A 71,889-nucleotide genomic window follows, 5' to 3' on the forward strand; every position below is an offset into this window, starting at 1 on the left:
AGTCTCTCCCTCTCCCCTTCATCGCTGCCATGCAAAGCCCGCACCACAATCTAATAGTACTCTTGTCAATGCTGAGTCTTCATTTTATTTTATACTTCAACCTTTTGATCTTAAGGTTAATGTGTATGGTGGAGAACAGCTATTCCTGACCAACAGAAAAGAAAACAGATAAAACTTTCTGCATCGTACTGGTTGGTACGTATAATAGGCTTTAATTGCATGCATGTGACAACATTTAAAATTAATGCCAGTTTTCATCTAATGTATAGGTTTTGAATATATATGCAGGGGTGCTTTTATTCTATCAAAATATGTCATGATGATGTAATTAAAAATTGCTATATAAAAAAAGTTTTAATTAGTGTTATAATATTTTAGAATAAAATAAGAGTATCACAGCATTCATATTTTAAATTTTTTTAATAATTAAATCTATTTTTAATATAAGGAAGTATAAATATTTTAACTTTTTTTAAAATACCATTTTAATGAACTTTAGTGTGCGGATACACCAGGCTTACAAGTATCAAAACTCTTTAACAATATACGCTACTCAAAGTGGAAGAATCCTGCGTGTTTGAATTTGGGGGAGCGTACTGAAAAATTACGACGGGAATCGGGACTTCGGAAATCTAGGAGAGGGAAAGAAAGAATCGATGTCCTCTAAGAGGAAGATCCGAGAGCTTAATGCCAAAAGTTACTGATTATAAATATGGTATGTAGTATTTTTTAAAAAGTATTTACATTGACCTAGTTATTGACGTTTATTTTACGTGGAGAGACAGAAATAGATGTGATGTGAAAATTTACTAGATAAACGATAGAGAGAGATGAGAGAGAGAGAGAGAGAGAGAGAGAGGTAGGGAATATCTTGTGGATCGATTGGTAGACACATCAAGCGGTACCAGTCATCTCTTGTCTTTGTATTATCAACTTTCTCCCCTCACTGCTATTGACAGAGTCATGACTGGGTCCCGCCTCCACCCAGTCATATCTCACGGACGGCACCACCCAACTTTATCCCTTTCCTTCTCTCTCTTGTTTCTTTTCAATCCTTCTTTCTTCATGGTCCTAATTCAATTATGGCATAATCATTTTTACCTCATGAATGGCTGTAAAGGCAGGTGACTTTTCTTCTACTCCCTTCCCTTTTCACACTTGATACGATACTTGAACACTTTTTATATATATTTTGCTTTTGTGTTTTTCAAAGTGTCTTTATTTAAATAATACAAGTTGAAGCGGAGAGTATCCTGAATGGAAGCGTACAACAACAGCTTAATCACGCTGAATGTTACATCTTAGATTCCATCAAAATATGTATGTATTAAAGTTGATAAAGAAATATAAGGAGAGAGACAGTGGTCCAGCTGAGTCTATGGCTGACCGACTTTGAGATAAGCCGTGTAAGATAAGGGGAAGAGAGAGAGGAATCGAATTATTCTCTCTAGCTTGCTTTCATTTGCTCATTGGTTTTCTTTTCAAGTTTCAGGTAGATAAGGAAGATGTTGGCAAGAAGAGCATGAGATTAAGCATCTTGGAACAGAGTTATAATCAGGGTCCTTTGCTTTGAATTAAGCGTTTTGTTTTTTTTCTATGTTTTGTAGGGTACTGTCTTCGAGCAACTATTACAGATAGTTTTTTTTTTCCGGTTTAGCTAGTTTAGGACACACCCAGTGTCTTTAGATTCTGTCGCAGACGATGTCTGAAGACGGGCTTTCAGTTCCTTCCACAGTGAGGGGGTTTGTTGAACAACCAAACTCAAACCCTAACCCTAACCCTAACTCGAATCTAGTCAAGAAAAAGAGAAGTTTACCAGGAACACCAGGCAAGCATATTTATCTTCAGCTACTACTTTATATTCTAATTTCGTTTCCTTTATAATTGATAACAGATTTTGTTTCATGGGCCGGGTTTTTTCTGAAGCAGATCCGGATGCGGAAGTTATTGCTTTGTCCCCAAAATCTTTAATGGCCACAAACCGATTTCTATGTGAAATTTGTAATAAGGGTTTCCAGAGGGACCAGAACTTACAACTTCACCGGCGCGGCCACAATCTTCCGTGGAAGCTCCGGCAAAGAACGAACAAAGAAGTTAGAAAAAAGGTGTACGTTTGTCCAGAGAAGACCTGCATGCACCACGATCCGTCGAGGGCGCTTGGAGACCTCACTGGAATAAAGAAGCACTACAGCCGAAAGCACGGAGAGAAGAAGTGGAAGTGTGAGAAATGTTCGAAGAAATATGCGGTGCAGTCAGATTGGAAGGCCCATAGCAAGATTTGTGGGACTCGAGAGTACAAGTGTGATTGTGGAACACTCTTTTCCAGGTATTGTTTTCCAATATCCATATATAGCTCAGTTTTCAGGTTGTTGCTTTCAATTCTGTCGATTTAAATTATTAGTTTACAAGGATTTTAATGCTCTCACGTAGAGGCTTTCATGGGCTTGATATGTGAATTTATTATGGCCTGAATGAAGGCTGGCTGGATATATTTTTAAAGAAGTTGATGAAAAGGGATCGATTTGTGGTTGGTATAATACAGGAAGGACAGCTTCGTAACTCATAGAGCTTTCTGTGATGCTTTGGCTGAGGAAAATGCAAGATTCACTTCAGTTTCAGCTGCCAATCCAAACTTCAAACATGATTTGATCAAGGGGACAATTATCAATCCTCCACTAGCTGGAATACCCCAATTTTCCACAGCCTTTCCACCTGAGTTTGCTGGATCGGAATCTACCGGCAATTTTATTGCAGATCGAGGGCAAAAGCCAAAGCTTCCACCATGGCTAGACCATGCCAATCATCACCTAACTCCATTTGGAATTGCAAATAGTTCTAATGCTTACTTAGCAGCAGGCCTGACTAGCTTGCCCGAAATGGTTTCAACAGCATCTATGAATATGTATGGATCCGCATCTCAGACGCATGAGTGGCTAAGCAAGTACCCAGAAGCATGCTTCCCAAGTGCCAATCTTTCTATATCTCAATTGCCAAGGGTACTAAAGGAGGAAGATGTGAACGAAGGAAATTTGAGAGCAGAAAACATAGCTAGTTTGTTTTCTAATAGCCAGAATCATCAACAACAGGGTCCAACTCACATGTCAGCCACCGCACTTTTGCAGAAAGCAGCCCAAATGGGATCTACAAGGAGCAACCCTGCATTCAATGGCACTGACTTTGGCTTAATGAGCTCATCTCATAATTCAAATGTGCCAAACAGTAGAAATGAAGTTCAGAAATTCTTCAGACAACAAAATCAAGCTGATAACCTGAACGAATTGATGAGTTCCCTCCCTCCTTCAACTCCAATCACCACAACAGTAATCGGGTCACTGTTGGTTAATTCGAACTCAAGCGCAATTTTGGGAAACCAAAAGAGTTTGGAGCATATTCAAATTTCGAAAAAGGGGAAGCAAGACCAACTTCCTTCAGGAAAGCTCCATGCCCGTTCTACGGAAGCTGATCAGCATAATTTAACGAGAGATTTTCTAGGCGTTGGAGGTCATGCAAGTAGACCGTTCTCGCAACAAGAGCTTGCCAAGTTTGCTTCAATGGGTGCCGCCATGGACTTGAGCCAATACAGTGGACATCACCGGGCTCCATAAAAGGTAAGCCCCTTGTTGTACAACATCGATATAATTAATTATACATGAAACTAGTCTTATGATAGGATAAAAAGATCATTAGATTAGTTGATTATGAGTTGCACCCGGCCCGTGGAAGCAAGCGAAAGGGAGAGAGAGAGAGAGAGAGAGAGAGAGAGGTCTTCTGAGTTGATCTGCAGGGAAGAGGGGGGTCACTGCGTGTTGGAGGAGAGGTGGACATGGCCATCGGAGGGCGAGCATCGGGGCCCCTCCATGCAGGTAATAGTAATTTCCTTTTATCTTTTTCGCGAGGTGGACAAAAAAACATTGTGCGATACTGCCACACTCGCTCGTGAACTTTTTTCTGTACGTTACTGCCTCCCATATATATATATTGCCATTTCAACTGTGATGAATGTGAACATTTCCCAGTACTGTGAATTTCAAATATATATAAAATGGTCGCCTATCGATCTCACGTCGAGAACCTTAATTTTACTTATTCGACGCTCCCTCGGGAGTACTCTATGTTTTTACTAAAAAATAATTAACTATTATGAGTACCAATCCAATTTAAGTTTGGATTTTAGCCTTCCAACAGATCATTATAATGTCTCGTACGTTGCCCATATATATACATATCTTGAGCAAAGCAAAGAAATTTGCATGCGTTGGTTTCTTTATTCGTTTGCGACTATCAAATAAAGACCACTTGGTACGTACAGTTATGTGATTTGACTAGCCAGTTCAAGATTTTCATTGGGTGTAAATAATTATGATATATATATCATCTAGAATGATTGCCTTATTATCTCTCTAGTCTCTGTGCTTTTTGTTTTTAGCAAAAATAGGAGTACGTACACAAGATATGCATTTGTGTTTTTACATATATGTTCAACAGCTTGATGAAGCATGTAGCGTATAATCTATATATATTTATATATATATATATATATTAATAAAGATGTAATCGATCTGATTCGATCTGATTTTGAGTATATTTTATAGCCGAATCCATACTTACTGATTTTGATATTTAAATAATCGATATCACACTGGTTATTCTTAAATTAGTACTTCTGATTTTATCAGTTCTGTTCGATTTTTTCAAATTTTTGGTATATTATATAGTATATTATAATATATAATATAATGATAATATATTGTAGTATATTAGAATATATTTTATAATTGTATTATAGATTATAGTGATATATATAATATATAGTGATATAGTATTAGTATAACTATTATTATAATAGACTATAGTAATATATGATTTTAAAATTTAATATTATATTAATTATTAATTTATCATATAATATATAATTATTTTATAAATAATTATATATAATATAAAAATCATATAAAAATTATTTTATATAACATAAAATATTAAAATATATATTTATATATATAAACCGATCTGGTCCAGTTTGGCCATTGTTAGAAAAAATAATAAAATCGAAATCAGATTGATTTTGACCGGTTTTAAAAAAAATAAAACTGGTATCGGACTGAACCAAACCCAGTACTGGTTTAGTCCGATATAGTCCAGTTTACCGATTCAACTTTTTTTTTTTAAATTTTTTTTTTATCCCAATATATATGCATAAAAAAGTAGCCTGGTTTCATTTTAGATTCATGATTTCTATTGGTTAATTAAAGATGATCAGGTGCGCGCATATATGTATATATGTCGTAGTACTATATTAATAATCATTTTAAATGATATTATATCAAATATATTAAATTTTCTTTCCTTATCCTTTTCAAATAATCAGATTTCTAATTGCATTCTGCGCTAATACAACTGAATTGGTTGCATAAGTTTAATTAATAAAAAATATAATATTGCTGCAGCAGGCTCCACGAATATATATATAGACAAAGGGTTTATAAACATATAATATATAAATTAAAAAGAAAACTATTATCTTTGTTGTGATATATATATATATATAACTAGGTCATAGCTTGTGCAAAACACGTTTGCTTAATTGAGTTAAATAGGTTTTTTACAAAAATAATATGTTATTTAAAAAAAAACTTGATTAATGAATAATTTAATGCATAGAGATAAAAAAACAAATTTCAGCAAATATCTTTTGATAATGATAGATCAGTAAACATAATAATTATATCTTTAGATATATTAGAAAAGAAAAATATTAGTTCAAAATTAAAGTCAAGATACATTAGAATAACATAGGCAAATAAAAATAGCATTATTGCCACCACAATAAATACTGCCAATGCACTAAAAAAAGACAAAAAAATTGAATTTTATTTTTTTATAAATTTTGTTCAGATCTGATGTCTTTCTTTGTGTTTTTTTTTTTAATTTTTTTTTATACTTGTTGTTCTTTATTGCTTTTTCTTTTTCTACAAATCTAAACATTTATACTCAGATTTAAATTTGAGTGTTTGGTGAAAATGTATAAGAGGGTAGATATGAGGGAGTAGGTAGAGAGGTAGACATCCTACTTCCTATCTTGAGGGGGGTAGGTAGAGAGGTGTTTTAGGAATACTCCCTATCTTCTTCTTCTTCTTCTCTTCTTTTCCCACGGCCAACTCTATTTTAGACAAAGATGGTTCTTCTCCCATTCCCATTCAGCTTCCAAATAACTTCTCCAACATAGTCTTTGTCAAGCTGACCTCCGACAACCATCTCCTTTGGTAATTCCAAATTGTCTCATGCCTTTACGGTCCAGATCTTTACCATTTCATCGATGGCTCCTTTCCGCCTCCACCCCCTATAATCCCTCCATCTCCATCTTCCACTCTAGGTATTCCCTCTGTCCCCAAACCCAGTCCAGCCTATCTTCAATGGCGCAATACCAATCAACTTTTACTTAGTGCTCTTCTTTCCTCCCTTATCAAACCCATCCTTGCTCAAGCTGTCTCTTCTTGAACATCCTGTGAACTATGACTTTCTTTAGAAACCATGTTCACTTCTCAATCAAAAGCAAAAATATTTCAGATTTGTCACCTGCTCACAAATCTCAAAAAGGGCTCCCTCTCTGTAATAGATTACTATTAGAAGGTTCATCTCCTCTCCAACACCATGACTGCTGCCAATGAACCACTTAGTGACTTTGAGGTGGTCTCGCACCTCCTAAATGGCCTAACCTCTGACTTTGATTCCTTTATTACCTTTGTGTCTACTAGAGTTACACCTATTAGTTCTGCTGAACTATTCAATCTTCTTCTTACCTCTGAGAGCCAGCATCACCTAACATAGCCTAGCAAGGCCTTCCCCCAACCCCCACTATCAAAGTCACCATTCAGTCTTACTCTAAGGGTGGTAAATCAAATTTCGAGGAGGACGTAACCCCTCTACTGGCGGTAGAACTCCTTCTACTTTCTCTTCATCTTCTTCAACCTTCAACTGATCAACTTGTCAAGTCTGTAATAAGACTGGTCACATTATTCTCCATGTTACTATCGCTTCAACCAAGCCTATCAATACAATCCCTCCAAACCTCCCTTAGATAATTTCACCTCTTCTTAGTCTTCTTCTAAGACTCAGTGGTATCCTGATTCTGCTGCTATCAATCACATAACCTCGGAGCTCCAAAATCTTCATCTCTCCTCCGAACCATACCATGGACCCGAGCAAATAACAGTTGGAGATGGTAACACTCTTCTGATAACTCATATTGGTGATTCTCGATTTTTCTTTCTTCCTCTAATTTTCTTCTTCACAATTTGTTGCGTGTTCCTCAGGTAACCAAGAACTTAGTTTCTGCCTATCAATTTTACTATGACAATAGTGTTTATTTTGAATTTCATGATTCCCATTTTTGTGTGAAGGACAAGCAAACAGGGACTCTTCTCATCCAGGGACCAACGCATAATGGCCTTTATCTTTTCCCATCTCCAGACACCATCACTCCATCCCCTGCGGCTCATGATGGTAAAAGAAATTCCCTTGCTCAATGGCATCACGTACTTGGTCATCCATCCCTTCGACTTGTCTCCCAGATTATTCGCACCAAATGTCTACTTTTTGTTCCTACTAAATCCTCTTTTTATTGCTCTATTTTCCCTTGGCAAATGTAGATAGCTTTCTTTTAATATTAATACAACTTGCTCTTCTAGTCCATTGCATTTAATTTTTGTCGATGTTTGGGGCCCCTCTCCCTAGAGTACTTCTCATGATGGCTTTTGCTGTTACATCTCTTTCGTCATTGATTACAGTCGATATACTTGGTTTTACCCGATTGCCTCTAAGAGTGATGCCACATCTACCTTCTTGTTTTTTCAAAAAAATGAACAATTATTTGATACCAAAATTAAAATTGTGCAAAGTGATCAGGGTGGTGAATTTCAGCAACTTACCAATATTCTCAAAAATCAAGGAATAACCCATCGGCTCTCATGTCCACATACACATCAACAAAATGGTGTTGTGGAGAGAAAGTATCGTCATATGGTCAAGACAGGCCTTGCACTTTTAGCAGCGGCCCCCCTTCCTTATCAATTTTGGTCTGATACTTTTCATACAACAACTTATCTCATCAATTTTCTCCCCTCTCCATCTCTTCACAACAAATCACCTCACAGTCTCCTTTTTAAAACTGAACTTGATTATAAAATTCTCAAGGTTTTTGGGTTTGAATGTTGGCTCAATCTTAGGCCATACAACAATTATAAAATCCATCTTAGTTCTCTTTCCTATCTTTTTCTTGGATATAGCCCAATACACAAAGGGTATAATTGTCTACATCTCCTTACCAATCGTTTATACATATCACGCGACATCTTTTTCAACAAACAATCCTTTCCTTACTCATCCTTCATTTTGAGTCTTAAAAAAATAACATCAGTTCTAGGCCTTAATCCTCCTCACCAAACCCACACATATCTCCCTATCTTTGTCCCGCCTATCTCGGGCCCAACATCCCCATCCAGCCCAAATCCATCAAATTCCCCTTTTGACCCACCTTCCCCACACTCAACTCATCTTCTTCCTTTGAATCTAACCCGAACCCTTCCAACCCTAACTCCCCCAATCTGTCGATTCCCCCACCACCACCACCTCCCCCTCCCCCTCCACAATCTCTGATCATCACCCATTCCAGAATGAACAGCTCACGACCTAAACAGCTCACCCATGGTCTCATCCTGTACCCAACCCCACGACATTGCCTTTCTCTATCCATTGATACACCTGAAAAACCATAGTCTTATACCATTGCCCCTCATTTTTTTGAGTGGCATGAGGCCATGAATAGAGAATTTCAAGCTCTTCTTCAAAGAAAAACTTGGTCCCTTGCTTCCCCTTCCTCTAACATTATTGGTTGCAAGTGGATGTTTCGCACCAAGCACAACTCTAACGGCTCCATTGACCGATGCAAGGCAAGACTTATCGCCAAAGGTTTCCACCAGTAAGAAAGAGTTGACTACGTTGAGACTTTTAGCCCGGTTGTTAAACCAACAACCATTTGTCTTGCTCTTTCTCTTGCTGTGTCAAAAGGATAGGCTCTTAGGAAAATCGATATTCAAAATGCTTTCCTCCACGGCAATCTCATCGAGACTATCTACATGACTCAACCCATCAGATTTATCCACCTTGAGCATCCCAAGTATGTGTGTCACTTGCACAAGGCCATCTACGGCCTTAAACAAGCACATCATAATTAGTTTGCCCAGCTTTCCTCCTCTGTTTGTGAGTATGGTTTTGTTCCTTCTCAAGTTGACCCATCTCTTTTTATTTACTCTTTGAATTCCATGCTCATTTATGTCTTAGTTTACGTTGATGATATCATAGTTACCTGTTCTCATCCTTCTCAAACAGACAGTCTTATTTCTTTTCTGAATTCTGTTTTTCCTGTCAAAGATTTAGGCCAATTGTCCTTTTTTCTTGGCATCGAGATTTGTCACCTGAACAATGGTATTTTACTGTCTCAAAGGAAATATATTTGTGATTTACTTTCTTAGGTTAATATGCTTGCTACCAATGGAGTCACCTCTCCAATGGAAGCCACCACTCGTCTTTCACTTTCTAATACACCTACCTTTTCTAATTCCACCATGTATCGAAGAATTTTCAGGAGTTTATAATATTTTTCTCTTACTCGACCCGACATTGCCTTCATTATTAATAAAATATGTCAATTCATCCATCAACCGAAGCTTCCTCACTGGCTTGCTGTTAAAAGGCTACTCAAATACTTAAAGCAAACACTTAATTTTGGCTTATTCATTCATCATTCATCTAGCCTTCAACTCCAAGCATTTTCTAATGCAGGCTGGGCTAGTTGCCTAGATGATCATTGCTCTACGAGTGGCTTCTGTATTTTCTTGGGTAAAAATCTCATTTCATGGTCTTCCTACAAGTAACACACTATTGCTCGCTCAAGTACTGAAGTTGAATACAAAGCCCTTACTAATACCGTGGTTAATTTACTATGGATTTAAAATCTCTTGAAAGAACTTCATATTTTCATCTCTACACCTTCTTTTCTTAGGTGTGATAATTCTGGTGCAACCTATCTCTCCGTTAATCATGTTCTTCACTCTCACACTAAACATATAAAATTTCCATTTTGTTAATGATAGAGTTGCTGCCAAAACACTTCAGATTGCCTTCTTACTATCCAAAGATCAGCTAGCTGATATACTCACAAAGCCCCTAGCAGAATCACGGTTCCAACTTCTTAGAATGAGCCTCACTATTGTGGACACCCCATTAGGCTTGAGGGGGCATATTTAACCTTCCACATTGGCATCCAAATCACAAGTGAAATGTCAAAACCATGACACCTCGTCTGAAGCTTCAGGAATAGGCTAGAAATTGTTGATGTGTGTCCTCTGGACACTCTTGTAATTGTAGTGGCAGAGTCTTTAACATACTTTGCCCTTTGCTCTGTAATTTCTATTATGCACAGCACATATATGTTAAAATGTTCATGAGAAAAATCTCTTTGTAACCTCTATAAAAGGCACACTGTACAAATCATTTTGTCAATCAATAAGAATTAGAATATTTCATCCTTTGCAAATTCCATCAAAAGGTATAGATTAAGCCCACTAATCGGATTTCCTTAAGTACTTTCATGATCGATATATCAGTTATTAGTTTTTCTATAGTGAGTTTGTATATATTTAGATTTATAGAAAATGAGATGGAAAAGAGAGAAGAAGTGAGATCAGATTCTTTGAGGGTTACATTTTATTATTCTCAAGCGTGATTGAATATAAAGCATTACTTTTTATTTATAGCAAAATTACATAAAGATAAGATAAGGTAAATGTACATCTTGATTATTCTAAAAACTCAATCTCTTAATTTGATAATTATGAAAATCATATAAGGTTCCTATAAAAAAAAAAAAATCCAATCAAATTCATGATTTGATATTATCTCTAATAGACCGGTTCATCAAGATCATACTCTTTGTACGTACATTGGGTATTAGCTGATCATCAGCTATTTCCACCTCCTCGTCTTTGTCTATTAAGGAAAAAATGTAATTCAATGGTATTCCTCATAGCTTCCAGTTTCCATGCATAATGTTAATGAAGCCCTAAACAACGTTATTAACCAAATCCAAATACAAGAGAAACTATGCTTAAAAAGTTACAATATCCCTGGTTGTCATGATCTCTTCATCTCTAGCTATAATTTTGAGTTTACTTGTCACGTGATAAGTACTGCCATGCATCAATCCAATTTATAAAGAAATGACCATCATGCACTTGATCTAGATCATTCTTTGTTTTGTTTTTGAAAGGAAGCATAGTAATCTTTATTGATATAATCAACAAAAGAAAGGAAGAATATATGAATGACTTTCCTCCAATCTAACCTCATCTTCCTCACTCTCTAAAGCGTATTTTGCTAACACATGTGCTGCTAAATTGACATTTCTTCTCACATGAACTACATTCCAATAATCAAATTGAGACAAAACATACTTAGCATCTCAAAAGAGAAACATCCGAGATCTAGAACTGTGAAGTGTTAATTTTGACATTGTGAATTACTTGCAATGCATCCCCTTCCAAGATTATCCTTCTTAATCCTATCTCTCGTGCAAAAATATCCGTTTGAAGTGCTCTCTGAGACTTAGCTATGTAAGAATCAGTAAGCATATACCTTTGCATGCTCATGGAAGCCACCACCCTTCCTTCAGAATCCCTTATAACAATACATATGCCAACTCTACCAACCTCATGCCGAACAACAGTATCCCAATTCACCTTGTAAGTACCTAAAGGAGGAGGTTCCCAACTAATACGATTACTTTCTGATGTACCTCTGGAAATTGACTTTGTTAGTAGTTGTTTAGTGTGCTGAATTACCAATTTTGGATGGATAAAGTTGTCTTGGAAAATGAAGGAGTTTCTCCTCTGCTAAATTTTCTTTGTTGTCATGATAAACTCCTCCAAGTATTCTTGCTCTAGCAAGACAATCATATCAGCTAACAAATGCATCAAGCTTGATGTAGACAAACTACTTTTTGAACTTTCTTAGAAGAAGTGCTCCACACATCCTTAGCTACTGGACAATCCCATATTACATGGATGATTGTTTCTGCTTCACTCAAACAAATAGGACAATCTATTGACTCAACAATTATATTCTTAAACAACCTAGCCTTTGTAGCTAAAGACTATAAGCAAGATCACTCTTTGTTTTGATTGCATAACAAACATTATCCAAAAAATAATATTACATCGATCATTTACAACAAAGAATTTTTAGTACATTGTCTAGATATGATTGTCCGAAAAAATTTCAACTATATTACTACATACTCGATCCATCTTTCATGGGCTCAAGGGTACCCTCACATGTTTAATGCCTTGTCTCATCACTTGGTGTCTATGGAATTGGAGATGTAAGGCTAGAATGAAGGGAGAGCTAGTAAATGAAGATCAAGTGTGGATATCAATCCAGATGTGGGTGACATTACTGGCTAGCTAGGTTAAGTGCTGCAAGCTGTTATCGACTCAGAATAGACATATTTTGCAAGCATTTTATGTTGATAAATCCGACCCTGTTACCAAGAATTGTAAGCTTGTGGTGTGGTCAAAGCCGCTGAGTGGATGGGTAAAACTTAAATGTGATGGGAGTTGTCAGAATAATCGAGGCACATCAAGAAGTGGGGGTCTTGTGCATGATGAAAATGGTAAACTTAAAGGGGCGTACTCAACTTATTTCGGTATTGGCACTAAAAATGGTGTCGAGCTTAAAACTATTTTGGAAGGTATACATATTTGTAAAACTTTATCTTGCTATAATGTGATTATTGAAAGTGATTCTAATATTGTAATGGAACGATTTCACAAAAATAAGTGTACTCTTTGGTATTTGTGGGACTATTGGGAGGAACTTCTCTTTGAGCTTCAAGGTATAAATTTTTGGGTAGTGCATCAATATGGAGAACGAAATCATGTAGCTGATTATTTGGCTAAACAGGGCGAGCTTCAATGAAATGTCATCTACAATGATACAAACCAATTACCAAGGTATTAAAGGCATTATTCGTATTGATATTTTGGGATTGTCGTACATTAAAGCTTGAGTTTGTTTTTTGGTTTTTTTGTTTGTTCTGTTCCGTGTCTTTAGGCTTGTTTAGATGTTTTGGTTTTTTTATTTTTATTTTTTATTTTTTATTTTTTTTATTTAGGCCTATTTAACTTTCTATAGGCTTGTTTAGTTTTGTTTATTTTGGTTTTTGGTTTTTATTTGGTTTGGCTTTCGGGAGGTCTTGGAGTTCCTTATTTGTTAATCTCCCAGTTGCTTTACGTGTAACCATGATTTTTCTCTACCATAAGTGGGGGCATATATATAAACTTGAGATGGAGCTACTATGAGGGTGGCTACGGGCTCTTAAAAAAAAAAAACCCTAATCTATATATATCGTAAGTTGATGGTTTATTGCATTTATGAACAATACTTGCTATAACTAGCTACATGTACACACACGTGTATGTGCGCGCACACGTATATGCGCTTGTGAATGAAATTAGAACCAATTGTAATATATATCTCTTTTTTCTTCTTTGCAATAATTTATTTTTTCTTATTTAGCTCCATATATGACATTTTTATGGATTCTATATAGTATTGTTGGAATAAATATTATCCTTACTATCGGCTTGCATGACCTTATAAACTTCCAAAATCCTAATTTATTTGGAATTAGATTTGGTATTATAGCCTAGTTTGTAATGACTAATCGCACTTATTCTTATAGATAAACAAGAATACTTGACAAATCGTTCAAAGTTGGCATGGTTAGTTTTATTCAATTATTCATCCGTGAAAAAGGATGTCATTTCTCAAAATATTTAGATAAAATTATAATAGCTATAATATAAATAATTTATTTTGACAAAATTAAATAGTTAATAAATAATGTTGAACTAATTGTCTGAAAAATGAATGAGTACGAGTAATTAATGCTATATATAGTTGTGGAGTGTGCAAACGACACACAATCGCTTTGAAAAGGAGTGGGGTCTACTATTAAAAAGTCAGTTTTTTTTTTCATGTGGGTCCCGTATTAATTATTTTTTAAAAAAAAAAACTGCACGGTGCTTGCAGTACTTGTTGTGTGCGTGCTAGCTATGGTTGTCCTGTACTGCGAAGGGTTCAAAGCTAGCACTTCAACTAACAAACTTCTGTCACCTAGCTTAGAGATGTCAAAGTTGGTTGATCGATGACTTGAGTGGACAAATGCACCTGACTCTTGAGAAATAAACCTTTGGCACATGATGATCTGCATTATATTTTAAGGATAATTTCAAGAAATTAAAGGTAGCTAGATAAAGCCGGACATAATTAGCATTATATATACTGAAAGCTAGTTAATCAATATAAATTAGGGATCGAGATTAAGAAAAGATAGAAAACAAAGAGAAAACTCGAAAAAAAAAAATACTGATTAAATGTGAGATTCAAAATTATTTTATGAAGTACATAAGTCGGGTTTAAATAGGTTCAAAATTCAAAATTACAAGATTTTTTCCAAAAATAAAAAAATCTAAATTATTGTCTTAAAATTAAATAAGTAATTTGGCTAAAATTGAAATCAGAATCACTTTCAAAACTTGAAATGAAAGATTTTCTTAGAAGGCAAAAATGATCAGTGAGAAGATTAAGCTAATTAATTTTCTTGTCATATTTGCCCAAGTTCACCTTTTTAAGGTTGTTCAGCGCAATCAACTTAAAATTAATCTAGGCCGGAATACCCAACCAATTTGGGTTTGCATATGAAGAGGAGGTCAATTAGATCGATTAAAAACTCAAATCCAAATGGATGAATAAATAAAAGAAAAGGAACCTTGCAAAGGGTTTTATTTTATTAGAAATGTAAATTGTCTTTTAGAGACTTCATCGATCCTTCCCATCATGGTCCTCTCCATTGAAGTTGGCGGTCACGGCCTAGTGGCCGCTAGCTATACCTTTTCTTATGAATAAGATTTAATCAAACTTAAAAATTAGAAGCTACAAAACTAAGAGGAGGAGAGCCGACAAACACTCTTTTACAATCGATATAATATATAAAATTATAAGTAAAAAAAAAAAAAAAAAGTGCAATAGAACCAAAATATTGGTCCTGAGCCATATTCTGGAGTAAATCGGGGAAATGACTGCTAAAAGGTAGTTTTGAACGCCAAATGATCGTGAAGGGTTTGTAACTTTGTAGTACTGAGACGAGAAGTCTCAATGAATAGTGGAGCACTATAGTTGACCGCTCCATCGCATGTGATAGAGCTTCACATCTCTTTGTCCTTCATATCCTTAATTGGAATGAAAGTAAGAGCTGATGTCTAATTTGGTGGCTGAGTATGATAGAGCAACGGATTTTTAGGCTAGAAATGGGGAGCATGTTGACAACAGATACATGGCAGTAGAGCTCAATTATTTTCCACTAGTCAAAAAGGTTTTGGAAAGATAAGAAAGAGATCAAAAAACCATAGTAGGACCAGAAACATTAATGCAGAAACGGCCTCCACAATGGGGCATGTGTGGCCCTCATATACTCCGGTACTGCTAGCTCGTGATGGTCATGCGTCAATGATATGGAGGCTGCTGGGGTCTGCCTTGGTCAAACTTGGGTTGGAGAATTCATTAGTGGGCAGTGTATATAATGAAGATGATGGGTGTAATAGATCTTAATTAAAATGGGGGAAAGAACACAAGCAAAAATGGGAGAGAAAAGAAAGGGAGAAAAAGGGAGTAGAAGATGATGAAGATGAGGGTAACCTACGTACGGAGGTAAAATAAGAAAGAGAAGAGGGAATTAAGGGCTTCCTTTCCTCCCCTTTCAAGCAATGTGTAAGCTAGGGTGCTAAAAAGAAAAAGTGAAGAAGTGGGAACTTTTGTATGCGGGAATGTTAATGTCTATATATGCCTGATCTTCGTTTGTCCATGATGCATGCATGATGCAACACTCCTTTGTAGCTTGCCAAAGGATTAAAATGTGGAACCTGTTGACCTTAGCACCATTACCCTCCCAAGCTCACGTCATGAGAAAGTTTTAAGGGTACCTCACCATTATAATTTAATTGGGGGGATATGCACTTCTTTAAGTACCTCGGAAACAAGGCTTGGAATAGGATAATGACTAATGAGACCCTAGCTGGGAGGCAGACACACCCGGATCAAAACCCAATCATAAGTTGCCATGTAAGATAGGAAATAATATTGTCGGGATATCGTCAAGATAAAGTAGATGGTGTAGGGCACCATAAGAAAGTGACATGTAACCTTCAAAATTATTTTTATGTATTTATTATTCAATCATGTGAGCTGTCTGGAATGATGGGCTACTGTAGTAATTACTGTGGAGGTTTGTTAGGATATAAAAAGAATAATGTTTGCACATATAGCTAATAAATAGGTGTCTTTGTCTTGATCTGTGTACTTTAAAAAAAAAATGTTAGGGATATGGGATTCTTGCACACGACCCATCTTCCCATAAAATACTCTTTAATAAAATACTCTTCGGAGCATACTGATTCAAATCTTTAATAAAATACTCTTCGAAGCATACTGATTCGAATCTATTCCTAAACCTAACATTTTTGTACGAAAACGATGAATTTATGTTCTTTTAATTTCTTAGTTTCATGGAATATTTGGTATGGTATATTGGTAACAGTATATTCTGGATATTTTAGCCAGATGTGTTGATCAGCTGAGCAATACGTACATAACCATTCAAAACATCTACTGATCACTTTCTGATCTTTTGCATGCGCATTGAGTAGTTAAATTGTAATTTTATCTTCTTCTGTTTTTTTTTTTTTTTTTTGAAAAATCATCCTCAAAAAACCAAAGAAACAACAGAGTAGCTATATTTATAAAGAAACTGGAAATGCAAAACATGTACTCTTACACTGGCTAAACAAGGCCTGAAAATACTATCCTTCCCTATTGAGCCCATGCAAACAGTTTAGGCTTACCAAGATAAAGTAATACCACAAATTATTCGGGTCGATTTTGACAGCTGGAACTGAGAAAGGACGGAGAAAAATATTTTCCCTTTATGAGAAAGAAAGAAAAATCATTGAATTTCAGGAGATCAGAAAGATGGCACATTGGCAATACAAAAAGACGCACTCGAGAGTCGATCACGCCCGCTCTATATATGCAAATCAGCCAAAACCATGCACAACAAGAAAATTGGAACCCCATGCATGCACCCAAAGTATCCCAACTCCAACGTACTGCAACATATCTTCAGGATGCTTTTTTGTTCACAAAGCCAACGCTGCGATATTCACTGCAATTCGAAGAAAAGCCAGCATTCCATGCATGGGGAGACTCACCACACCTGCAGATTTGTCTACTTTAGCAGAAACAGGAGGATTACTCTCCGCCACCGTTACCGAATCAGGCTTATAGTCGCTAAAAATTGCCAAAGGAAGAAGCACTTTATCCACTTGATACACAACCAGATTATTATCCGAGTACACTACACTGCCCACTGTGGCATTCACAACGCCGGTGGAGATCTCCACGTCATTGCCGGAGGAGCTGACAATTAGTGGGAACGCTCCTGCGCTGGTGTCTCCGGCCTGGGTTGGCACCGGGTTGCCCAAAGTTTGGAAATTTGGCAGAGTGACGTAAGTGGCTAAGATATGGTACTGTATAAGTCGGACCTTTTGGAGGTCACTTAGAGAGTTAATGCTGCCTGATCTGAGGTCCGAAAATGCTTTGTCCGGTGGAGCAAAAAGGGTAAAACCAGTGTTTGATTTCTGAAGCTCCCCGTTGAGTTGGTTAATTATTCCGGTGCTCTTTAGGAGGCGGAGTAAGATCGAGAACCGGCCAGGCTTCTCAAGGATTTTGGTGATATCGGGAACCTGGGCAGCGGCAGTGGTACAGCAGCACCGGAAGAGAAATATGAGTAGAAGTGAGAAGGAAAAGACAGCATTTTTGGTCATCTTTGCAATTTACAGGCTTTGCTTTGCTTTAGAAATTTGGATATGGAAGAGTGATCGTTGCAGGAGTGTTTGACATTTGTAAGAAGCTGCGGAAGGTGAATTTATTAAGGCTGTTTGGGATTATAGTCGGGGGTCTCGTTTGAACTTACTGGCTTCAAGAAAAAGACGGATAGACACCTAAAATAAATCATATAACAATTTAATTAATACTATTCAAAATATTCATTTAAACACTAAGAAACTAAATATTGTGAGACATTCAATTTAAAACAAGAGTTTGGGAAAATATTAACAACAATTGTAGTTACAAATCCTAAGTTATTTGCAGCTAATGTGTCGTGGAGATGCGGTGGATAAACCATATTGAATGGGACAGAGTGTGAAACTATATTGTTAATTGTTGTAGCAACTGGTTTGCGTGGGAAGGCAGGAAAAAGGAGAGGGGATCTCAATTGGATGAGCGGCCAAATAATGACGAATATGACACTGATTGCTTTGCTTAATTCATAGCGACGGCTATACACAAGGAAACAAGAAGATCTAAAGGCTTGTAGGCCCTCTATAAAGCCCACACATGGATATATACTACTGGGTTTGAAGACACTAACCTAGCATGAATTATTGGGGCTGGAGTTTCCCTCTCTGGGTTGGGTTTTTGCACTAGATAGAACTGGAGATCTCTCTTTAGACTCTTAGCATGCAATTCCAATTAAGCCGATCTAAGTGTAAATGATCTAGCTTGTTACAATTCAGATACTAATTACTAGATCATTTACAGTCCCTTTCAAGGAGGTACTAGCCCAAATTCGTGAAACACAAATGATCGATATATTATAGACATACAAGCTGTATTACACAACTTAGCACGATTATATAATAAAATATTTATTTTTTTCTTTGTTTATTACTTTAATTTGATGGTTTTGAATTTAAAAAATAATATTAAATTTATTGATCAAGAGGTATAATTGTTGTGTTTGTATGAGTAAAAAACTATTTCTACTGTGAGCTTCTCCTTGTTGGGTATGAGCACAAACTTTTTATTTTTTAGGTTGTGGGTTATGGTAATAATACCAAATGATCGAAAGATAAAAAGAATAATAAGAAATATTTTTTCAATTATATATATATATTAAAAGATTTAAAAGAATGATGATTAAAAGAAGAAAGAAAAATAATACTCTGCGCTAGCTGGGCACAAGCTAATTAATACCACTTTTTAATTTTTTTTCCTTGTTTTTACATTTTTTAAACATATTTAAATATTTTTACAAAATAAAAAATATATCAATACACTAACATTCAATTTCTTAATCACTAAATAAAAAATTTATTAAAAAAATTAAAATACATGAGAGGAGGCAAATTCACGAGACACTAGAATTTTCAAAAAAAAAAAAAGAAGAATATAGAATGCCACTTTTCAAAAACAAGACCGCCAAGTGCACAACTTTAGCAAAACTACGGGAAAAAAAGAGAAAGAAATGGAGAAAAATCATAATATGCATGGGACAAGGAAATTAAAGAAGCAAAATTATTTTAAAGCCCACTATGTTGGTCAACCCAACAATGATAAATCAAGAACAAATTGAATCCCGGCAAAGAAAATCAAGCTGATCATACTTTTTCGGCATCATCAAGTTCCTTTCGCCATACAAAAAGCAACCACAACAATTCCAACCGGTAACAACATTCCGTTCCTGCTGAGGCTCACTGCATCAGATGAAAATATTTTGGCGGCGTCAGCAGCAGCAGAAGCGGCGGCACCAGCAGCAGAAGCCGCAGCCGAAGCAGCAGCAGCACCTTCTCCTGACGGACTATCCGCAGTAGTGCTGCTTGTATTTGATTCTGAAGAAAATGCTGGTTTAGGGGCTGCAGCTTTTTTTGGCTTAGGAGAAAAAATGTCCAGCGGAAGAAGCACACTGTCCACTCGATATATGGCAAGCTGGTTATCCAAATATATTGTACCACCCATTGTGGTATTCACAAGGCCAGTCGAGATGTTTACTTGGTTGCCAGCAGTGGTCACAGTTAGTGGGAATTCCCCGGCGCTAGTATCACCGGCCTCTGTTGGCACTGGATTACTTAGTGTTTGGAAGTTGGACAGACCAATCACAGAGTTCAAGATGTGAAATTGTATTAGCTGGGTCTTTTGTAGGTCAGATAGAGAGTTTATAGTGCCCGGTTTGAGGTTTGAAAATGCGGTATCTGTAGGTGCAAAGATGGTAAACCCATTGTTTGAATTGTTGAGTTGTCCGTATAGTTGAGCAGCAAGTCCAGTGCTCTTCAAGAGGCGGATAAAGACTGTGTAACCACGAGCTTTTGCAAGGATTTTTGTAACGTCAATAGAGCCTTTTTGGACAGGTACTTGGACGGACTGGGCTGGCGCCTTGGCGGATTGGGTTGGAGGCTTGGCGGGTGATGAGGCAGGAGGCGTGGCCGACTTGGCTGGAGCATTGGTAGGCGGGACTGGAGCCACGGTTGGCGGGACTGGAGGCGCGGTGGGCTGGGCTAAAGTGTTAATACCATGAAACAGAAAAACAAATAAAATTGGTAGAGAAAAGACGGTGTATTTGGTCATGATCTTTGATCTTTTTAGTGTTTTACAAATACAAGATTGGCGCTAAAGTGGGATATTTGGAAATGCAAGATGGTATTTGCAGGATTGGTTGATATTTTGAGGTTTAGAGGAGGGAGTTTATAAATAAAGGCAGGCCGGGAGAGAGTGAAGTTAGGTGAAAGGGTACAATTATTAGTTACAAATCCAAAGCTGCATGCAGCTTATCTGTCTTGGAGAGGTAGAGGAGATAATTATGGATAGAATGTGAGGTTTGCAAATACTTTTTGCTTGGGAAGGTAGCTTCGAAAAAGAGAGGGGATCTCTCGATCAATTGTATCTGCGGACTCCTTTTCACATACTTCTTAATAGAAAGCAAGAGGTCGGATGGGATAGGATTTATGGTAACAGGTGTACACAAAAGATTAATCTTGGATCTCTTTCTTCATCTTTTTTCTTTTTGAAAAAATTGCTCTATACTCTTCTGAATTATCTACTTCTCTTCAATGTGAATTTCAAACTACATTTTTCGACAATTTACAATGAAAAAGTCGAGACTTTTGTTATAATGTTCATATTTCGAAAGGATTTTCTTAGTGCCTGTGTTTGGATTTGAATTTGGAAACTTAAAAAGTTCTATTAGCTAGCATGCTAAAAGTTCTATATATTAAAGAAAAAAAAATAGTATGTTTGATAAATTTATAAAAAATGCTTTTAGTACATAAAAAAAGGCTTTAAAGGCACCAAATTTTATAAAGCACCAAATTGAAACTTTTACTGAAAAATTCTTGTAGATAACTGTATATTTTTAAAAAACTACCGTAACTGAATTTAAGGCTTAGTTTGTTTTCAGAGATGAGATGAGTTGAGATAAGTTAAATAAAATATTATTAGAATATATTATTTTTGTATTGGAATTTGAAAAAGTTGTATTGGAATTTGAAAAAAGTTGTATTGAAATTTGAAAAAGTTGTATTGAGATTTGAAAAAGTTGTATTGAGATTTTATTTTATATGGGGATTTGAAAAAGTTGTAATGATTAAAATGAGATGAGATGAGATGAGATGAAAGTTTTGTGAAAATAAACTAGGCCTAAAAGTGTTTTAGATGCATATTTACCATAAGTAAACAGATCTTTTTATTAATTTATAGAGTTTTGTAATAAAGCTCTATAATTTAAAGCACTAACATAAAAAGCATTATTTCCTAACACAATCCCAAATAAGCACTTAATATCAAGAGTCTATTAATTTTGACCAATTGATAACTGGGGCATTAACCTTAATCTATGGATAAATTGACGTTGAAACTTGAGCATCATAAGCAGCATATTTTTCTTATTTCCCACTTTCTTTGGTTTCTTCTCTCCCTCCCCATTAATCTTGCAGCCCACCCCATAGATCGATCACTTATGTCTTGAGATCAACAACAGATAAATAGCAGAGCAAGAACGTACTCTGATATTTTAAGGGATCAGTCAGCAACCACCATAGACTTCACCTTAACATGCAATCCAGGATACATAAAATGAAGGTGTTTTACTAAGTAATTTGTGTGACAAAAACCACTTGTTAAGCGACCTATTACATTTATATATAAAAGAAGTCAAAGTATATGTATATATATATGTATATTATTTGTGTTAGTTTATGTGAAAGCCTTCAACATCAATAGTGTTGGGTAAAGTGCATGGGCTTGCAAATAGACTTTTTTTTCAAAATAAAATAATGCTTCTAAGAGTAGGATTGACTTCAACGTGTATGTATTTATGAGCTTGGTTCAAACACTTTAAGATGATGATCAAGGTGCCCGAAAGTCGAGTACCATATCAAGTTTATTGCTTGTAAGCCGTAACAAGTGTTGCCACTTTTTCCAAATCATTGTTGCCTGGCCCCCGTGTTTGCCTTTCTTAATTCGAAGCGTTGAAAAAGGAGTACTTCTTCTAAAATTACATTGTAGATCAAAATATATATGTAAAAATTAAAAAAAAGTCATCATTATGCCCAATAACATTCACACAAATTACATAGAAGGTATGAAGAAAACTGAAAAAAGAAAAAGAAAAGAAAATCTCCTTTAAAGTTTATGACTCTGACGAAAAAGGAGAGAAAAGTAGAATAAACATGAAATAAGGAGATTAAAGAAGCCGATTAATATTGTGAAAGCACACGACCAAGGGAAATCGAGCTGGGAATTATATTTCGCAGTCAAGTTCCTTTCCTCGCAAAGAATGCAACCATAGCAATTCCAATTGGTAACAACATCTTGTTTGTACTGAGGCTCGCTGCACCGGACGCGTTTGCTTTGGCAGCATCGGTGCCTGTAGTAGAAGAATCAGCAGCAGCAGCAGCAGTACCACCACCTGATGGACTCTCTGCTGCAGTCGTTGAAGTATTTGAATCTGACAACGCTGGCTTAGGGGCAGCAGCTTTTTTTGGCGTAGGAGAAAAAATGTCCAGCGGAAGAAGCACACTGTCCACTCGATATATGGCAAGCTTGTTATCCAAATATATTGTACCACCCATTGTGGTATTCACAAGGCCTGTCGAGATGTTCACTTGGTTTCCGGCAGTGGTCACGTTTAGTGGGAATTGCCCGGCGCTAGTATCACCAGCCTCTGTTGGCACTGGATTACTTAGTGTTTGGAAGTTGGATAGACCAATCACGGAGTTCAAGATGTGGTATTGTATTAGCTGGGTCTTTTGTAGGTCAGATAGGGAATTTATAGTGCCCGGTTTGAGGTTTGCAAATGCCGTATCTGTAGGTGCAAAGACGGTAAAGCCATTGTTTGAATTGTTGAGTTGTCCGTATAGTTGAGCAGCAAGTCCAGTGCTCTTTAAGAGGCGGATAAAGACTGTGTAACCACGAGCTTTTGCAAGGATTTTTGTGACGTCAATAGAGCCTTTTTGTACAGGTATTTGGACGGACTGGGCTGGCGCCTTGGCTGATTGGATTGGAGGCTTGGCAAGTGAGGCGGGAGGCTTGGCAGCAGAGGTTGGGGGCTTGGCCGGCTTGGCTGGAGCATTGGCGGGTGGGGTTGGAGGTGCTGTGGATTGGACTGGAGCCGCGGTGGGCTGGGCTAAAGTGTTAATAACACAGAAGAGAAAAACAAGTAGAATTGAGAGGGAAAAGACACCGCGCTTGGTCATGATCTTTGATACTTGCGTTTCAAATGCAGAGTGGTGCTTGCTGGCCGGAGGCTTGATATGTGTGAGAAGTAGAAGAAAGTCTGCTTGGTGAGCTTTGTAATTTACTTTGCAAGCGGGCTTTCTTTTGTTTTGGGATGTTTGGAAATGCAAGATGGTATTTGCAGAAGTTGTTGATGTTTTGAGACGGACTAGAGGAGGGGTTTTATAAAGGCCGGGAGAGAGTGAAGTTAGGCAATTAGGTGAAAGGGTACAATTATTAGTTAGAAATCCTAAGTTGTATACAGCTTATCTGTCCTGGGAAGGTGGCTAGGAAAAAGAGAGGGGATCTCAATCGGATCAGTAGCCAAATAATGAGTACGATTGCCTCATTTTCACATACTTGAGAGAAAGCAAGAGGTCGGCTGGGACGGGACTTATGTTAACTGGTGTCCACAAATTAAGGATCGATTAGCTCTCTCTCTCTCTTACTCTATTTGTTTATTTTTTTGAATTGTTTTCTAATTAATCTACATATTTCGACAATTAAAAGGATGATTCAAGACTTTATTGTATTGTGCACCTTTTGTTATGATCATTTCAAGTTTTCTAGCTTATATATACTTATATTAAGCGTCGTATTGATATTAATCTATTGAATATTGTCGAAATTGGTTGTTCGGTGGTCACATACAGCAAAGTAATATCATGATAAATGGGGCATTAGCCTTAATCTATGGATAAATTAATGTTGAGACTTGGGCAACAGGAGCATGTTTATCTAATCTCCACACCCTTCTTTTGTTTCTTATTTTGCGCTCATGTCGCTGCCTACACTATAAACTTTTTTTTTCTTTTTTTCTTTTTTTCTTTTTTTTAAATAGGATAAAATCTCAATTTTATTTATAGCCCTTACTTGTAGCAGAGCAAAACTGTGGTTACAATCGTACACTTGGGAGTTACAAATTAAACAAAAAAATGCACATTCCAGGCATCACTAACAATCCGACCAAGATAATCATTATTGTTCAAAAATACATAACTGACACAAAACAACATAAAAAACCAGCTCTAGAAAAACAACACCAAAACCTGCAAAAAAGAACACACATGCAAATAACAATGACAAATCAATAACCAAAAGCAAAAACTTACCAAGGACAAACCTATGAGATATGCAAAAAAGGGAGACCAATCATATCCATGCGAAGAAGTCTTCTTACCTGGCTAGGCATAGCATTACCTTGCTTGGCAAGGAAATCAGTCACAGCATTACCTTCTTGAAAAATATGACGAACACAGTACTCTATATAAGTAAAATACTCATATAATTCATCCCAGATATCCTCCAAATACCAAATATTATATTCTCCCTTAGTAATCCAATTAACAAGTAGTTGAGAGTCCGTCTCAATCTCAACCTGACATAAACCAAGATGATAGCACCTCCGAACACCTTCCAACACACTACACATCTTAGCAAAATTGTTCTAACCGTGACCCAAAAACACAGAGTAAGCCATACAAAGCTTACCAAAATTATCATGAATAGCAACCCCTATAACAATCGGCCCATAATTACCCAAACTACTACTATTAGTGTTACGTTTCACCCAACCTTGAGTAGGTCGAGACCACTTCACCACCCACACTTGCTTAGGTTTGGGAACTAAAGTTGGGATATCCAAATGTTTAAAATAGCAACATCCTGGTTAGAAATTTTTGAAACTTTCATAATCAACTACATAATCCTATGAAGCCAAAACTTTAGAACATGCTAAACCGACTCAACTGTATGGACTTTATTATCACACTGAGCTTTGCAACGCCAATCCCAAATATTCTAAGTGACAATAGAAGGTAAAAGACAAAAAAATAATCCTAAATTGAGAAGATTTACCCGTACGATAAAACTACAAATTAATTTGCTCCTTCCAATTTTGAAAAACACCCATGTGCACATCTAACTGAATCATAGCTATACGCCAAATTTGATGAGCAAAATCACCGGTACAAAGCACATGATTCAAATCCTTAATATGACCCTTAGAACAACGATTGCATTTAGAAACCATAGGGATACCAACTCTTTGAATCTGCTCATCAACACTCAAACAATTATGAGAAGCCTTCCACATCATAATCGATATTTTCTTAGGAAGAGTGTTATGCCAAATCCAATGGGCCCAAGGTAAAGGAGATGTCGTAGCCCATATACAATCACATGCATTTTTAGTGGTAAAATTACCATTCTTGTCCACTAATCAGATTAAGAAATCCTGCCCATTCTTCCTCTTGGCCAAAAATTGATAAAAATTAGAGGCTTTTTGATGACCTACAAGCCTCTCCAAAAGTGGAATATCCAACCTATTATCAATACGACACTCTTTAATATTCAGCAGAGGCTGCTCAATAATCCGATAACAAATACTAAGAGGACACTCTCAGCCCAATTATCATACCAAAAGGCAATATTACCTTCTCTAACATTCCACTTAGAGTTATTTAAAACATCAGGATTACTCCTAACAATAGATTTCAAAAAGTGAGTACCCTTATTCGACTCCAAAAGAGAGAGGTGAGTACCCCTAACTTACTTATCCTTAAAAAAATCTGCCCATAAAGATTGATCCTTAAGGAGATGCCAAGCAAGTCTCAAATGTAAAACCCTTTGAATGTCACCAAAATCTTGAATACCTAGGCCACCATCCTCAATAAACCTGCAATTATTATGCCAAGCAATCCATTTCCTCTTACTTTTACCCTTATAGGCACCCCATAAGAAGGAACTCAGGAGCCTATTCAATAGCATTAACATAGTCTTAGGAAGATGTAACCCAACTAAAATATGAGTAGCCATACTCAACAAGACATGATGAAGCAAGATAGCATGACCACTAGCAGAAAGCATTTTCATCTTCCAACCCGCAATCTTCTTTTTAATCTTGCCAAGCAACTCACTAAAATCACCAGCTTTAAGTCTACCAACCACAGTATGAACCCCCAAATATTTAATAGGGAAAGAAACTTCAAAAAAAAAAAAAAACCAGCGATACGAAGAATGAAAGACTTTCTAACTAGAGGATTTCTTTAAGAAAAATAAACAACACTTTTATCTTTAATAAGATCTTGACTCATCCAATTTACGTAAAGATTCAAGACTTGCATCAAACCATGCATGGACCTCTTACCACCATTAGCAAATATAACAATGTCACTTGCATACATAAGATGGGAGATAAGAGGGGTACTCTAGATTGGACAAATTAACCAATTTTACCACTATCAAAGGACTTCCTAAGAAGACGAAAGAGCACCTCTTTCATAATGATAAATAAATAAGGTAAAAGCGAGTCCCCTTGGCTTAGATCACGTTCACCTTTAAAGAAATCTAAAGAAGTTCCATTTATCATAATAGAGTACCACGGCATGGAAATACAGGACTTAATCAAATCACAGACATGAGAAGAGAAACCAAAAGCATCCAAGACAAGTAAAAGAAAACTCCAATCAACTCTGTCATAAGCCTTGGGCATGTCAAGCTTAATCAAAACATTTCCCTCATTAGAATTTTTATGAATAGAATGGACCATCACCTGGGTAAAACTGATATTGTAAAAAATATTACAACAAGGAATAAATGCTCCTAACTCTTGAGAAATCATCTTAGAAAGCAAGTTCATTATACGGCCCACAGTAATCTTAGTACAAATCTTGTAAATCATCGAACAAAGGTTAATAGGCCTGAATTTATCAAAACCAATAGGCTTATCCACCTTGGGAATCAAAACAATAAAAGATGCAATGTAAAATCTATGAAGCACATGAATTTGAAAAAACTCAGATATGGCACCCAATAAATCATCTTTCACTAGGTCCCAACAAACTCTATAGAATCCAAAACCAAAACAAGCCAAACTAGAACTACTATCAATTGGAATACTAAAAAGAGTGTCCTTAATTACCTAAAGAGAATGATCTCTGCAGAGCGCTAGCTCTCATCAGTAGTGATCATAGGAGAAATCAAGTCACTTAAGTTGGGCATCTCACTACCCCCAAAAAATATTGAAACTACTCAACAGTAGTTTGATGAATTTCCAATAGGGAATTTAAAGAGGTCCCGTCAGCCAAGCACATATCAGTAATACTTTTGTGATTCTTGGCATTCAGATAAGTATGGTAAAATTTTGAATTTTGATCCCCATCTTTTAGCCAACTATTTTTAGCCATATGAGGTAGACGAAATTCCTCATTATTCATCTAGTTTAAAAGATCAACCTTAAAAATCAAGACATCATTCTCATCCTCAACCTTGAAATAGACTTGAAGCCGGTTTTCCAAACTATCAATACATTGCTCTAACTCATTGTAATCACAAGATTTTCCAAATATCAGTCCACCAACAATTCACACAACCTTCAAGTTTAGTCATAAGACTATCTAATTTTCTAGCAAACTCAACCATACTTTCCATGAAATAAACAATGCAAAATGTGAGACAAACGCTCAGATTACCATACCTAATTTCACGTAGTTGAATTAAAAAGTGGTGTGGCGCTGTTTAGAGCGTTGGAGATGTCATGTGATACTGAGTAACAATGTCAAAATCCACGAGAGAGAGAGAGAGAGAGAGAGAGAGAGAGAGAGAGAGAGAGAGAGAGAGAGAGAGAGAGAGAGAGAGAGAGAGAGAGAGAGAGAGCAGAACAAGGGAAGGTGGGCAATAGTAAGTAGACCAACACAGTGGTTTGTTCACAGCGACAATGCAATGGGGTTGCTACATCAATTTCGATGGTGGCACTTCGAATGGAGGATATGCAATGCCACGACCTCCACTGTTAATGATGGCAGCACTAACAAAGGGGGCAATTTGGGGTTTAGGGAGAATGAGAACAAATAAGAAACATAAAATGTCAGAAGGACAGAGAAGCCAAAACCAAAATTGGAGATTGAATAGTGTTAGTGGTGCGAAACAAGGATGGAGGCATCAATGTGCTCGTGGTACAGCGGAGTAACGATAGTGTGTGGTGTGGGTGATCGTTGTGACGTGGCTGTGCAACAAAGTGAGAGAGATTTAAGGAAAATTGGACAACGAGATTGAGAGGGAAAGTGAAAGATGTAGATCAACAAAGAACAAAAAGAGAGATTGAAGGACAAATAGAGTTTACCAGTGTGGTGAGGGCAAAACAACAATAGCTCATTGATAGTGATGATGCACGACAGGGAGAAGGGAGGTGAGCATCTAGAGAGGGAGAATATGTGAAGGGGCAACAAGACCCCAGCAGTAGAAATCATGAGATCAATGTCAAAAAAACTTACTAGCCTTGAGCTAAGGTGATGGGACTTGTTAGCTACTAGACTCTAGTAGCAGAGGAGGCGACAAATAGTCAAAAACCTAACCAATGCAAAAACATAAGAGAGAGATGAAGGAAGGAATTGTTTTGAGAGAGAGAGAGAGAGAGAGAGTTGAGTGAAAACTAAAGTGATGAGGGCAAATGGGGAGGCGGGAAGAGGGAATATAAGGAGAACCCTGAGAAGGAATAAACTATCTATGTGAGAGGAGCAGAAGAAGAGGGAGGGGAAGAGAACTACTAACCCCAATGAAACAAATTTGTTTTCCTTCAGGTGGACAAATGTTTCCACTGGGCCTAGCCGTTACAACATTCCTTACCCACAAAATTTCCCCTTTTGGTCAGAACAAGCTTATTTGACTCAAAAACTAATTTAAACCCAAACTTATTTTGAAGACTACTAAATACAAAAGTCTTTCTAAATTTTGGTACATTATACACATCATTGAGACAAAAAATTGTTCTAGAGTTAAAATCCATATTTATAGTCCCTTTTCCTCTAACTAAGACAATGGATGGGTTCCCCATGTAAAGAATGTGTCCATCGTCCATTGGCTTGTACCTCTAACTAGGAAAAAAATCCACAACAAACTCTTTCAAACTATTAGCCATTAGAAATCAAATATTTTCTTAAGATTGTTGGTACAAAGGGTGTTGAAAAACAATAAAATAGTGAGGGGAAAGACCTTTCTCCAGGGTGCGTTACAATATCACTTTTCTTAAAATAATATTCACCCCTACCAATAATGGTATGCACAAAAGTTAGCAGTGAATTTGCCTCCACAATACAATGAAGCCCAGAATAACTCTGTCTGTTTAACTGTGTTATGCACAAATGAAATTAGACTCTCTGATTTTACTAGCTATTCAACCAAAAGATTAGAAATCTATTTTTTGTAGAATGAACATATCCTAATAACAAGTTTGAAAGAAATGAAAAACTTTTAGGAGAAGAGAATTTTGAAATTTGCTTTTGAGAGATATATATATATATTACATTTATAGGCCAATGGGTCTATTTATAAATAGTCAAATGATGCCAACGAAAACTTACAAATTTTTATTTATTGAAATCGGTTATAAATAGGTATTTATACCGCATATGTTACCAAGTGACACAAAGGTTGGACTTGGTCCAAAGGTTATGTGTGCCTATCCCAAAGGGTTGGCACTGGTTCGAGCCCCACCAGGGCTATTGGACTGCAAGCCCAAGCCTGTGTGGGCATCCTCTCAATAAGCATTAAACCCCCTTCTTGACAAAAGGGGTGGTTCTAACCCCTACCATCATTTCAAAAATATTTCCCACAATAGGAGATTGTATCATCCATGAGGATGTTAAGGATGTGGCCGTCACATAATTCACTACTGAATTTGTTGTGGTCCTCATTATAGATATAAAAGAAATCAAAATACTAATACTTTTTGAAAGTAGTTTATGTGAAAGCCTTTCACATTAATATAAAAATCATTAGAAATGAGAGTCTTGAACAATAATATTGTATGCGTGATGCCTTTTCCCCATTTACTTCAATTTCTTTCATGGTATCTAAGCATAAGCATTGTAGGATGTCCTACAATAGCTTTCTCTTGCAACTAATATCACTCCGCTCATTGCAATGAAACTTTTTTGCCTCACTTAGTGGCAATGGAATGTTAAAATTTTTTATCGATGGATGTTTAATCAATCACATCTTCTCTGATAATTTGTTCCAGACCAAACGTCAAATAACCGTTTAAAATTAACCCATGATTTTCTTCTTGAACACAATATGACCAATTCTTGTGAAATTCGATTGATGATGATGTTTTAGGAAGGCTTATACTTTGTTAATAGACTCAATACATCTTGGTAGGGTTTGGAGTTATCTTGTGTCTCGTTTTGCTTCTCAATCAAGATCAAGGATAGCACACTAAGCAACAATTACCTCTTTTCATTAGGTTAAGTTAAGTTTGGGTGTGATCAGTTGGTTGCCATTTGCAAGCTAGTTGATGATAATTCTTGTTGATAGGCATCTTTTTAGATTGTTTGCTCAAGTGGTGGTCCTGTTGCTCTAGCAAAACTTTAAACAAATTGGTTGATCAATAGTTAGCCCAAGTTGGATCCTTACAGATTGTTCGCTCGATACTCGCTCAACACTTAGTTCTAACGAGTGCCAGACCTAATGTTTGCTCGTGGTGGGGCTCGTGGTGTTCACTGGGCTCAGATTGGCATTTCTTCATGCTTTGGACAGAAAACAAAAAATAAGAGACTGAAAAATAAACGACTACACAGGTTTTGGTCTAGCTAGATGGGAGGAGGGAGGGAGGAAGCTTCACGCCCACTCTGGGTAGAGAAGATGGGATTTTGTTGGGTAGGTTTTCTTTGGGAGCGAGACGCTGAAGAGAAAAGGTGCATAGGATCACCAAAGGTAACTTGAATGGCTTTATATCTCGTTTATAAATGATAACATTGATTAAAATGAACCAAAAAATACATTTTTATAATTAATATATATATTTAAAGACATTAAATATATTTATAGTTATATATATTTCAATTAGTTTGGAATATAATTTTTCTATAAAGAATCTTGCTTTGCCCTATATTTTGCCCCTTCATTTTTACCGCTCATGTATTTAATTTTTTTTACTTACTAATTAAATAAGTGACTATTAGTGTATTGATATTTTTTTTATATATTTTTTAAAATATTTAAAAATATTAAAAAATATGAAAATAAAAAAATGATAAAAATTAAAGAAAGGAATTTGGCATAGGGGACACACCCAGCCGTCACTACTGGGTGGCTCCCTAGCTGCACTCTTTATATATATATATATATATTTACGTATATATGATTGCTTTTATATGTATAAGAAATTTATTTATATAAAAGTTATCTGTATCGAAATATTTTATTCCATATTTCAACCGAAAATATCTTTGAAATAGAATTCAAAACTTTGGAGATGACAATCTTGTCCTACTATAATATAGAGTACTTGTATTTTCATTTATTTTCTCTTCAATTTTCCTTCCAGGTCGAGAAATGTCAGACTTACCGCATGTCCGACCTCCCAATTAGTGATTCACACACCTCACTAGAGAATTAAGAAGTTGATACACAATCTGCTCGATCAGTGATCCAAACGGCCAAACTAGCGCATGTGCCTCACGCGCCGTACTATTGGACTCCCAGACCTCATGTTTTGGAGAAACGTTCAGCCATCGTTATCTTTCCACTGTCCATGCATGTGCTTCTCGTGACGGTACATTATTGTGCGCCACCACTAAGCCGCCAGCGATTGCATGTATGATTCCTACTCTATATATGCTTATAAATTCATTTTTTTTTTCCTTAATGAAGATATGGAGATAGTGAAAGTGAGAATCTCTAATACAAGTGTCAAAATGCTGGCATCCACTAGTTAGAAAATAGCAAATCACTTAACGCATTGATACCTCTTTGGTTTTGCCAAGGAATAGTCCATTGCCCTTTCTATCTTTTTTTGTTTTTAATTTTATTTTTACAATGTAAGCATGGTAATAGTGTTTGTTTAGGACGCCCCACTCCTAATTCCTGTATCTTTGTTTTCAGTTTAAGTTTAATACAATTTTGTTATAAAACAATTACATTCGAGTTGAAAAGTGAAAAGCAAACGACCAAGGCGCTCTGAAAATTTTAAACAAAATTCATATAAATTACGAAGAAAATGGAAAAGGGGAATCAGCAGAAAACTAACGAGAAAAGCCATCCTTTAACATGTACGATTTTAACAAAAAAGAAGAAAAAAAGAAAAAGGAAAACAATAGATATCGAGTACGGGGATTAAAGAAGGTGATTATTTTGAAAGCACACAATGTGATGAACCCAGCTTAGAGAAGCAATACATTAAAAAAAAAAAGACCCCACCAAGGGAAAAACAATGCATTAAAGACAATGCATTCCGGAATTTAAGCTGGCAATATTACGCCGTCAGGTTCCTTTCGCCATAAAGAATGCAACCAAAGCAATTCCGATCGGGAACAAAATTTTGTTTGTACTGAGGCTCACTGCACCAGACGCGTTTACTTTGGCAGCATCGGTGTCCGTTGTAGAAGAAGAATCAGTAGCAGCAGCAGCAGCACCAGATGGACTGTCTGCAGCAGTCGTAGTATTTGAGTCTGCCAATGATGGTTTAGGGGCAGCAGCCTTTTTAGGCTGAGGAGAAAAAATGTCCAGTGGAAGAAGCACACTGTCCACTCGATATATCGCTAGATGGTTATCCAAATATATTGTACCACCCATTGTGGTATTCACAAGGCCAGTCGAGATGTTCACTTGGTTGCCGGCAGTGGTCACATTTAGGGGGAATTGTCCGGCGCTAGTATCACCTGCCTCTGTTGGCACTGGATTGCTTAGAGTTTGGAAATTGGACAAACCAATCACAGAGTTCAAGATGTGAAATTGTATTAGCTGGGTCTTTTGTAGGTCAGATAGAGAGTTTATAGTGCCGGGTTTGAGGTTTGAAAATGCAGTATCCGTAGGTGCAAAGATGGTAAACCCATTGTTTGAACTGTTGAGTTGTCCGTATAGTTGCGCGGCAAGTCCGGTACTCTTTAAGAGGCGGATAAAGACTGCGTAACCACGGGCCTTTGCAAGAATTTTTGTGACGTCAATGGAACCTTTTTGTACAGGTACTTGGACGGATTGGGCAGGCGCCTTGGCGGATTGGATTGGAGGCTTGGCAGGTGAAGCGGGAGGCGTGGCGGCCGAGGTTGGGGGTTTTGCCGGCTTGGCTGGAGCATTGGCGGGTGGGGTTGGAGCTGCGGTGGATTGGACTGGAGCCGCAGTGGGCTGGGCTAAAGTGTTAATAACATGGAAGAGAAAAACAAGTAGAATTGAGAGTGAAAAGACACCGCTCTTGGTCATGATCTTCGATACTTTTAGTGCGTTTCAAATTCAGGGTGGTAATTGCTAGAGGCTTGGTACGTGTGAGAAGGAGAAGAAAGCCTGTTTGTAATTTAGTTTGCAAGGTGGGCTTTCTTTTGCTTGGGATATTTGGAAATGCAAGTGCAGGAGCTGTTGATGTTTTGAGATGGAGAGGAGGGATTTTATAAAAGCCCGGAGAGAGTGAAGTTAGGGAGGTGTAGGTGAAAGGGAGCAATTATTAGTGAGAAATACTAAAGTTGTATGCAGCTTATCTGTTTTGATCAAGAGTTAGAGGAGATAAAGTAGATACATAGAATGTGAGGTTTTGCAAATGGTTTGCTATTTGGGAAGGTAGCCAGGAAAAAGAGTGGGGATCTCAAATATTGGATCTGCATGCGGTCATGTTACTCACGTACACAATGGAACTATCAGACAGATAGACAGAGAGAGAGAGAGAGGGAGGGAGGGAACTTTCAGACGGACAGAGAGAGAGAGAGAGAGAGAGAGAGAGAGAGAGAGGGAGTTGGCAATTGGCCCATGCCGTACTCGGATAGCGCTCTCATAATAGTCACGCATGAAGATTGGCTAGCTCTCTCTATCTTTCTCTGTCCTTTTTTAGAAAAGATAAAAATAAATTATTATTATCATTTTAAAAGTTGCACTGAACAATTCGGAATTATCAACATTCTGCAACGGGAAACCATCTTTAAAAAATTGCACTAAAAATTATTATCTTCCAAACTATCTATTCTCATAGTTAGGTGTATCTTGCAAATTTGAAACCCATCTAATGTGGCCGTTGGATTTTAATGAAACTAGTCCCACATCCAATGCACGTGAAAATTATTAGTTTTAATTCTATTGATTTATAATCTGTTAGGAAGTGTTTTAAATGCTATTAATTGTAAGAAAAAAATATGAAGAAAAATGACAACATTATAGAGGAAACAATACAAAGTGTCATGAACTTCTATGATTTGAGACTCAAGGCTTAAGAAAATGAAATTGGGTTCGGAATAGGTGAAAGACCGATTCAATGATTCAATAAATTGATTCGAACAATTCATGACCATTTTAAATCGATTGTTTCCATATTAATAAAAATATAAAGAACCATATATAATGCAATTCCAGCATTTAACATCATGTATAAAAGGGTTTAGAATATCATGAACTCATTAGCTAGTTTCAATAAAAATGCGATATGAATTTTAAAAGTTTAAATTAGAGCTTGATGCCTAGCCCTCGGTTCGGCACCAGTCTAGGGCGAGGGTGAGTACAGGGTCTAGGCTAGGCCTATGACTGCCCGAGTTTTCACCATCCACCTGGCCCACCATATATTATTAAAAAAATTAGAATTGTAATAGAAAAGACGTCATTCTATATTAGATTTTGTTTTGTTGACGATCTCTCACCATTGCCGCTCGATCTCTCGGACTCTCTCCGTCTCACTGTCATCTCCAGCCCTCTCTCTCTCTCTCTCTCTCTTTCTCTCTCTCTCTCTCTCTCCATGTTATGCCACACTCCTCATAGGAGGGAGAGAAGGGGGGCAATCCTCCCCCAGCATCGAGCAGGGGCACTTGCCTACAAGAGGTGGGCTGGGACACGGGGGGCCAAACTCACCCCATGCCCAAGTTTAATTCTATGCAACTGCTGGTGAATCTATAGCTTCTATAATCGAGTGACCAAGTCACATTTGTAGTAGCTCCCTTAGATTATATACATATATATATATATGCATATAATTTGTGCACTTCCGTCAAAGGTGAGCCCACCATTAAATAGTGAGTTTTTTCATGAGTCTTCAAATTAAAACTTAAAAACAAAATAACCGTAGCTGATGGGCGGGAGCTACTTCTAGTGCTAGATATGCCGGATGTCAATTTTGACACCAAGGAGGGTTGGATATGCTAAAGTTGGTCCTGGTGAGGCACTGATGCTAGCGTGGTGTCAGATGTGCTCCATTTGGCAGATTCTATGCCTTTCAGCATTGGATGGTAGATCCAGCATCTCCCTAAATCGAAACTGTTGAGATCCAACAACCAAATGTTGGACCCACCCTTTTTTGGAGTGGTCGACACCAATATATATGAAAATGTGAGGGTGGTACTCCAAGTTCTTCATGGCTAGAGATGACATGTGCAACCACCTTTAAGAATAGGAGCCATCGAGACCAGAAAAATATTTAATTGGAGGACGATTAATAAGATTAGAACTACATAAAGAGTGACAAACACACATTCATTGCGATGTCATTGTTGACAACACGATACCAAACCCATTTACCATGTGAGGGCATGTATAACATTAAATTTGGAGATACGGATATAGCAAGTGCATAGTTCTCCAATAAACATGTCAAAATGATTGCATCCACCAGTTGGAAAATAGCGAATCTGTAACGCCTTGTACCTGAAGAGTCAGGGAGTTCATTCTTGCCACTTAAAAATACTGTTCCCAACAATACAAGAATAAACTCCAAACGATAAAAGGGAAAACCTCTATAACATGTAAACTTCATTTATTTAAAATATACTTTCCCCTATAGGGACATTAATGAACTCCTTCAACATATAAAATAAAAAAAACTCCACAAGCTCTCAAATAATGCATCATTGTCTGAAAATACTACTCAAAGGTATATTAACTAATATCCTGAATAACAATCCTCCAAATATATTGTACCCATTGAGTCTTATTTCAATATTTTAGCCTACGTATGCATCTTAGGCACTTATTCCTCTAAACTCAACTAATCATGCATGTGCTCCATAGTCCTGGCCCTCAGCAGGAATCTCAACTTAATCTAAAAGATAATAGAGATAATTGGGTGAGTCATCAACAACATAGTAAGGATGAAACCTATACGTGTTGTAAACCTGAGCCAATTACATAATGCAGAAATACATAGTTCTTAAAAACAACAATCATATTCTCAAAAACATTTCTTTGTAATAATAGTATATGCAAATGACTTTAGCCACAAGCATAATTGAAACATGATCGGAAACATAAATAGAATAGAGACCATGTTTACTCTATGGTAGGGCTATGCATATATGCAGTTAGCCAAGCAGAACGTAAATCACTATCTTGTCATCAAAGTTATGCACTCAAAACAGAGGCCATGTTTACCTCTGTGGTAAGATTGTTTATTTTTGGGACCAGAAATCAAATACCACTATTATATCCCATTGTGAGTCATAAATTAGAGGCTACTAGTGTTGACTTTTATGTTCCTTTGTTTAGTCCCACACCGGTGGGTAATAAGGAAGGAGCAAATCCTTAAGTCTACAAATAAGAGGCTAAGCCTCTTAGTTTAAGTACACCAGTTGAAACCTTATCTAGTAACTTTTGACTTTAGTTAAATTCTTTTGTTGACCTCTTTGTGTAAAAATGAAATAGGTGTAAAGTTAAAATTTTGCTAGTGTGGAAGCTTTGTGGATGTGTTTGGGGTGAGGAGAAAAATTAAGTGATTACAACAATTTTTTGCATAGTGAATTTTCTTCTTTGGGTCTGGTGGTTTTTCTCCTGTTTTAGAGTTTCCACGTAAATTTCTTGTGTTGTTATTATTTCTCTATTTTTCTTGTTATTCCTGCAAATGGTAGATCCTAGGGAGGTAAATTTGGGAGGTCCAAATTTTCAACAATTGGTATCAGAGCCATTAGGTTCTTTTTGTGGGGTAGAGTTTTGGTGTGGTAGTATGGATACGTACAGTCTATGAAGGTTACTTCTAGGAGATTGAAAATTTTAAGTATGTCTATTGTGACTCTCTAATCTTTCCTGGAAACTGACTTAATGAGGTACTATTCATTTCTACAGTAAAATTCATCAACGCAATGTCAAGAAGTAAGCCTTCAATCTTGTCAAATTTGAGGTGGAGAAATTTGATGGGAGAAATTTAATGGGAGAATCAATTTTAACTTGTGGAAAGTACAAATCAATGATGTCTTGATTCAATCAGAATTATACAAGGCATTGAAGGGCAGACTAATACTTGAAGTCAACACTGGTACTAGTGTGACTGGTGAAAGGAGCAGATATAAAATGAGCGATGAAGATTGGGAGGATCTGAATTTGAGAACAGTAAGTGCGATATGTCTATCCCTGGCAAAAAATATTCTTGCAAATGTGCATGGAATATCTATGGCAAATGAACTCTAGGAAAAATTTGAAGAGTTGTATCAGATGAATGGCGTCTCAAATCATATGTACCTGAAGGAGCAATTTCATACACTGAGGATGAGTGAAGGTACAACTATTTTAGATCATTTAAACATTTTCAATGGCTTTGTCGCTGAGCTAGAAGCTATTGGAGTTAAAATTGATAATGAGGATCAAGTCTTGAGACTCATCTGGTCTCTTCCACCTTCCTATGAGCATATGAAGCCTATTTTGATACATGAGAATGAGAAAATAATTTTTTCAAAAGTTACTAATAAAATCTTTTCTGAAGATAGAAGACGAAGTAGTTGAAGTAATATTCCACTTGAGAACTTTGTAATGGTAGCAATTGAAAATGGGAAGATGAAGAATTCAATGAAGAAGAAAGTAGTCTATTGGGAGTGTAGACAATCTGGGCTCGTCAAGAAAAATTGTCCAATAGCTGGAGCAAGTTCGGCAAGTAACTCAAAGTCAGTAAATGGAAATACTGGAAATGATGTTAATATTATGTCTCTCTCCATGGCAAACTTTGATCTTTAAAAGAGACATGTACATCCTCATGGCATGCTGCTAATTCTCAAAGTTGCCATGATAGATGATGTATTAATTGTAGTGGGTCCATAAGTTTGCATACAAGCATTGGGTTGACATTAATGCAGAGTGTGTGGTAGAAATTCATGTCAATAGCTGATGAACTTCCAAGAAAGCCAAACATGGAAGTTCCACCATAATTTTCACTAAGGTTGTTTTTCGACATGGGCCGAAGTGAAATACTTGGAATTGATTTATTCTGAGTAGGCATGCTTTTAAGGTGAAGCATGATTGCGGAAGCTATAAAGATCTTCATTGAGGTGGAGCTTGGCTGTGGGACCAGTAAAAGTTACAAGGTGGAGATTGTTGACTTTTGTACTCCTTTGTTTAGTCCCACACCGGTGGGAGAAGTTGCAAATCCTTAAGTTTATAAGTAAGAGGTTTAGTCTCTTAGTTTAAGTACACTAGTTGAAAGTTTATCTAATAACTTTTGACTTTAGTTAAATTTATTGTTGACCTTTTTGTGTAAAAGGGAAAGATGTGTAAAGTTAACGTTTTCCTAATGGGGAAGCTTCCTGGTGTGTTTGAGGTGAGGAGAAAAATTGTGTGATTGTAACAATTTTTCACATGGTGAATTTTCTTCTCTGGGTCCGGTGGTTTTTCTCCTGTTTTGGAGTTTTCACATAAATTTATTGTGTTGTTATTATTTTTCTATTTTTCTTGTTATTCCTGCAAATGATAAATCCTACGAGGGTGAATTTGGTAAATTTGGGAGGTCCAAATTCCAAACAATTATTATATCTCAAGGTGGGGCTAGAAATCAAGGCAGGATAGAATCTTATGCCTCAGGGTTTTAGTATGCTCTAACATTTTATAATAGAGTATTGATCACATAGAAGAGAGGGAAACATGTAGAGAGAGATAAGTGTGGTGGTATCTGTGCAGTATGAGAGAAGACAGGGTAAGACGTTGGGACTAGGGAAGAGAAATAGGGTTTTAAGGGGTAAGCCTAAAACGACATCATCATGGGTCTTCTTCTTTTTTTCCCCCTTAGGTGGGTTAGCTTAAACCTTTGGGCTTTGGTTAGGGCTATGCAGAAAAGCTAGTGACCCGGCCCGACCCGACCCGACCAAGAAAGACGGTTTGAATCAGCTTGCGGGTCAAACCTGCTATATGTCAAAACGATCCGACTGTCACCATTTATGTTCTTTCACACTGTAATTCTTCCTTATTTTATTTGCAACAAAAACCAACCTCCACAAATCAAGAGCAAAGTAATATTTATCATGGAGTGGAGGGAAAAATTGATGGCACCTATGGGTTTTATCCAACCAATTGAAGACAACATTTACAGAGTATAATGTTCTTCAAACCTTTGACAGAAGCTTGTATTGGAGCATCTCCTTTATATTTAACCGAATAGAAGGCCCCATTGATGAGCAAATATGTGCACTTTTCCAGTACACACCTTTCGCACCTGGTGGCTTGTTAGCTTCTACCGATCTCTGTTGGATAAAGGCAGCAATCCTACAAATGGAGGATCAGATCTCTGTTGGCTTCTACAAATTTCAGATCTCGGTAAGCTTCCACAAGATCTATAGGATTAACCAAAAATCCTACAAATAAGCAAGATTCAAAATGTCGAAATGGTGGATCAGATCGAAGAAGACACACAACGAATCATACAAACTCAAACCCAACTTCACAACCCAATTTTAAACTCAAAAAGGTCTGCTATTCACAGCAATTTTTCCCTAACCTTTATCTTCCCCTTATCTCAACTGGCCCACCTCGATGATAAACCAAAAACTTTTACTCTGATTGCTCCTAATTCACCTTTCCATCCCATCGTCTCCAAATATTCCCAAAAAATCTTTAACATGCGATCCTGTTTACAATCTCAATGGGTTTTCCATTTTTGGGTTCTATGCTTGTGATTTCTACCAAGAAAATGACTAGAATAATTGGAATGGGTTTTGGTGTATTCTAATCTTGATTTACGGGTTGATCCGACTTTGGGTCGGGTCGAACCACATTTGTTTCATACTATAGCGGGTTGTGTCGGGTCAGATCAAAAACCAAATGGTTTGACCGGGTTGCAGGCCTAGCTTTGGTCATATACAAAATCACCTAACACGGTTCTTCTATTTGGTTTTGTTAAGGAATAAGTGTCTGAACCACTAGTCCATTGCCTTTTTTTGTCGTTTTAGTTTTATTTTTCTTTTAACACCTGCAAGCACAATAATAATGTTTGTTTGGGGCAGCCCACACCTTGTATATATCTCTGTTTTTAGCTCAACTTTAATACAATTTGTTTCTAAAACAATCACGGAGTTCAAGATGTGAAATTGTATTAGCTGGGTCTTTTGTAGGTCAGATAGAGAGTTTATCGTGCCGGGTTTGAGATTCGAAAATGCTATATCCGTAGGTGCAGAGACGGTTTGAGATTAAAAAATGTTGTATTCGTAAGCCATAATAAGCCTTAAGTGAGTCAAATTGAGTTTAATCGAGTTTGTATTATTTACAAATCAAGCAAATATCTGCTTTCTTAATTGGGCTCTTTCTTCACGAATCGAGCTCGGTTTGAGTTTAGTTTAGTGAGTATCGGCTGAGCAATCATATGAACGATTTGAGCACAATTTAGTGAGTATCGGCTAGCAATCATATGGACGACTTTATTTACAGCCCTAAGTCCTCCTTCGTCTTGTACCACGGTTTTTAGTTTAACTTTAACACAATTTTGTTCTAAAACAAATGCATTCGAGTTGAAAAGTGAAAACTAAACGATCAAGACCACTAAATGCTCTGAAATATTTAAACAAAATTCATATAAATTATAAAGTAGATAGAAATAGTAGATTCAACAGAAAACTAACAAGAAAACCGATCTTTTAATAGGTACGACTATACCAAAAAAAAGTGAAAAACATCAGAGATCGAGTAAGGAGATTAAAGAAGGCGATTATGTTGAAAGAACACAATGTAATCAACACAACTTAGCCAAACGATGAATTGAAAAATAAAATGATTCCACCATCGGAATTCCAGATGGTAATATTACGCCGTCAAGTTCGTTTTGCCACAAAGAATGCAACCAAAGCAATTCCGATGGGTAACAAGATTTTGTTCGTACTCAGGCTTACTGCACCCGACACATTTACTTTGGCAGCATCGGTGTCCGTTGTAGAAGCGGAATCAGTAGCACCAGCAGCAGCAGCAGCAGATGGACCATCTGCAGCAGTCGTAGTATTTGATTCTGTCAATGCTGGTTTCGGGGCAGCTGCCTTTTTAGGCTTCGGAGAAAAAATATCAAGTGGAAGAAGAACACTATCCACTCGATATATCGCTAGGTGGTTATCCAAATATATTGTACCACCCATTGTGGTATTCACAAGGCCGGTCGAAATGTTCACTTGGTTGCCGGCAGTGGTCACATTTAGGGGAAATTCTCCGGCGCTAGTATCACCGGCCTCTGTTGGCACTGGATTGCTTAGAGTTTGAAAGTTGGACAGACCAATCACGGAGTTCAAGATGTGAAATTGTATTAGCTGGGTCTTTTGTAGGTCAGATAGAGAGTTTATAGTGCCTGGTTTGAGATTCGAAAATGCTGAATCTGTAGGTGCAAAGATGGTAAAGCCATTGTTCGAATTGTTGAGTTGCCCGTAAAGTTGCGCTGCCAATCCGGTGCTTTTTAATAGGCGAATAAAGACTGTATAACCGTGTGCCTTTGCAAGGATTTTTGTGACGTCCATCGAGCCTTTTTGTACAGGTACTTGGACAGACTGGGCAGGCGCCTTAGCAGATTGGATTGGAGGCTTAGCAAGTGAGGCAGGAGGCGTGGCAGGTGAGCTTGGGGCCGTGGCGGGCTTGGCTGGAGCATTGGCAGGTGGAGTTGGAGCCGCAGTGGATTGGACTGGAGCCGCGGTGGGCTGAGCTAAAGTGTTAATAACATGGAAGAGAAAAAGAAGTAGAATTTGGAGGGAAAAGACACCGGGTTTGGTCATCATGATCTACGTTACTTTTGGTGCGAATCAAATGCAAGAGTGGTGCTTGCTGGAGGCTTGATATGTGTGAGGGGGAGAAGAAGGCCTGTTTGGTGCGCTTTATAATTTAGTTTGCAAGGTGGGCTTTCTTTTGCTTGGGATATTTGGAAATGCAAGATGGTATGCGCAGAAGTGTTGATGCTTTGAGACGGACTAGGGGAGGGATTTTATAAAGGCCGGGAGAGAGTGAAGTGAGTGAAGTTAGGTGAAAGGGTAAAATTATTAGTTAGAAATCCTAAGTTGTATGCAGCTTATCTGTCTTGATCAAGAGTTAGAAGAGAGAGTAGATATATAAAGTGTGAGGTTTTACAAATAGTCTGCTAATTATTGGGAAGGTGGCGAGGAAAAGGAGAGGGGATCTCAAATATTGGATCTGCGGCCAATCAATGAATACGATTGCCTTCTTTCCAGAACTTTTCGATTGAAAAAAGTTAAGAGATGGGATGCTAAGTGGTCACGTTACTCATGTACACAACGGAACTATCAGTCTATCACACCGAGACACAGAGATTTAGCAATTGGCCTATGCCGTCAGAGACAGCGCTCATACGGACGCACGATGAAGATTTGCTATCTCTCTCTATCCCTGTCTTTGTCTCTTTTTTATTTTTTATTTTAAAAGAGTTTCAATTATTTTCATTCTTAAAATTGCACTAAACACTCCGGAATTATCAACTATTCTGCAACGGGAATTCCAAACTTCCTATTCTCATAGCTAGGAATCTTGATAATTTAATTGAAACTCATGATCTTATGTGGCCGTTGGATTGTACATTGAAACGGATAAAACACGCAATAAAGAGAGAAAACTCTGAAAACTATTTATTAATTATAAAATTTGAAATTATGAGAATTTTCCGAGAAAATAGATATCGACATTAATGCCTAAAAATTAAATACGTAGGTAAATAGGAATAATGCCAAAAATTTTGCGAGAGGGAGAGAGAGAGAGACTATTTGTGAAAAAATGAATGTAAATGGATTTATTATTAGTAAGAATGCAAAAGTGAACGTACATAGATTATTTGGTGAAAAAAAAATTTGATATTGCTCAAATCCAAGAAAGATTCAGGGTTATTTGAATAGTGAGATAAGATGGTTTTAGATGAAAGTTGAATACAATATTGTTTTAAGATTTGAAAAGTTGAGTTGTTTATTATATTTTATACGAAATTTGAAAAAATTGTAATGATAAGATTAGATGAGATAAGATGGTTTTTCAATCCAAACGGTCTTTGCTTTTCTAGTTATATTTGTGCAGATACACATTCTCAAGACATTTTAACAGAATCAACGTCTGGTCCTAGATGCCCATATCAATTTGGGTTTGTATCAATGTGCAGCAATCCATCGTGTTTCATCCTTTCTCTCATTCTCCACTCTCATGCCAAGATGAAATTTCTAATTTCCTTGTCTGATTAGATTTTGTATTTTTAGTTCAAAGAAAATATTGTTTGTTTTTTTTCTTTGCTTGGGTGTTTGCTTCCAGGTTATTATGGGTTGAAAATTCTTGTGTGGGAACTGTTAACGACGTGTTTCACACCACCAACTGCATGGATGACTTGCAACAAATGTAAATAGAGTGGTAAATAGTTATAGACTAATTGTACGCTTATCATTTAAAAAAAAAAACTACCTTAGATTATATATATATATATATATATATATAATTTGAAGAGGGATACAATTCTAGGGTGTATAAGTGTTGTGCACTTCCTTTAAAGTACTTTAGTCTAGTGATACCCACCATTAAAAAGTGGGTTTTTTCATGTGGGTCACATATATGCCAACTTTTTAAAAATGAATGTGCAGGGTAAACACATCCTAACATTTTGGGGCATGGGTTGGGGGGGGGGGGATCTTCCTAACCTGATTAAAAATCTTCAAATTCAAACTTAGAAAACAAAAGAATTGTAGCTGACTATAGTTGATGGGTGGGAGCCACCTCTAGTGTAGGGCTGAGCACCGGATTCAATTGGAGTCGGTATGCCCTAATGCCGACTCTGATTTTGATTTTGTCGGAGTTCAAGTTTAAACTTTGACTCTGACCCTTGTAGACTCTGTTCTGTCACGGAGAAATCAAAATCGGAGCAGACTCAGATTTACAACCACCCAACACCAAATCACATATTTGAAAAAGAAGATTCACAACACCCAATCCCAGATCACAAACAACCCATCACAGATCACAACCAATAACCATGAACCACCCAATCACCAAAATCATCCAAAAAAATAAAACCAAAATGCATATGTAAAATTAGATCAAAAGCAAAAAAATTAACCCAAAAAAATTGAAACAAATCAAGACACGAGAGACATGGATCAAGAGGGGGAGGATCTTCTTAATGTCTACACCTTGGAGGAAGAGACCAAGAGGTGAGTGACGGTCGACGGGCTGGAGGCTAGGGTTTTTTCAAGAAAAATTAGAAATTGAGGGAGTGAGGGTTCAAAAGGGTCAGAGTCAGATGGGTATTTGAAGGTCGACATTTTGACGGCAGTGGAAGAGATCATAAGGCAATGGGTGATGGGCGACAGGCTGGAGTCTGGAGGCTAGGGTTTTTTTTTCGAAACGACAAGGGTCTTAGGAAGACCGAGGTTGCGAGGAGGGGGTTTAAGATAACATCTTGTTATCTTAATATGTCTTAAAACTTGGCTCTGATATTATTTGTAATACCCCAATAGAATGCCTAAACTACATGGCCTATACTCTAAAAATACTAGTCAATGATACAATTGGAGTTTCATTGGAATCTTATAAAGAGCAAGAACTTATCATTCCCAAGCAATGTAGGATTACATATATCACCTACCCTCAATCTTATCATATAGGGGTATCACATCAGAAATAAAAGACTACTATTATATCCCATGGTGGGTCATAAATTAGAGGTCATTATTATATCCCCTAGCGGGGTTAGAAATCAGAGTAGAATAGAATCTTACGCCTCAGGGTTTTAGTCTGCTCTAACATTTTATAACAAATTACTAAACTGATAAATATCATATAATTTAATCAAATATTTTAGATTTCATATTCACATTTTATGCTGTAGAGAAACATAGTACAAAAATTGCTCATGTATATAGGGTGTCAGTACAGGACGAGAGAAATGTGGGGAAGATGTTGGGGCACCTAGGCAAAGGATGGGGAAGAAAAATAGAGTTTTGGGGTGTAAGCCTTAATAGAGACAGTCTTGGGACCTCTTTTTTTTTTTTTTTTTTTCTTTTTTGAGGCGTGCTGGGTTAAACTTATGGGCTTTGGTGATTACAAATCACTTAACGCAATTCCCTCTTTGGTTTTGCCAAGGAATAAGGATCTAACCACTAGTCCATCGCCTTTTTTTTCTTTTTATTTTATTTTTTAACAACCGCAGGCACAGTAATAATGTTTGTTTAGGGCACTTCAGTTAAGGCTATAATCGATCCGAGCAAAGTCAAGCTTTTGGATTATCGAGTCAAGTTCAAGCTCGACCTCGAGTTGAGAGCTGAGAGCTCACCGAGCCAAACTTGAACTGATCAAATATAAGCTCAAGCCAGGTTGAGTTATTTATTGATATTTGTATGTACTCTTTAACAAGCTCGAACTCGTGCCGAGTTATTACTCGAACATTGTTTATACTCTTTTATGTATATTTTTATTTATTTATTTTTGAATGAATTGAATAATTAAGAATACGAAATTACAAAAGAATATTATATCTAATGAAATTCTTGCAACTAATATGTAAAACTTATATTGAATTATAAGATTATAACATTTTTATGAATTCATACCTTATATGGTTTCTACATTGTGCTTTATCAACCTACCAAGTCCTAGATACTAACTATTACACATATTATAAAATATCTACAACAGTTAACCACTTAAGTATTTAATTAAATAATGGATTATTATTGGCTGTATTTAATATATAGGCATAACTAACTGGCTTACATACTAAATTGAACTTGTATAGAAATATATGTGTGTGTAAGAATACTAATATATAGAAATAAATTATACGGACAAACACACACACATATAAATATATATTCAATAATTTATGGACAAGCTCTAATCGAGTCGAGCTAACGAGCCGAATCAGACATAAACGAGTGGGCCATAATGAGACTTAAGTGAGTCAAGTTGAGTTTAATCAAGTTTGTGTTATTTACAAATCAAGGGGTTCTTGCTTTCACATTCAGTCATTTTTTTTTTTTTTTTTTCACGAGTCCTCGGTTCGAGTTTAACTAAGTGAGTATTGGTTGAGAAATCGTATGGACTAATTGATTTACAGCCCTAATTCCTCCTTCTTCTTGTACCCCTGTTTTTAGTTAACTTTAACACAATTTGGTTCTAAAATAATTACATTCGAGTTGAAAAGTTAAAAATAAACGATCACGACCACTAAACGCTTTGAAATATCTAAACAAAATTCATATAAAAATAAAAAAAGACAGAGATCGAGTAAGGAGATTAAAGAAGGCGATTATTTTGAAAGAACACAATGTAATCAACCCAACTTAACCAAACAATGCTTTGACAAATAAAATGAATGCACCATGGGAATCCCAGCTGGTAATATTAAGCCGTCAAGTTCCTTTGGCGACAAAGAAGGCAACCACAGCAATTCCGATGGGTAGCAAAATTTTGTTTGTACTCTGGGTTACTGCACCAGACTCATTTACTTTGGCAGCATCTGTGTCCGTTGTAGAAGAAGAGGCTGTAGCACCACCACCACCACCTGATGGACTGTCTGCAGCAGTCGTAGTATTTGATTCTGTCAATGCTGGTTTAGGGGCAGCAGCCTTTTTAGGCTTTGGAGAAAAAATGTCCAGTGGAAGAAGAACACTATCCACTCGATATATCGCAAGGTGGTTATCCAAATATATTGTACCACCCATTGTGGTATTCACAAGGCCGGTCGAAATGTTCACTTGGTTGCCAGCAGTGGTCACATTTAGGGGAAATTCTCCGGCGCTAGTATCACCGGCCTCTGTTGGCACTGGATTGCTTAGAGTTTGAAAGTTGGACAGGCCAATCACGGAGTTCAAGATGTGAAATTGTATTAGCTGAGTCTTTTGTAGGTCAGATAGAGAGTTTATAGTGCCGGGTTTGAGATTCGAAAATGCTGAATCTGTAGGTGCAAAGATGGTAAAGCCATTGTTCGAATTGTTGAGTTGCCCGTAAAGCTGCGCTGCCAATCCGGTGCTTTTTAATAGGCGAATAAAGACTGTATAACCGTGTGCCTTTGCAAGGATTTTTGTGACGTCCATCGAGCCTTTTTGTACAGGTACTTGGACAGACTGGGCAGGCGCCCTAGCAGATTGGATTGGAGGCTTAGCAAGTGAGGCAGGAGGCGTGGCAGGTGAGCTTGGGGCCTTGGCGGGCTTGGCTGGAGCATTGGCAGGTGGAGTTGGAGCCGCAGTGGATTGGACTGGAGCCGCGGTGGGCTGAGCTAAAGTGTTAATAACATGGAAGAGAAAAAGTAGAATCGGGAGGGAAAAGACACCGGGTTTTGTCATCATCCACGATACTTTTAGTGCTTATCAAATGCAAGAGTGGTGCTTTCTGGAGGCTTGGTATGTGTAAGAGGGAGAAGAAGGCCTGTTTGGTGGGCTTTGTAATTTAGCTCGGCTTTCTTTTGCTTGGGATATTTGGAAATGCAAGATGGTATGCGCAGAAGTGTTGATGTTTTGAGACGGACTAGGGCAGGGATTTTATAAGGGCCGGGAGAGAGTGAACTGAGTGAAGTTAGGTGAAAGGGTAAAATTATTAGTTAGAAATCCTAAGTTGTATGCAGCTTATCTGTCTTGATCAAGAGTTAGAAGAGAGAGTAGATATATAGAGTGTGAGGTTTTACAAATAGTCTGCTAATTATTGGGAAGGTAGCGGGGAAAAAGAGAGGGGATCTCAAATATTGGATCTGCGGCCAATTAATGAATACGATTGTCTCCTTTCCAGACCTTTTTGTTTGAAAAAAAGTTAAGAGATGGGATGCTAATTAAGTGGACATGTTACTCATGTACACAACAGAACTATCAGAGAGAGATCAGAGAGAGAGAGAGAATGGTTTAGCAATTGGCCTATCACTACAAGAAAATTGGCCAATTTTGCCAATTAAATTGGCCAATTTTGCCAATTTTCTTGTAGTGTATGCCGTCAGATACAGCTCTCATAATGCCCACGCATGATGAAGATTGGCTATCTCTCTCTATCCCTGTCTGTGTCTCTTTTTTTTTTTATTAAAAGACTTTCAATTATTTTCAATCTTAAAATTGCACTAAACACTCCGGAATTATCAACTATTCTGCAACGGGAATTCCAAGCTTCCTATTCTCATAGCTAGGTATAATGCAAATTTGAAACCCATCTATGTGCGGCCGTTGGATTTTACATTGAAACGGATAAAAGATGCAACAAAGAGAAAATATTCTGAAAACTATTTATTAATTATAAAATTTGAAATTACGAGAATTTTCTGGAAAAATAAAAATTGAAATTATTGTCTAAAAATTAAATATGTAAGTAAACAGGTATATATATATACTGCAAAACGTTTGGCCAAAAACAAATTAAATCAGAAAGAAGATTAATGAAAAAAATGAGTGTAAATAGATTTATTATTAGTAAGAATGCAAAGTGAACGCAAATAGATGATATTGCTCAAATCCAAGGAAGATTAAGCTTTTCTTGTTGTATTTGTGCATGTTTCTTCCTTTCTCTCATTCTCTACTCTCGTGCCAAGGTGAAATTTCTAATTTTCTTGTCTTATAAGATTTTTTATTTTTAGTTCCAAGAAAGTATCTCTTGTTTTTTTGTTTGTTCGGATGTTTGCTCACAAATTATTACTGGTTGAAAATTTGATTCTTGTGTGTGGGAATTGTTAAGGACATGTTTCATACCACCGACTGCACAAATGACTTGAAACATATGAGATGGCGACACAAAATGCCCAGTGGGACTCCGATGCCTAATTTTGAGAGAAGTGGTCTCAATATCATGCATATATCAATGAATGACTTGTGCATAATTTTTAAGTGTTATTTATAGGACCATGAAGGTGATGATAAGTACTTACCTCTGAGTCTTTCTTTGATAATTTCGAATAAATTGTTAGGATAACCTTTGTGATAACAATGAGGCATTATCTATTCACTACATTATCCTTTATACGTCTGTAGGTTGAGTCCCTCGACTTCCTGACTAAACCAAACTCTTGAGTTCTCAGAGTTGGGCATCCCAAAATATGGGCATATCCCTTTGCCTTGCCTTGACTATCCCTTCCAAAAACCTTTATGATTCTTGTTAGTTTATGGCTAATGGTTTTTGAGTGAAGACACAGATGATTGGGTTTGCAAAATCTCCAAGCTAAAAGGTAGTTTCTCTCTATTAATAGATTTATTTTCAATATTAGAATGTTAATGATATATGTTCTAAACTATTTGAACTGGCTACATTGACCTCTTTCAATGACCCATGATAAAATGGTTAGAGAACTTCCATTATTTGAATTAATGATAAGATTAATTAAAATAAAGGCTGATGTGGCATAATAAAAAAAATGATACATCTACAACTCTTTTACAACTATTTACAAATTATTTGAAATCAACCAATGCAATTGCGAAACTTCATTCAAACAATAGTGGTATGATAATAACATGTAATACTCTTAGTATAGCAATATGTAATTGTAATTAGACATTAGTTAAATAGTATTTGTTAATAATAAGTACTCATAATGTATAATAACCAATGCATAATAACATATTAAATAGTATTCGAAGCAAATGTCCCCATTTAAAGCACCAGAACCTGATGGGTTTAGTGATGATTTTTATCAAGATCATTGAGAAATAGTTGGCGATGAAGTCTCTATTCAATTTTGGCCTTTTTGCATAGTGGCATCATGCCTGCAGATCTCAATCACCCATATTGCCTTGGTTCCTAAGGTAAACTCTCCTACTTCTATGCATGATTTTAGACATATTAGGTTATGCAGTGTCTTCTATAAGCTAATTTCTAAAGTCTTAGCTAGTCGAATGAAAAGGGTGTTGTCTATGGTTATTTCTTGGAATTAAAGTGTCTTTATTCCAGGTAGGCTTATAAAAAATAATATTATGGTTGTCTATGAGTTGTTACATACTATGCAGTCAAGACAACAAAGTAAGGTCTAAGGCATATAATAGGGTGGAATGGGATTATTTGGAGGCAATGTTACTCAAGTTGGGTTTTGGTTCAAGATGGATTGGTTTAATCATGGCTTGTGTCAAAATTGTTAGTTAACAGAAATGGGGTACCAAGGGATACTATTGTTCCTTCAAGAGGGCTACGCTAAGGTGACTCTTTGTCCCCATTCTTGTTTCTTATTTGTGCTGAGAAGCTTAATTCATTACTACAACAAGTTGAAAAAGTTATTTTAGAAAGAATCATTTTTACGTAAGAGAGTTACTTTAAAAATTTGTTTTCTTTCTTTTCCTTTTTTTCTTTTCATTTCAGTTTCAGTTCTTACAGTCCTTAACAGTTCTTACGTTTCTTAAAGCTTCTTTTCGTTTCTTTTCATGAACATACATACAATATATACTACTTATGGCATCCATTCACATGCATACACGTACATACTTTTGGTGCATAAAGAGGGGTTGTCAAGGAAGGCCGCTACATACTTATACTTGAAAACCTACGTTTCATTCTTTTTCTTTAGTAAAGCGTGTCTCGTGGAGGAAAGTTTTGTTTTCCTTTTAAAGAAAAGCTTTCGTCCTCTTCTTCTTTGTTTCTATAAAGAAAACTCTAGAAGAGTATGAACATAATACTTGGACTTCATGTCATACTCAATCCATGTAGTCCATTCATGTGCGTGTCAGATGGGAACCTACATGCATACACATAACCTTACGTTATCATCTATCTAATGCATAAGGAACTATTCTAAAAAATAGAACTATGCCTCACTTGGAACACTCTCCGTCCATCCCTAGGCTCTTATATACCATTTACTATGCTAAAACCTTCGGAGTCTTATTCTTTAAAGTGAACTTTCATGATTTACTTTAGGGTTAAGATACTAAGACCTCCATCTCGTTCTTCTATTTCCACAATCCGACGTATGATTCCGACCGACAAAGTCATGCGTCCCAACCTTAGACTATATACTCGTCACTATCTTCACATATCCTAGCCTATACGAAATCTTCATTCCCATCCAGTCAAGTTACATGAATTCAAGCCACGGGCTAAAATACCATGTAACTCTGCTAAGGACAAATTACCCATTACATATGGTAAACCTATCTGACAGATGTGTCTCGCCAAAGACACCTGTATCTCATCCCCTTTTATCATCTAAGAGTAACTTATAATTCCAATGAACGTCCGCTTGCATAAACAAGCTCCATACACCAATACCAACTTGCTCAGACCCAGTCAATAGGACTCTTCCTACTTTCCGGCCCTGTACAAGTTCATCCCAACAATTGATAGGAGAGGATTGCATCCACAAATACACCTCTGTCACGTCACATTGTTCGATACCCATCATACTTCTACTGCACGCTTTGATACTTTTCCACCACTTCCATATACTCTTAGCCATAGTCAACCACAAAATGACACCCGGCACCCCGAACTACAGTTCACATCATCAATGCTTCGGAACACTGTTACACAGTTCCCGCCACTTGACAAGAGGACTGCATCCAGAAATGCACCTTTGTCACACTATACAGCTCGAGAAATATTCTCTAATAACAACACGATGTCCATCGTGCTTCCACTGCACTCTCTGATACCTTTTTCACCGCTCCACACATACCTTCAGCCACAAGTCAGTCTCAAGGCGACACCCATCACCTTGGATTACAGCCACATCACCATTGCTTCGGGACACTGTTACACAATTTCCCGATGCTACACCATACACTCCACGTTTCTCTGGTACGCCATTTAACCCTTCGTGACACGCCATCCGGTATATCACGACCTAGCACATAGTACACTCACGTGAACTCTCTTCTATCCACACTACGACACACATCACTACAATGCATGTCTCACGGTGCATCGCTACCCGACATGGAGTACATGGCATGCGTACTCCTTTCGCTATGACACTTATTATCATGACGCACACCACACAATGCATCACCATACAACACAGAGTACGCTTCACGCGCACTCCCTTCATTCTACGCCACACATCACTATAGCGCACGTCACATGGCGCATCGCTGCACTACACAGAGTACGCTCCACGCGTACTCTTTTCACACTTCATGTCGTAGCATAACTACGACATCCATTTCACATCCATACTCACAGCATAGTCCACAATACTACACAATCAAGCCCAACACTTCACAACTACACTTCACTTCACAACTACGCAGCGAACTCCACAACTACTAACTACACAATTTATAGTCTAATCAATCAACTACTTTATACGTAATAACTAGGGATAGAGGGTTATACCATTGATGGGATAACCCGTTCGTCGCTCATTGCTCGTCACGATCATGCGTTGGAGGAGCATACGTGGCGGTAATATCGCGTACGGTGGCTGTCAACCACATAAAGTGATGATTTGGGCTTGAGGATAGTTAGGCATGGCCTCGGAAAGGCTCAAGGTGGCCTTGTGGTGGTCAAAGGTGGCGGAGCAAGGCGGCATCACGCCTTGAACAGTACATCCAAAATGGTGGGAGTTTGTTGGAGTGGAGGAAGGCCATAGAACTTCATGGGAAGCGAGGGAAAGGTAGAGGAAGATATGGTGAAGTTGTGGTGGTGAGGTGGTGGCCATACGGTGGCTCACGGCGGCGGATCGACCACTTGAAGTTAGTTTCATGCCTTGGAGAGTGAGGGAGAGTGAGAGCTGTATAAGACTCCGTTGGGGATGAAATTTCTTGGGGAAGGTCGTGGTGATGAGAGGAACAAGGTGGTGGTGGTGAAACACTGTGAGTAGTTGTGTACGGTGGTGCACGGCAGTGCAACCGTATGTGTATAAGTGTAGACCCATCGGAGAAAGAGAGAGAGTTAGGGAGAAAGGAGGACATGGGGAGGAAGCCCATGACGTGGTGAATCCATTGGTGGTGCTTGGTGGCTATTTTGGCCGTGTATGGTGGCTCAAAGAGGAGGAAAAGTCTTGAAGACCCATTTACTTGGAGGAAGAAAGAGAGAGAGGAGATGGCTGGTGTAGCTCACCACCGATGCAGTAGTGCTCACCAGTGGGGGAGGATCATGCTGGTGTGGGAGGTGGGGCACGGCGGTTGGAGGTGGCGCCGGCTGGAAGACTTGAAGCTCACGTACAGTGGAGGAACCAAAGGCACGGGCTGGACGTGCATGGGAAGAAAGAGAAGAGAGAGAAAGAAGAAAAGGAAAAAGAGAAAATGTGAGGAGGAAAAGTAAGGGGCCTGGGTATTTAATCCTAATCCTATGTTTCGGGATCCTCAAAACGATCTAACGATGAGTTTAAACACTGATTTGAAAAAGCGTAAGTGTTTTATTAAAATAAAACACTTAAATAAAACACTGAGAGGAATTAAGATAGAATATTATTTTATAAACTAAAGTTTATAAAATAATATTTCTTCATCATTAAATAAAAAGTTAAAGTATCGTTAATTACTCAAAGAGAATAAAACCATTTAAATTAAATAAGAGTTTTCAACGTAAAGTTAAACCTTTTAATATTTTAAAACAACTAAAATATTTAATTTAAGTAATTATCCACAATTATAATATTTTTAAAGCTCATTAAATTATTATAGTAAGCATTAAAATATCTATCTTACTTTGAAATCCGCTGGATAACTTTTGAAACATACCATCGAGGTACGGCACGTAGGATAAGGTTCAACACGTAGATCGAGGCTCATCAGATACATTGAAGCTCGACACGTAGAAAGAGGCTCAGCACATTGACCGAAGCTCAACAGTAGATCGACACGTAGAACGAGGCTCGACATGTACACCAAAGTTTGACACGTAGATCAAGGCTCATACTTAAAGAAGAAGAAGAAGAAGGAGTGGATATTACAAAACTCCTGTTAATTTGTTAGATATGGATGCTAGAGTTGCTGATTTGATGAATACTGAGACTCATGAATAAAGGGCAGATCTAATAGAGGTTGTTTTTAATGCAAAAGATGCTCAATTAATTTCTAGCCTACCAATTAGTATTCGGGGTGCAAATGATAAGAAAAACGGGTGATGGCTTCAAATGGAAAATTTTTTGTTAAGAGTGCATACTTCGTGGATTATGAGATGAAGAGACTAAATAGGGGCCAGTCCTCAAATGCTGCTGGGGGGAAGGTTCCATGGAAGAAAGTCTGGGCTTTGCAGGTCCCAAGGAAAGTGAAGCAAGTTTTATGGAAATCACTTAATGATATATTACCCACAAAGTGTGCTTGAGCGAAAAACCATATTATTAAAGATGGCTTGTGCCCTATTTGCACTAAAGAGGATGAGTCAATTTTGCATGTGCTCTGAACATGTCTTGCTACATCTCATGTATGAGGTGAAGTAGCTAGTCCTGTGAGGGAATGGCAGCCAGCTTTTGTGGACTTTACTGTTTTATGGAGTGAGATGTTTTTGAAACTAGATGGATAGTAGTTGGAACAAGTTGCAGTTGTTTTTCATAAATTGTGGGAAATGAGGAATAGATGGGTTTTTGAGCAAAAGTTCCAAAGTCCAGCTTTCCTTTATATGTCTACATTGAATGATTTTGAAATGTTTCAGGCTGTATGTCAATTTCAAAAGTAGCAACTTTCTGCAGCAGTAAGTAGAAGATAGAATTTTATGGTCACCAGCTGAGGAGTTGTTCTATAAGTTAAACTTTGATGCATCTTATGTAGTAGAAAACAGAAGCATGGGGATTGGTATTGCCTTGAGTGATGGTAGGGGTGATGTAGAGGTGGTACTCTCTGCTCCAAAACTCCATGTTCCTTCAGTTTTTCATGCATAATGCTATGTTTTGCTAAAGCTATGCAATTGTATCAAGAGCTGGGGTTTTCTCATATGGTTTTTGAAGGTGATGCAAAATAAGTGATTGATATTATTACTGGCAAGAGTGTGGATTGTTCTTGGAAGGGTCGGCTAGTTGAAGACATTCAATTCTTCATGGAAAGGCAGGCTAATTGGAAGGTAGTGTTCACCAAGAGAGGGGGCAATCAGGTAGCAAATGTTGCTACACAATTTGCTAGGGGTCTAATTTCCGAATCTATGTGGATAGAAGAAGGACCATATGAGGTTCTGGCGTCTATTTTGAGAGACAAAGGTTGTATTGTTTCTTGATGGTTTAATGAAATTCTGTTTCATTTAAAAAAAAAAAAACATGTATACTCATACATAATAACACTAGTATAATAACATATAATACTAATTCTAGTATATCATAAAGTTAGTAGTAAGTTAGAAACTAATGTAATAATATGTATTTAATCACTATAGTACAAGTTTATAAACTATAATAGGAATAAGTTAGACACAAGTAGTCTAGTAATCTAGTATAGTACAAGTATAACATGAAATACTATTAGTATAACAGTATGTAATTGTCTACAATCAACAATATAGTACAAGTATAAATACTAACAATTGTATTTAAACCCTATAGTGCAATTAGATCATAGAGTATAATTATATTATAGAGTTATAGTAAATGTAATACCAATGTATATATATAATAACACTAATATAATAATTCTAACAATTGTTATAGAGTATACTAACAATTGTTATACCAAAATATGTAATTAGACATTAGTTAAATAGTATATGTATAGAGTCATTATTATATGTTATTATACTAGTGTTATTATATATGAGTATACATCTTAATGACATGCATGTATAACAATGTATAACAATAGTAGTACAAGTATAACAAGTTAATAACATGTAATACTATTAGTATAAGAATATGTAATTGTCTACAATCAATACTATAGTACAAGTATAAATATTAACATTAGTGGATAGATTGGATATGGCATTCGGCGCTGCCTAAGAAGTTCTCAATTACTATGTGGAAAGCTTTATCTCAAAGCTTGAGTGTTGATGATCATATATGGCGAATTGGTATAACTTTGGTATTAAAATTTGAGTGTTGTGAGGAGGGTGCTTTTGAAGATTTAAATCATGTTCTTTATAAGGGAAGGGTAGCTGTTGCTATATGGATATTGGCCTCTTACACTTTGGGGATTCCTTATGTTGCTCAAAGAACTTGGAGGGAGTCGGTGGAGGCATGGTTTAGATGCACAAAAAAAACTTCGCTGGTTGGGAATTTAATTGGGTCAATTCCAGTAATTATCACTTAGAGCCTGTGGTGTATGAGATGCTTGGCTAGTATGGAAGGGAAAAGAGAAATTATTGTTTCTTTAAAGAGATCCGTTAAGTATTGGATTGGTTGGGTAAGTACTAAACTTAAAGCTGTCTCTAGATTGCATTGGAGAGATGTGAAAATTTTGAATATGTTGCAGGTCCCTATTCAGCCTCCTAAACTAAATAAGGTGATTGTTGTTTATTGGTAAAAAAACTAAATTTGGGTTGGTTTAAATTGAACGTAGATGGTAGTAGCAAAGGGAATCCCAGGGAGTTGGGTGCATGTGGTGTTTTGTGCAATGACAAAGGTATTTTTCAATTTGCATATGCTGCTAGTCTTGGAGTATGTTTTAATAACAAAGCTGAGTTGATGGTGTTATTGCAGGGATTTCGACACTACAAGGAAATGGGTTTTAACAATGTTATGATAGAGATGGATTCGATATTAGTCATTTCTTGGTTAAGGGAGGATTGTTGTAGTTTGCGGTATTTAGAAGATTTTTGGGAGGAAATAAGGTGTCTATTGTAGGAATTGTTGGTTTAGGTTCAGCATGCGTTAAGGGAAGCTAATTGTGCAGCAGATTGTCTGGCTAGGATGGGTGGCACTAGCTATAATTTCATTTGGTCTTCAGCTCAACATCTTCCTTCCCAGCTTATTGGTATTGTCAGAATTGATAGACTTGGTTTAGCATACTTACGACAGGTTTCATGCACTAGAATGGTTTGAAGTGGTTCTGGTTTTGCTTTTACCTTTACTTGTTTTATATTTCTGTTTATAGGGAAGGAGTTTATATTTAGGGTATATGGTGGCTTTATTCTTGGTATATAGTGACTTATTTCTTTTTGGAATAAGTTGGATGACATTTAAAATGTATAAGGTATTCCTTCGCCAAAAGTGAGGGTTTATCTGAATAATAGGGGATTTTTCCGTCTTTAAAAAAATAAAATAAAAAAATAGATTAGATGAGATGGTTTTAGATGAAAGTTAAATAAAACTTTGTTAGAATTTTTTTTAATATTATTATTGTTTTGAGATTTGAAAAAGTTGAATTAGGATTTGAAAAATTGAATTGTTTATTATATTTTATATGGAAATTTAGAAAAGTTGTAATGATGAGATGAAATGAAATACTTTTCAAATCTAGACGAGACCTAAATGTTACTATACATTAGTTATTATATATTAGTGTTACATGTTATTATTTATTAGTGTTACATGGTAGTAATAGTATGTTGTTTACCTATACTAAATTATTATTAGCCAATTTATATTATAGTATAAGTACTAGAGTCTCCTCTAACGGTGTTGATCTCTCTCTTCTTTCTGAATGCAAAAGGAACAATAATAGCCTAGGTGGAGGGAGGTCTATTTTCTCACTCAGGTGAAGGGACTGTGAGATTATCTGTTTACGCTGTTCAATAGAGGGTGGTTCTATTGAGGGATTGGAGGAAATTTGGGAGAAGCTAAAGTTGAACGATGAAGAGAATGAATCAATCAATATACACTCTAGTGAAAGTGAAGGTCTGAAGAAAATAGGGGATAGAAGCTTGATTGGGAAGGCCTTTGTGGAGCAAAATATTGGTAGGGAAGTCATCAGGGCTACCATGGAAAAGATCTGGAAGGTAAATAAACCTCTAGCCTTCCGAGATCTTGGTTCTAACCATTTTGGTATTTCATTCGCAAATCGGAGGAATAAGAAGAAGGTGATGTGGGGGTGTCCATGGTTATTTGATAGCCATTTGTTTGGGTTAATGCCGTATATTGGTAATGCCCAACTTCAAATTGTGGATTTCTTCCATCAATGTTTTTGGATTCATATGTCCAAGTTACCTTTGGACTGCATGAATCGCAAGATGGGGGAGATGTTAGGGGAGTCAGTTGAGTGTGTCAAAGAGGTAGAGGTCGATGGAGATGTAGCATGAGGGAAATTCATGAGGGTGAATGTGGTGCTAGATTTAAGGAAGAATTTAGAGAAAGGAAGGACAATTAATCTGCAGGGGGAGAAGATGTGGATTCCTTTTCAATATGAGAAGTTACCAAGGATATGTCTCAATGTGGGTGTATTGTGCATGGTGGAAAGGGGTTTATGCAAGACAAAGGGGGTGATAGGTCAATATGGTCCATGGATGAGAGTAAAAATGGTAGGCAGAGGCAGATCTAAAGAGGTGAGGAGATAGGTGGGTGGAGAAGAGGAGTGCTTTAAATTTGAAAATAATGGGGAGAGTGAAGGTTCGCAAGCTGTTGGACTTAAGGATTTGCAGAGTGAGGTGGAGAGGGAGGCTAGAGATAATAGAGAAAGGGTAATTGTTTGGTGATAGAGGGTGTGAAGGGAGGAAGTCTAGATATGTTGTTCGGGGTGGGGGGGTTGAGATACAGGGGTTTATTTCTACTTCAATAGCTAATGATAATCTTATTAGCTCTATGGGATTGCTAGGGAAATTCTAACGGTGCAGGAAACTAGAAGGGAAGGGAATGAGGGAGGCCAGGTGGTAGGGGGAAGGGAAAAGCTTGAGGGAGGGGTGCTGGAGGTGCTCATAGTTTTGTTCTCTAAAAAAGAATGATAGGAGGAGGGGAGGGGGGTGTCAGTGAGGGTGGAAAGAAGAAAAAAATAAAAAGGGTTGATAGGATAGAGTTGATTGATATTGAAGTTATGGTAGAGGCTACGAGTTAGCTCGATCAATCATTATGAATTGTCTAAGTTGAAACTGCCGAGGGTTGGGGAACCCTCGGATTGTTCAGGACCTTTGCCTTCTGGTAAAGGTAAATAAGCCTAGTATAGTTTTTCTAATTGAAGTGATGATTAAAGCAGGAAGGGAAGAAGCTTTAAAAAGAAGACTAGGTATGAAGGGATGTTTAGTAGTGGAGCCAGTTGGGAAAAGGGGGAACTGACACTGTTTTGGGGCAGAGATTTGAACATGGAGATCCAAACTACTCTCAATGGCATATTAGCAATCTAATTGAGGGGGAGGGAGGTAGTAAGAATTGGTTCTTTACTGAATTCTATGGGCATCTTGAACTCTAGAAGAGGAAGCTGTCACGGGAGTTATTAGCTTCTTTGTAACCTAAGAAAGGGGAGGCTTGGTGTGTTGCTGGTGACTTTAATGAGATTTTGATCCAAGCTGAGAAAATGGGGGGAAAGCTACGTGATGAAAAAGGGATGGGGGTAATTTAAAGATGTTCTAGAATAAAAGAGTTTAAATAACTTAGGATGTGTGGGATGTCCTTTTACTTGGAGCAATAAGCATGTGGACCACACTTTAACTAAAGAAAGGCTAGACAAATTTGTAGCCAATCAAGAATGGAGAGAAATGTTCAAAAGGTGAAGGTGGAGGCATTAACAGCTATAAGTTCTTACCACAGGCATATTGTGCTTTCTGTTGTGGAATCCTTCACTGGTTTTGGTAGAAAGGGGAGGAAATTCAACTTTGAGACTTCTTGGGTGAAAGATGAGGAGTGTAAGGAGGTGGTAAGGGGTGGATGGGTAACTCAGGTACGTATTACTGAGCCTCTACTTAAGGTTCAGAATCTACTGAAAAATTGTAGTGGTAGATTGAAAGAGTGGACAAGAGATAAAGAACAGGATATATATATATATATATAGAGAGAGAGAGAGAGAGAGAGAGAGAGAGAGAGAGAGAAAGAGAGAGAGAAGGATATTGATAGATTAACTTGGAAAATGAAGCTACTGCAAGACACTGAGGGGCCAAGAAATGTTGAGGTGATCAGAAGCCTTCAAAAGTAGGTTGGGGTTTTGTTAGTTCAAGAAGATATGAAATGGAGGTAGAGGGAAAAAAAAGAACTGGTATAAACTTGGTGATAAAAATACCAAGTTTTTTCATGCATGTGCCTTATAAGAAAGGTAGAAAGATCAAATAAAAGAGGTGATGCATTCTAATGGCAGGCTATGGGAGGACCAGGAAAATATTGGAGGGGCTTTTTACAGTCACTATAAAGAAGTGTATTAGAGTACTTCTCCATCGAGTGAAGCTATTGAGACTTGCCTTTTTACAATGGAGCACAGAGTTACATATGAGATGAATGAGGCTTTGCAGAGAGAGTTTACTAAAGAAGAGGTGGAAGTAGCAATACATCAGATTAGACCTCTGAAATCTCCAGGCCTAGATGGCTTTGGGGCCTCATTCTATCAAGCTTTTTGGAAGGTAGTGGGGTTGAGGTGACTGATACAATCCTAAGTTTTCTTAAAGGGAATGGCAACTCAATGACAATTAATCACATGCATGGGGTTTTGATTCCCAAGGTTAAGGATGCAAAAACAATAGGGGATTTCAGGCTCGTTAGTCTTTGCAATGTTTTGTACAAAATCATTGCAAAAACTTTAGCCAATAGATTAAAAGGGTTGCTTAATCATGTGATCTCTTTGAATCAGAATGCATTTATACTTGGGCGACTCTTCACACATAACATTGTAGCAGCTTATGAGATTGTTCACTCAATGAAGTCGAGGTAAAGGGGTAAAAAGGGGAGTATCACCTAAAAACTTGATATTTCAAAAACATACGATACAGTTGAGTGGGGTTATTTAAAGGCAGTGATGGTTAAAATGGGATTCGAAGAGAGATGGGTGGACCTAATAATGTAGTGTGTGTACAGTCTATTTACTAAGCCTTTTTGGTGAATGGGAAACCGAGTGCCTCTATTATTCCTTCTAGGGGTTTAAGGTAGGGGGACCCATTATCTCCCTACCTTTTCCTCATTTGTGCAAAAGGGTTGAGTACCCTTATAAACCAGGCTAAAAGAAAGGGGGATTTGAGAGGGGTTGCAGTGGCTAGAGGAGGGACAAGAGTTACACATCTGCTTTTTGCATATGGCTGCTTGCTTTTTGGCCAAGCTACTTGGCAGGATTAGATGAATATTAAAGAGCTACTTGAGATTTATGAAAAAGCATCTGGGCAAAGCTTGAATAGGCAAAAAACCTCCTTGTTGTTCAATTAAACTATAAAGGAAGATATAAGGAGTATAATCAAGAAGGATGTGGGAGTGGGGATCCAAAATAGTTGTGAAAAATACTTGGGGTTGCTTGTTATGGTGGGGAAATCCCAATATAATACCTTTCAAGGAATAAAGGATAGAGTGTGGAATAAAATTAGCAATTGGAAGAACCAATTTCTTGTCCCTTCTGGCAAAGAAGTCTTGTTTAAGGCTGTTATACAAGTTGTTCCCACATATCACATGAATATTTTTAAGCTCCGAGTGAAACCTTATAAGGAGATTGCTGCCTTAATGGGCAGGATCTGGTGGGGTTTTCAGCAAAATGATAGACGGATTCAATGGAAGAGTTGGGCAAAAATGGGGATAGCAAAGTTAGAGGGAGGATTGGGATCTGGGACCTCCAAAGTTTTAATGATGCTCTTCTTACAAAATAGTGCTGGAGGGTGTTAACTATGCCAAATTCAGTTGCTACTAGGGTTCTCAAAGACATATACTTTAGGCATACTGATTTGTTGAAGGCTAAATTAGGGTGTGGGCCTTCTAAAATATGGAGGAGCTTATGGGGGTATCTTGACTTGCTTAAGGAGAAGTTAGTGTGGAGGGTGGGGAATGGGGAGCAGGTGTGTATTTGGGGGTATAAGTGGATCCCAAGACCTACTCAGTTTTGTATTCAATCTCCAAGAAGAAATCTAAGTGCTAAGGTAAAAGTTAAGGAGTTGTTAGTTGATGGAAGCTAGAATCAGAGATAGGTTAAAGGCACCCTGATGGAAGAGGAAGCTGATAAAGTGTGTGGACTACCTGTTAGTCAAGCTAATGCACCAGATAAGAGGATTTAGGCTTTTACAAAGGATGGTTTATACATTGTTAGAAGTGGTTACCATTTGGAGAGGATTAGGAGAGGCAGAATAAAAGGGAGCCTATAAGAGACAAAAGTGGGGAAAGAAGTCTAGACCAAATTATGGAAACTCAACACACCTGAAGTGGTTAAAATGTTCATGTGGAAAACTATTGTAAATAGCTTACCCACAAAGAGGAATCTGCATAGAAGGAAAGTGGTGGAGAACCCCCTTTGTCCTATGTGTGGGAGGGAAGAAGAGTCAATATGCCATGTACTATGGAGCTGCAGTGCAGCAGCTGATGTTTGGGCTGAAAATTCTAGTCCAATTAAGAAATGGCTTTGAGTGGATGGGGATTTTATGGATCTATAGATGTTGATGGTTGACAAGTTGACAAGTAAAGAAATGGACATGGTGGCAACTGTGATGAGGAATACATGGTTGAGGAGGAATGTTTTTGTTTTTTAGGCAAAGTTTAAAGGGTCATCTGAGTTGTTCTTACAAGCTCAAGAAAGCCTTACTGCTTTTGAAGAAGCCAAAGGTGTGAGAGGTGTGGGGATATGAGAGAAAAGTGCTTGCCAAGAACAGTAGCAATGCGGAGGAAACCTGGGATGTGAAGGTTAATTGGGATGCTAGTTTGGATATTGGCAATAAAAGGATGGGGGTGGAGGTTGTGGTAAGGAATGAAGAAGGTGAAGTGCTGTTGTCATTGTGCAAATCTGATGCAGGTATCAATAGCCCAACTATAGCAAAATTACAAGCTTTGTCGAGGGCTGTACAACTGTGTGCATAATTGAATTGGCCTAGAGTCATTTTCGAAGGTGATGCTTTGGTGGTTATACAATCTGTAAATAGGAAGAGCTAATGTTGAGAGTTGCAAGGATAGATAGTTGAAGACATAAAGTTGATTCTATACAATAGAAAGGGTTGGACAATATAGTTCTATACTTATATAGAATGTAATCGGGTAGCTCATACTTTGGAAAAACTGGGTTCAAGTGTAGAGGATGAGATTATCTGGATGGAAGGGGAACCTTTGGGTATTAGCTCCTTTGTAATATAGGACAAGTCTTGTAATTTTTCAGATTGAGGTAAAACAGAATGGTTTTTTTGTTTTTAAAAAAATTATATTATAGTATAAGTATATTATTTTAAGTACATTTGCTCATACTAGTATTTAACTAACTATATCAGTTATAGTTAAATAAAATAAATATGACTAATATATAAAAAAATACATATATTTTTATAAAAATATGTACAATATCGGATTTGGAGTTGGTACATTACCATTTCCGACTTCGACTCTAACTTTTTGTGGGAAAAAAGCTTTGACTCTCACTTTGACTTATTGGAGTCAGAGTAGAAGTTGGATTTTTAGATTTTTCTTTGCCCGACTCCAATGCCAGATATGTTAGATGACAGTTTCGACGCCAAGGAGGGCCATATATGTCAAATTTGGCCCCATTGAGGCACTGATGCTGAGGAGGTGTCAGATGTGCTCCAAATGGCAGATTCTATACATTTGAGAATTGAATGGCAGACCCACCCTTTCTGGAGTGGTCGACACCAATATATATGAAAATGTTAGGGTGGCAGTTAGTGGTCAATACTACAATTTCTTCATGGCTAGAGATGACAAACACCCTTAAGAATGGGAGCTATCAAAGCCAAAAGAAATTTTAATTAGAGCACGATTTACAAGATCAAAATTAAATAAAGAGTGACAAACACGCATTATTGCAATGTCATCATTGACAGCACGATGCCAAACCCCTTTACCATGTGAGGGCATGTATAACTAATAAGCCACGGTGATCTAGGAGGGGCCATAAGCCGAATCCCAGATATTTGGGATGAAACCATACGTGAAAGAACATTGCATGCATGCTGCATGCAACATAGCGGGCAGTTGACAGAACCAATAAGGCATGTGGAAAGTGGAGGGCAGGACTGGATCGTCGTCCAGTAGAGAGACATGCAAATGAGTCAATCTTCAGTTGCAAATGGATCTTCAGTAGTTAGTGTTGCATGATTTACGTTCCTTTTATTTCATGTAGTTGTGTTATGTTTTTCATGTATTATTTACGTGTGTTTGTGTCTTGTGGTTAGTCCTATTATTTTGATTTACTTGGTTTACGTTGTATGAGGTTTTGCTTATTTAAGCAGCCTACAATCGTCAATGAAGATCCAAGAAATCATTTTGTTATTCAAACCTTGCAGTACTTTCTTACCCAAAGAGAAACTTGTTTATTTACTTTCGCATGTTCTGAGTTGGGACCTATCATTGGCCTTAGAGCCAAGTTAATATGGGAACCAATAAAGAGCGAATTGAACATCTGGAGGCTGGGCTCGGTGAAGTTCAAGAGGGGCTACATCAGATGGAGCTGGGCATGGCGGACTGACTGCAGCATGTTGAAGAGACTCTTAACCGTCTCTCTGATGTGCTCCTTGTAGACCAAGAACCTCCAAACCATGGTATTCAATACCGTGAAGGTCACAATGGGGGACGGCTTGTGGTATCCTCCAAAACGGCAAACTTAGAATTTCCTCAATTTTCAGGAGATGATCCGATAGAGTGGTTCAACCGTGTGAACCAATTTTTCGAGTTGCAAAACACTCCTGACAACCAAAAGGTTTCGTTAGCATCTTATCATTTGGAAGGAGAAGCCAACCAGTGGTGGCAATGGATTCACAGGACTTTTCAAGAGGAAGGTCGAGTTCTTTCATGGATCAATTTTGAAGAGGAACTATGGCCATGCTTTGGGCGTTTGGATTGCGATGACTTTGACGAGGCTTTGTCCCGAATTCGGCAGATGGGTTCCCTGCGTGATTACCAATGGGAATTCGAACAATTAGGCAACCGGGTCAGAGGTTGGACACAGAAGGCTCTTGTGGGCACCTTCATGGGTGGTTTGAAGATAGAAATTTTGGATGGAATCTGTATGTTTAAACCACAAACTCTGAAAGACGCTATACATTTCACAAGGATGAGAGATGACCAACTAATGAGACAAAGGAGGTTCTTACGACCTGCACCACTAGTACGAGCTCCCCCAGCTCTTCCACTAGCAAATCGGGCAACACCCGTAGCACCTGTCGCTCCAATTCGACGACTGAGTTGGGAAGAAATGCAGCGACAGCGTCTCCAAGGTTTATGTTTCAACTGTAATGAACATTTTACTGCAGGTCATAGATGTCAGGGGCCTCGGATACTCATGTTGGAGGGATACAAGGACGATAACAATGTTATCTGCGACGACGTCAATGAGGAAAGAAATACGGGAAGACACCAAGAGGAGAATCTCGAACCAGAGATTACGTTGCATGCATTAACGGGTTGGTCAGCGCCCAAGACCATGCGAGTAGCGGCTAGAATCGGTGGCCACGACGTCATTATATTAATCGACAGTGGATTGACTCACAATTTCATTAGTGAGCACTTAGCTAACTTGCTACGATTACCGGTGGTACCAACGGAGACCTTCACTGTTTGGGTTGCCAATAGAGAACCTCTCAGATGTAAAGGAAGGTTTGAGGAGTTACAAATCAATTTGCAGGGCACTGTGTTTTCCTTAACCCTTTATTCCTTACCTCTCACAGGCTTGGACGTAGTACTGGGGATTCAATAGCTTGAGTTACTTGGTTCCGTAGTGTGCGATTGGAAACAGTTGACCATGAAATTTTTATGGGAAAACCAACCCAGGAGATTGATCGGCGTAGACGGGCAAGACATCCAAGCAACGTCACTCAAGGAGCTAACCAAGGAATTTCGTCCCAATCAAACGCTATTTGCATTATTGCAGAAATTTTCTGATCTATTCATAGAGCCCTCATACTTACCACCACCACAAGAAGTTGACCACTACATCACCCTTAAGGAAGGAATCGAACCGATTAATGTTTAGCCTTATCGGTATGCACATTATCAGAAGAATGAGATCGAAAAGCAGGTCCAGGATATGCTACAATCTGGGCTTGTTCAAAACAGCACTAGCCCATTCTCATCACCCGTATTGCTAGTAAAAAAGAAAGACGAGAATTGGCACTTTTGCACAGATTATCAAGCGCTCAACGCCACAACCATTAAAGACCGATTTCCGATCTCAACAGTAGATGATATGTTGGATGAGCTCTACGGTGCTTCTTATTTCACCAAACTCGATCTACGAGCGGGCTACCATTAGGTACAAGTTAAACCGAGTGACATCCATAAAACTACTTTTTGGACACATAATGGTCATTACGAATAGTTAGTAATGTCGTTCGGCTTATGTAACGCACCTTCAACATTTCAAGCTATCATGAACTCCATCTTTCGTCAGCATCTTAGAAAATTTATATTAGTTTTCTTTCGTGATATTCTAGTATATAGTCCCGATTGGGATCACCATTTAATACATGTAAGGCAAACCTTTGAAATATTGAGGCAGCATCAATTCTTTGTAAAAGCTAGCAAATGTGCATTTGGGCAGCAAGAGCCCAAGAACTAGAGTACTTGAGGCACATCATCACTAGTCAAGGCGTGAAAGTGGATGACAATAAAATTGCTACTATGGTAGCCTGGCCCTAACCCATTAACATTTCGGAACTACATGGTTTTTTAGGCTTGACAGGTTATTACCAGAAGTTCATTAAAAACTATGGCATCATAGCTCGACCTCTCACCAATCTACTCAAAAAGGGGCAATTCAGATGGCACAAGGAAGCTGAACGTGCCTTTCTTGCTCTCAAACGGGCCATGACGACCACTCCTATATTGGCCATGCCAAACTTTAATGAATCTTTTAGTATTGGAACGGATGAGTCAGGAGAAGGCATCAGAGCGGTTCTATCTCAACATGGCAAGCCAGTGGCATACATGAGCCGAGCTCTCGGAGTGGCTAAGAAATCATGGTCGACGTACGCTAAGGAAATGTTGGCTATCGTCGAAGCCATACACACCTGGCGGCCTTAGCTTCTAGGCCAGAAATTCTATATTCAGACCGATCAACGTAGCCTCAAATATTTCCTAGAGCAGCGAATAGCAACCCCGAAGCAGCAAAAATGGGTTGCTAAGCTTTTGGGTTACGATTATGAAATTACATACAAACCGGGTCGAGAAAACTCTATAGCTGATGCTCTCTCTCGAAAATAGGGCAGCCTCGTCCTTCAACATATTTTCTTTCCGAAGGTTAGCTTGTGGGATTAAATTAAAAAAGCTGTAGAAAATTATCCCTACATCCAGTCAAAAAGCCGTGTGGCCACGAAACTACATGGAATTTCGTATACATGGCACAAAGGACTATTACATTACAGGGGAAGGATCGTTGTTCCGAACGACATAGCCTTACAGGCTAAGTTGCTGCACGAGATGCATGACACCAATGTGGGGGGTCATTCGGGTGTCTTACGTACATTTAAGAAGCTGGGACAACAATTTTACTGGCCTGGGATGCATGGACCAGTGCAGAATTATGTAAAAGGATGTGAAGTTTGATAGAAAATTAAAACTGAGACCTTGGCTCCAGCCGGGCTCCTTTAGCCACTACTGATTCCGTGCCAAGTATGGGACGACATCACCCTAGATTTTATTGAAGGGTTACTAGTTTTACAAGGAAGGGATACCATAATGATAGTTGTCGACAGATTCAGTAAGTTTGCACATTTCCTCACCTTAAGTCATCCTTTTACTACAAAAAATGTGGCAGAAAAATTTGTGGAAGGCATTATCAAGCTTCACGGGATGCCCAAGTCTATTGTTAGCGATCGGGATCTGATTTTCATCAGCAAATTTTGGCAAGAATTCTTTAGGATGTCAGGCACCAAACTGCAACTCAGTTCCGCATACCATCCACAGACGGATGGCCAAACGGAAGTCGTCAACCGTTGCGTCGAATAGCATCTATGGTGTTTTGTTCATCAGTGGCCACGGAAATGGTGTTCCTACTTACCTTGGGCTGAATATTGGTATAATACAACATACCACATTTTGACAGGGATGACTCCTTTCCAGGCGCTGTATGGACGATTACCACCCTCCATTCATACGTACAAGGATGGCCTTTCTCCAGTATACGAAGTTGACCAACAACTCATGAGCTGAGATGAACTGCTATGACAATTGAAGGCTAATTTAGAAAGATTGAGGAATCGAATGAAGTAGTTGGCAGATCAAAAGAGGAGGGACATTACGTTCAATATCAGTGACTGGGTGCTTTTGAAGCTACATCCATATCGTTAGCAAACGGTCTTTAAATGGGTACACCAAAAACTCACTAGCCGTTTTTACGGACCCTATTAGATTCTCGAGAAAATTGGGCCAGTCACATACAAATTACAGCTGCCGAAGGAAGCACGCATTCACCCGGTGTTTCATGTGTCGCTGCTTAAACGCTACCAGGTCAACGGGGAAGTCAATGGGGAGATGGCTAAAACTAAACAAGGTTGAGCTACCACCCTTCTCCGACGATGGGGTAGTCATCTTAGAACCTCAAACTACTTTAGATTACCGTTGGGTCAAGCAAGGAACTCAACTGGTTGAAGAAGGCTTGGTGCAATGGAAACATCTTCCAGCCGAGGAAGCAACGTGGGAATCAACAACCAAGCTGAAGGAAATGTTTCCGAGTCTGGACCTTGAGGACAAGGATCCGCTTGTTGGGGGAGGCATTGATAAGCCACGACGATCTAGGAGGGGCCATAAGCCGAATCCTAGATATTTGGGATGAAACCATACGTGAAAGAACGTTGCATGCAGCATGCCTGCAACGTAGCGGGCAGTCGACGGAACCAATAAGGCACGTGGAAAGTGGAGGGCAGGACTGGGTCGTCGTCCAATAGAGAGACGTGCAAATGAGTCGGTCTTCAATTGCAAATGGATCTTCAGTAGTTAGTGTTGCATGATTTACATTCCTTTTATTTCATGTAGTTGTGTTCTGTTTTTCATGTCTTATTTACATGTGTTTGTGTCTTGTGGTTAGTCCTATTATTTCGGTTTATGTGGTTTACGTTGTATGAGGTTTCACTTATTTAAGCAACCTACAATCGTCAATGAAGATCCAAGAAATCATTTTGTTATTCAAACCTTGCAGTACTTTCTCACCCGAAGAGAAACTTGTTTATTTACTTTCGCATTTTCTGAGTTGGGACCTATCAATAACATGAAATTTGGAGATACGGATATAGCAAGTGCTAAGTTTTCCAATAAACGTGTTAAAATGCTTGCATCCACTAGTCTGGAAATCGCAAATCTATAACGTTCTATACCATAATTGCCAGGGAGTTCGTTCCTGCCACTTAAAAATTATATTTCCAACAATATAGGCATAGACCCCAAATGATAAAAGGGAAAGGCTCTATATATAACATGTAAACTTTATTTATTTAAAATACACGACCCTCTACAGGTACGTTAATGAGCTCCTTCAACATATAAAATAATACAAACTCCACATGGTCTCAAATAATGCATCATGGTCTAAAAATACTATTCAAAGTTATACTTACTAATATCCCAAATAACGATCCTCCAAGTCTCTTTTACCCTTTGGCACTTCTGTCGATATGTTAACCTACTTATGCATCTTAGGCACTTATTCCTCTACGCTCAACTAATCCTGCATGTGCTTCCTAGTCCTAGCCCTCAGCTGGAATCTCAATTCATCTGAAACATAATGGAGATGATTGAGGGAGTTATCAATAACTTAGTAGATAGGAAACCTATACCTGTCATTTATGGATATCACTATTATATTCCATGATGGGTCATAAATCAGAGGCCACTATTACTCGAGTATTGTTTATACTCTTTTATGTATATTTTCATTTATTTATTTTTGAATGAATTGAATAATTAAAAATACCAAATTACAAAAGGATATTAAATCTAACGAAATTCTTCCAACTAATATGTAAACCTTATATTGAATTATAAGATCATAACATTTTTATGTATTCACACCTTACATGGTTTCTACATTGGGCTATATCAAAATACCAAGTTCTAGATACTAACTATTACACATATTATAAAATATCAACTATAGTTAATCACTTAAGTACATAATTAAATAACATATAATTATGGACTATATTTAATACACAGGAATAAGTAATTGGGTTACGTACTATATATTTAATTATAAAGGTAACTATGCTTATATTATTAAATTTAATGTGAATAGAAGCATATATTTGTGTAAGAACATTAACACAGAAATAAATTATACACACACATATATTCAATAATTTATGGACAAGCTCTAATCGAGTCAAGGTAACGAGCCAATTCAGACATAAACAAGTGGGCCATAATGAGCTTTAAGTGAGTCAAATTGAGTTTAATCGAGTTTGCGTCATTTACGAATCAAGAGATTTTTTGCTTTAACAATTAGGCTTTTTCTTTTAACGAGTTGATATTGGTTTGAATTTAGTTGAGCAAGTATCGGCTGAGCAATTGTATGGTCTAATTCATTAACAATCCTAAATCCTCCTGAACCCCTGTTTTTAGTTTAACTTTAACACAATTTGGTTCTAAAACAATTACATTTGAGTTTGAAAAGTGAAAAATAAACAATCAAGACCACTAAACACTCTAAAATATTTAAACAAAATTCATATAAATTATAAAGAAGACGGAAAAGGGAGAGTCAGCAGAAAACTAACAAGAAAACCGATCCTTTTAACATTACGACTATAACAAAAAAAAAATGAAAAACAACAGAGATCGAGTAAGTAGATTAAAGAAGGCGATTATTTTGAAAGAACACAATGTAATCAATCCAACTTAGCCAAACAATGCATTAAAAAATAAAATGATTCCACCACGGGAATTCCAGCAGGTAATATTAAGCCGTCAAGTTCCTTTCGCCACAAAGAATGCAACCACAGCAATTCCGATGGGTAACAAAATTTTGTTTGTACTGAGGCTTACTGCACCAGACGCATTTACTTTAGCAATATCGGTGTCCGTTGTAGAAGAAGAAGCAGTAGCACCACCACCACCACCACCTGATGGACTATCCGCAGCACTCGTAGTATTTGAATCTGTCAGTGCAGGTTTAGGAGCAGCAGCCTTCTTAGGCTTTGGAGAAAAAATTTCCAGTGGAAGAAGAACACTATCCACTCGATATATCGCAAGCTGGTTATCCAAATATATTGTAC

At 37.6% G+C, this 71,889-nt stretch overlaps 8 protein-coding genes and 1 long non-coding RNA gene across 9 annotated transcripts in view; 2 read left to right on the forward strand and 7 right to left on the reverse strand.

The window, feature by feature from the left end:
- Positions 1-1,224: 1,224 nt before the first annotated feature.
- On the forward strand, positions 1,225-4,000 carry LOC122292409 (zinc finger protein BALDIBIS-like). Its single transcript, XM_043100750.1, has 4 exons — positions 1,225-1,406; positions 1,493-1,828; positions 1,930-2,326; positions 2,543-4,000. The coding sequence occupies exons 2-4, from the start codon at positions 1,702-1,704 to the stop codon at positions 3,603-3,605; spliced, it is 1,587 nt and encodes a 528-aa protein (XP_042956684.1). The 5' UTR covers positions 1,225-1,406; positions 1,493-1,701; the 3' UTR covers positions 3,606-4,000.
- Positions 4,001-5,430: 1,430 nt separating this feature from the next.
- On the forward strand, positions 5,431-7,697 carry LOC122291558. Its single transcript, XR_006236677.1, has 2 exons — positions 5,431-7,313; positions 7,401-7,697. It is a non-coding gene; the product is annotated as an uncharacterized LOC122291558 (long non-coding RNA).
- A 9,181-nt stretch (positions 7,698-16,878) lies between these two features.
- Positions 16,879-18,069, reverse strand: LOC122292808 (fasciclin-like arabinogalactan protein 11). Its single transcript, XM_043101328.1, has one exon. It carries the CDS (start codon positions 17,994-17,996, stop codon positions 17,310-17,312), a length of 687 nt encoding a protein of 228 aa, XP_042957262.1. The 5' UTR covers positions 17,997-18,069; the 3' UTR covers positions 16,879-17,309.
- Positions 18,070-19,499: 1,430 nt separating this feature from the next.
- LOC122292477 (fasciclin-like arabinogalactan protein 12) lies at positions 19,500-20,677 on the reverse strand. Its single transcript, XM_043100856.1, has one exon. It carries the CDS (start codon positions 20,575-20,577, stop codon positions 19,633-19,635), a length of 945 nt encoding a protein of 314 aa, XP_042956790.1. The 5' UTR covers positions 20,578-20,677; the 3' UTR covers positions 19,500-19,632.
- A 1,848-nt stretch (positions 20,678-22,525) lies between these two features.
- LOC122292423 (fasciclin-like arabinogalactan protein 12) lies at positions 22,526-23,871 on the reverse strand. Its single transcript, XM_043100770.1, has one exon. It carries the CDS (start codon positions 23,700-23,702, stop codon positions 22,761-22,763), a length of 942 nt encoding a protein of 313 aa, XP_042956704.1. The 5' UTR covers positions 23,703-23,871; the 3' UTR covers positions 22,526-22,760.
- An 8,865-nt stretch (positions 23,872-32,736) lies between these two features.
- LOC122292454 (fasciclin-like arabinogalactan protein 12) lies at positions 32,737-34,088 on the reverse strand. The gene has a single exon (XM_043100816.1). It carries the CDS (start codon positions 33,916-33,918, stop codon positions 32,983-32,985), a length of 936 nt encoding a protein of 311 aa, XP_042956750.1. The 5' UTR covers positions 33,919-34,088; the 3' UTR covers positions 32,737-32,982.
- Positions 34,089-41,485: 7,397 nt separating this feature from the next.
- Positions 41,486-42,783, reverse strand: LOC122292510 (fasciclin-like arabinogalactan protein 12). Its single transcript, XM_043100902.1, has one exon. The coding sequence runs from the start codon at positions 42,618-42,620 to the stop codon at positions 41,679-41,681; it is 942 nt and encodes a 313-aa protein (XP_042956836.1). The 5' UTR covers positions 42,621-42,783; the 3' UTR covers positions 41,486-41,678.
- A 4,332-nt stretch (positions 42,784-47,115) lies between these two features.
- Positions 47,116-48,329, reverse strand: LOC122292538 (fasciclin-like arabinogalactan protein 12). Its single transcript, XM_043100940.1, has one exon. It carries the CDS (start codon positions 48,168-48,170, stop codon positions 47,235-47,237), a length of 936 nt encoding a protein of 311 aa, XP_042956874.1. The 5' UTR covers positions 48,171-48,329; the 3' UTR covers positions 47,116-47,234.
- A 23,046-nt stretch (positions 48,330-71,375) lies between these two features.
- LOC122292553 (fasciclin-like arabinogalactan protein 12) overlaps positions 71,376-71,889 on the reverse strand; it is a 1,317-nt gene continuing 803 nt past the window's right edge. Inside the window, exon 1 of the mRNA XM_043100960.1 lies at positions 71,376-71,889. This exon is cut by the window's right edge and continues 803 nt beyond it. Coding sequence (XP_042956894.1) covers positions 71,582-71,889 — 308 coding nt within the window. The 3' untranslated portion in view covers positions 71,376-71,581.

The sequence above is a fragment of the Carya illinoinensis genome, chromosome 13, assembly GCF_018687715.1.
Source record: "Carya illinoinensis cultivar Pawnee chromosome 13, C.illinoinensisPawnee_v1, whole genome shotgun sequence".
Lineage (NCBI taxonomy): Eukaryota > Viridiplantae > Streptophyta > Magnoliopsida > Fagales > Juglandaceae > Carya > Carya illinoinensis.

Excerpts from the sequence above, each read along its gene's own strand:
- LOC122292409 (XM_043100750.1), top strand. The coding sequence starts at position 1,702 with ATGTCTGAAGACGGGCTTTCAGTTCCTTCCACAGTGAGGGGGTTTGTT. Across the intron at positions 1,829-1,929 it reads AAGTTTACCAGGAACACCAG|ATCCGGATGCGGAAGTTATT; the intron begins GCAAGCATATTT and ends TTTCTGAAGCAG. Across the intron at positions 2,327-2,542 it reads TGTGGAACACTCTTTTCCAG|GAAGGACAGCTTCGTAACTC; the intron begins GTATTGTTTTCC and ends GGTATAATACAG.
- LOC122292423 (XM_043100770.1), bottom strand. The coding sequence starts at position 23,702 with ATGACCAAGCGCGGTGTCTTTTCCCTCTCAATTCTACTTGTTTTTCTC.
- LOC122292538 (XM_043100940.1), bottom strand. The coding sequence starts at position 48,170 with ATGATGACAAAACCCGGTGTCTTTTCCCTCCCGATTCTACTTTTTCTC.
- LOC122292808 (XM_043101328.1), bottom strand. The coding sequence starts at position 17,996 with ATGACCAAAAATGCTGTCTTTTCCTTCTCACTTCTACTCATATTTCTC.
- LOC122292454 (XM_043100816.1), bottom strand. The coding sequence starts at position 33,918 with ATGACCAAGAGCGGTGTCTTTTCACTCTCAATTCTACTTGTTTTTCTC.
- LOC122292510 (XM_043100902.1), bottom strand. The coding sequence starts at position 42,620 with ATGATGACCAAACCCGGTGTCTTTTCCCTCCAAATTCTACTTCTTTTT.
- LOC122292477 (XM_043100856.1), bottom strand. The coding sequence starts at position 20,577 with ATGACCAAATACACCGTCTTTTCTCTACCAATTTTATTTGTTTTTCTG.